Source organism: Dromiciops gliroides, chromosome 1, assembly GCF_019393635.1.
Source record: "Dromiciops gliroides isolate mDroGli1 chromosome 1, mDroGli1.pri, whole genome shotgun sequence".
Lineage (NCBI taxonomy): Eukaryota > Metazoa > Chordata > Mammalia > Microbiotheria > Microbiotheriidae > Dromiciops > Dromiciops gliroides.
The window spans coordinates 25,684,048-25,750,000 of record NC_057861.1 but is presented as its reverse complement, the minus strand read 5'-3'; the positions used below and the strand labels follow the sequence as shown (position 1 = coordinate 25,750,000).

The 65,953-nt window shown below is 40.0% G+C and overlaps 3 protein-coding genes and 1 pseudogene across 3 annotated transcripts; 3 read left to right on the top strand and 1 right to left on the bottom strand.

Annotated features, from left to right (window-relative positions):
- The first annotated feature begins 21,905 nt into the window (after nt 1-21,905).
- On the top strand, nt 21,906-23,618 carry LOC122744484 (cyclin-K-like). The gene has a single exon (XM_043989995.1). The coding sequence runs from the start codon at nt 21,906-21,908 to the stop codon at nt 23,616-23,618; it is 1,713 nt and encodes a 570-aa protein (XP_043845930.1).
- A 14,516-nt stretch (nt 23,619-38,134) lies between these two features.
- LOC122744477 (U4/U6 small nuclear ribonucleoprotein Prp3-like) lies at nt 38,135-40,136 on the top strand. The gene is given in 3 exon segments (XM_043989982.1): nt 38,135-38,636; nt 38,639-38,710; nt 38,713-40,136. Coding segments are annotated over 3 exon segments (1,998 nt in total).
- Nucleotides 40,137-51,372: 11,236 nt separating this feature from the next.
- Nucleotides 51,373-53,460, bottom strand: LOC122744468 (crooked neck-like protein 1). Its single transcript, XM_043989970.1, is given in 3 exon segments — nt 51,373-52,678; nt 52,680-53,317; nt 53,320-53,460. Coding segments are annotated over 3 exon segments (2,067 nt in total). The 5' UTR covers nt 53,443-53,460.
- A 4,204-nt stretch (nt 53,461-57,664) lies between these two features.
- Nucleotides 57,665-59,083, top strand: LOC122744458 (annotated as a pseudogene).
- The last annotated feature ends 6,870 nt before the right edge of the window (nt 59,084-65,953 follow it).

The window sequence follows — 65,953 nt, the reverse complement described above, 5'->3', positions numbered from 1 at the left end:
ACAATATCTCTCAGTATTATGTAATATACAGCATATATAGTATGTTATATTATATATTGTTATAATGTAGGCTATGTGATAATTATATGTTATTACTTGACATATAAGATATGTATTACTCTCCAAGGATATGGACTATATCTTTGATTTCATTGGTATAGAAAACTCCAGGGTAAGGCAACTCTCTCCACTATTACAGATCAGCACCTTCTCTGCAACTTATAGTTAAGTGACTTGCCCAGGGTCATAGAGGCAGAATGAATCAGATTTGCCTGACTTCCTTGCAAGGTTACAGAGCTAGCTTCCTAGCTAGGAAGTCAGGAAAGTCTGATAGACCCTGCTTCTGTAACCCTGTTGGATTAGATTATTTTATTTATTTATTTGTTTGTTTGTTTGTTTATTTATTTATTTTAGTGAGGCAATTAGGGTTAAGTGACTTGCCCAGGGTCACATAGTTAGTAAATGTTAAGTGTCTGAGGCCGGATTTGAGCTCAGGTACTCCTGATTCCAGGGCCAGTGCTCTATCCGATGTGCCACCTAGCTGCCCCGGATTAGATTATTAATAGCTCTAAAGTCCTGGGCTTCTGGATATGCTAGAGATGCCTTTGGCATCAGGGAGAAGCAAGCTAAGGAGTACAGTGGATAGAGAGAAGAATCTGAAGTCAGGGAGTTTGGAGTGATGCAGAGAAAACTGGCTTTATCAATCGTCACCTCTGCAGAGCAGAAGACAGTTGCTATCAAGGTATGCTCTATGGACCCCTGAGACCACACAGGATGCTTTCTGTGGGTCCTTGAAACCAAATTTTGTTTTATAATAATACTAAGACATTTTAAATTTCTAACATGCACAATATCAACAGACTCAACTCATAAACAAAACCTCTTGGCAGGTGACATCTGCTTTGGTAGTAGGAGTTTCTTCATCTGGGAACTCCAGTGAGGATAGTAATAAAATGTATCTCCCAAAACTGTTGGTAAACTCAAAGTGTCAACCTTTCAGCCTCAGTTTCCTCAACTGTAAAATGGGAATAAGAGTTAGAAGACCATCTTTTGCACCATACTGGCCACAATGCCTTTCCAGTTATGTACACACACACTAATATTATTACCAGAACCTTAAAGGGCCTTCCTCTAAAACCCAAACCCTACGGAATGATCATTGTGGGCTTGCTCTCCATAGGTATACCCAGGGAAGACATTCCAGCCTGGAAACCTGGGAGAGATCGTGTGAGTCACAGCTTTGAAATCTGCACTGGATGCCAGCTGAAGAGAGGCTTTGCAAAATCAAGTTGACAGATGAAGCCGGGGCTGCCCTGCTAGGCACAGACTCATCCATATTCCGAGTTAAAAGAAATATTGCGTTTTTAAAGAGGAAAGAAACATATTTAAAAGATAAAGGAAGAAAGAAAAAAAACCTTTGCTGGTCATTAATTATGATAATAAAACACGGGGGAAAATTCACTTTAAAGGCATGTTAAAGCCCCGTAATCTTCAAAGAGATAGAGGAGAGCCAGCTGCCCCGAGAAGGAAGAATCTACTATTTCTATTGCAAGGCAGAATCTAAGGGTGAGGGGCTAAAGCCTCCTGTCAAAGCAACCCAAGAAAGGAGGGGAAACGTGTGAGCTCCCAGACCGGCCTCAAACCCTGCGAAAGGGTCCACTGTGGAGCTGTGCGCATTGAGGCGATTAGAGTGTCATCGAACGTGCACTAATTCCCCCCTCCCCCTCAAGTCCCTCCCCAATTTGCCTCTCCCACCTAAAATCTCTCTGGTACGGAAATGCGGCTCAGTTCTAGTCCCTAATAAGGCCGAATCTTTGGTTTCATTTTTGACAATCGCTGAAGAAATATTTCTTGTGTTCCTCTGTTTCCAGCTGTTGGGGATTCAAAGCCATATTCATCACAGTCTGGCTGATGGGTAGATGCTGAAAGAAGATGCAGGAAAGGTAAATCCAATGCGAGTCTGCCAATAGGGGGCGCCTCAGGGAAACAGATGATTCTAGGTTAAGCAAGTGACATTGAGGTCTAGATCAAAAACAGCCATGAATTGGAACCTAGAGCCAGAGGTTGACCGGTGATGCTTACTACTTGTGGGAAGCCTGGGTTTAGGCTTCAGCCTGGTAGAGAGCCAGTGAGTCACAGTTCTGAAAGCAGAGAGCTGTCCTCCTCTCCCCTCTCCCCTCTCCCCTCGCCTCCCCTAGATACTGATGCCCTGGGACAACACCTTGTATGCCTCATGCTAGTTATTCCTCTGTGTAGATGAGTAGAGACGGGAGGGAGGACATCCTAGATGTGTGGGGGAAGGACTATACCTTGATCCAGCACCCAGTCCTTTCTTCTCTCTCCTGACAACACGCCATCAAGCCTCATTCTATGTTTTTCAAGGCCGTTAGGAGGCACAGTGGATAAAGTTCTAGGCTTGGAGTTAGGAAGTCCTGAATTCAAATCCACTTCAAACACTTACTAGCTGTGTGAGTCTGGGAAAATTGCTCTGTTTGCCTCCATTTCTTCAACTGTAAAGGGAGTATAATAATAGCACCTACCCCCCAAGGTTGTTGGGTGAATGAAAGAAGATATGTGTAAAACTCTCAGCCTCAGTTTCCTCAATTGTAAAAAAAAAACACATCATAAAAGCACCTACCTCCCAAAGCTGTTCAGAATATAAAATGAGACATTTGCAAACTTCTTGACCTCAATTTCCTCAACTGTAAAATTGGATAACAGTAAAATCTTCCGAGGTTGTTGGGAAGATCAAATAAGATATTTGTAAAGGACTGAGCACAGTGCCTGGCATGTAGTAAAATGCTGATTAAAAGTTATGTCTAAGTTACAAAGAAGAAAGCAAAAGTACACAGTGAAATGTAGAGGGGGCAGCTAAGTGGTGCAGTGTATAGAGCACCAGCCCTGGAGTCAGGAGGACCTGAGTTCAAATCTGAGCTAAGACACTTGACACTAGCTGTGTGACCCTGAGTAAGTCACTTAACCCCAATTGCCTCACCCCCCCAAAAAAAAAGAGCACATAGAGAAGAACCTACCTTGAGCAAAAGGGGTGACTTCCAAGTTTCCCAGTTTACCTTTTCTATATAGTAGAAAGAAATCAGGATTTGGAGTCAGAGGACCTGGGGTGATATCCCAGCCCTGACCCTTTCCAACTGGGTGACTGACCTTGGATAAATCACTTCCCTGCTTTGGGCTTCGGCTCCTTTGTCTCTAAAATGGCTGGGGAGAACTAGCTGACTTCACTGAAGGCCACACATAAGAAGAGCCAGGATTCTTACCCACCCCACCCAGGTGGTCCAGTGTCGAGAGTGCTAGACTTGGAGTCAGAAATCCTGTCTCAATTGCTAGCAGAGTTACCTGGAGTAGTAATCCCCTTAATCTCTCAGTTTTCCTTTCTTCATTCGAAGAATCATGGTAATAGTAACACCTAATGGGGGTTCTTGAAAGGAACACATGAGAAAACCTATATCAAGTGCTTTGTAAACTCTGAAGTTGTTTTTAATATTTTGCCTCCAGAGGATCTGGGTTCCAATCCTGACATTATTAATTACCATCCATAGGATCTTGGGTAAATTGCAACCTCTCTCAGGCCATGGCTCCTCATCTATAAAATGGAGAGGGGGGCAACTGGATTAGATGGCCCTGAGGTCCCAGCTTGCTCTCAGTCTATGATCCTGTGATTCGGGTTTGAACCCCATCCCTGCTCCTTTGTACCTATGTGATCATGGGCAAAACCCAATACTTCTCTGAGCCTGTTTCCTCATGAGTAGAATGAAGGTTAGCGCTGAATATGGCCTTGGAGATCATCAGGTCTGATGTCCTATGATTCTGGTCCCTAGACTTATACATCTGGAGCTGGAAAGGCTGCGAGAGGCCATCTAAATGGACCCCCTCGCTTTCTAGATGAAGAAACTGAGGTTTGTGATTTGACTCAAATCATAGGGGAAGTATACATTAAAGGCTGGATTTGAATTCAGGTCCTCTGACTCCAGATTCAGGTTTCTTTCCATTCAATTAGGGAAACTGTTTGCAAAGCTATCTTATGGGAAGAACAAGACCTTAAGAAGGGTGGATGGGTGGCAAGTGTTTCCCTCCTCTTGTCCTCACACTGCTCTGCTCATCACAACTTGGTCATAAGTAACTGGCTTCAGGGAATAGCCCTCACCCCCACTCCCACCCCCAGCTCCCCTTCTCCAAGAATATGCACCTTCCCCAGGGAGTTCACACACCTTGATCCTCTTAAGCTCCAACATTCGGACCGGAGATTGCAGGGACCCTCACTCACACATGGAAGGTTTCAGTTTAAAGTCTGACTCCCTTAGATTTAGAGTTCCCCATCTCCAGCCTTGTGGCTCATATGTTCCCTCTTCCCCTTTCCATTCCTTGGCTCTCCAAGCCTACATTTTTCTACCTCCTGGGATATTATTGGTTCCTGGTGTAAATTTAGGAACAATAAAATCATCAAAGGGAGCAGCCCCAGAATAATAAGCCAGGGAGTTTTGCATAACTTCAAGGAAACATGTTGACCAGGAGGGTGTGAGACCTAAGGTAGGTAGAGAGAAGGGCACAGATTCCCCGGGGAATCTTCCCATCAGGTCCCACACCTGGGACTGTTTAGGTTCCATCTGGTGTGGAGGTAGGGGGATACAATGGCAATTAACAACACAGGAGAAAGAACATAACTATCCACTCTTGTTCGGCCATCACCAGCATATTTTCTCTGGGAATCCCATTCCTTTCTTTCTTTTTTTTTTTTTTTTTTTTTTTTTTTGCGGGGCAATGGGGGTTAAGTGACTTGCCCAGGGTCACACAGCTAGTAAGTGTCAAGTGTCTGAGGCCGGATTTGAACTCAGGTACTCCTGAATCCAGGGCCGGTGCTTTATCCACTGCACCACCTAGCTTCCCCAATCCCATCCCTTTCTAAAGCTTTATGGCTAGACTTGGGATACCACCGCAGGGGACTAAGGTGTGAGCAGAGAATTAACAGTGATGTCCATGCTGAACAATGAATAGAGCTCTAGACCTGGAGCCCAGAAGATCCAACTTTGAATCTTGTTGTAGAAACTTTGTAGCTGTGCATCCCCTGAAACATTAATTAGCCTCTATGTGCCTTATTTTCCTTATCTGTAAAATGGAGGAGATAATTATGGTTTCTTCCTTGCAGAGTTGTTATGAAGATCGAATAAGAAATCTATATCAAGTAGTTGGCAACCCTCAGTGAACATGTGAAAAGACTGTTATTAAGTGCCTTGTGCAAAGGTTCCGAGCCAAATGTGAGGGATTCAAACATGAGCAAAAAGAAAGAATCCCTGCCCTCAAGGAGCTTACATTCTAATGGAAGACTTGTCAAGGATCATGGTGGTCCAGATAGTAAGAAGCAATGCTGGAAGAGGAATGCTCCAAGATGGAGGCCCTTGGAAGAAACAACAATGGAAGAAGGAACATGACATTTCTGGGTGAGAAGACAGTTGAGTCATGGTATCAAGGAGGGAGAAGGGAGAAGAGAATGGCAGCATAGAAATGGAGTGCCACCTTTAAACATTATGTATTAGCAGGTATGGAAGAGACCTGGAAGGGCTAAAATTAAGAAAAACCCAAATTAACATTAAGTGCCTATTATGTATATGGTATAGATACTTGGGTTGCAAAGATGAAAAATCACTAGTATTTATACAACACTTAGCTTTGTAAAGTCTGTTTTGCAGGTAATCATTTGACTCTCAAAACAATCCTGTGGGGGAGATGCTGTTATTTGTCCCTATATACAGATAGGGAAACTGAGGCATTCAAACTCAGTTCTCCCTGAATCAAAGTCTAGTGCTGTGCCACCTAGCTAACAACGTAAGATTATAAGATACTGGCATAGAGGCAAGATCGCTCTGACTAAAGTGACCTAGCCCAAGACCTCACCATTGCAGCAAGGGTTAAAGAAAGAGCCAAGCCTAAGGATGTTAGATTGACCCTACTCTTTGTTCCAAAGAGAGTAAGGCACCTGGGGTGTAGAACCTTCTACTTAGGGGATAGATGGAAAATTTCAAAGCCTTGACTCTGGGGAAATAGAACTGGGGAGGCTTTCTGATGGTCCTAAGATGAGGGATAATATGCTTTCTGGAAGAGCCTTAGTCAAGAATTTCAGCTGATCTGAAAGGTTGTGGTGGGAGTGGCAGGAGAAACTGGCCAAGCAGCATCTGGTAGTGCCTAGTAGGGCAGTGTACAACCGAGTGGCATCTGGCAGTGCCCAGGGAAGGCCATGGTCAATGGAAGTAGCATGAAAACATTAACATACCCTTACACCCGGGTATCTCCTTTTCCCCTTTCACAAAACTGGACTATGAAGAGTTTCAAGTAGGGGATAGGATGGGGGTCAGAGATGCAGCAATTAATCTGGGATCTTCAGGAAGAGAAGCATTTTAGGAACATGTGAGGTACTATCCTAAGACCCCCATCCTCTCTTCCTTTTCTCCTTTAAATAGTAGAAAGTCCTGGCTTGATGAATCAAAAGCAGGTACTGCCCAGAGAGCAGTGGAGAGGTTCATTGTGGGTAGCAGTAGTGTGGGCCATATGGATGGAAATAGGGGTTGGATTTGGGTTTTCATCTGTATAAAGAACTCCCGGCAGAGGAAACTCATCGCTAACGCCATTGGGCACCTTCTATACATAGTACTGTGAGAGGTGTGCTGCTCAGGAAATACACACATACATACACACACATACACATACACGCACACACATACACACATGAATGCGCACACACAAACATGCACATATACAAACATACATACATGCACACATACACACACGTGCAATTCCTAATTTATAGAGAGGTGACTTAAAGGGAAATATGTGTAGATTTCCTCTGGCACTTTGCCTACTCTTTTCCAAGGGAAACATTGATTAATTTATTTTGCTTCCCTCCAGGCAGAAATCAATAAACCTTTAAGTGCCTATTATAAATCAGGTGTTATGCTAAGAGATAGGGATACAAAGAAAGGCAAAAGATAGTCCCTGCCCTCAAGGAGCTAAGAGTCTAATAGGGGAAAGTGAAATAGAAAAAGAAGTTAAAAAGCTAAGGGTATATTGGGGCAGGGGCTGCATGTAACCAAGTAGGAATATGACGGAGACCTGCAATTGGGTGGGAAATAAGGAGCTGCCATGGGCCCCCTCCTTGAATGGAGGGGGGAACTCTCCAATGTCCACCTTCCACCTTCTCCAATCCAGGGCATTGGTTACTGAGGAGAATTAAATCTATTAATTCAGGAAAGTGATTCAAGAGATAATGATGACTTCCCTAAAAGATCTTTTCTTAAAGAAAAGGGGTATTGGACTAAGATTGCTCTACTCCCTCAACTAAATAGTGCCGGTCCGAAGGCATTATTTTTAGGTGCAAAAGTAACAAAGGTGCCAATCTTTCCTCAGCACTTTCCCTTAAAGGGGGAAGGCATCCCAAGCTTGCAATTACTTTTGCTTGGTCCTTTCCCACCAAATCAGTGAATAGTGAGCAAACCTATTTATCCAAGCAAAGACCAAATAATAACAGTAATTACACTAACAATAATAGTGTAATTGCAGGACAATTAAAATATTCAAGAAAATACAGGGCAAATAACGATCCTTCTGAGAGTAAGATCTCAGCTCAACTGAGAGAGGGGCCCTGATCACACTCAAGAGGAAATTCTCTGAAGTTTCTAGGGAGACAAGCTGGAAAGCAGAGACATGTTGAGGCACTGGTTTATCCTACATGACTGTTGCTTCTGAGGTCTTTTTTTTTCTGCATCTCTTCTTCTGCGTCTGTCCCGAAGAAAATCTGGAATTATTTATGTTCTCTCTCAAAAGCAGGAATGAAAAATGTCTCTCATCTCCAAAGCTCTCATACCAACTCTGACTCTCACACAGTTACAAAAGGTTGTATAATCCTCTCTATCACTTAGGAGCCATTAGAAATGTTCTAGACTTGGCTGCAAACCTGGATTACACACAGGGTGTCCTAAAAATCTTAATGCATTTTTAAGCTTTATCATTTCAAAATTGCACTGAGACTTTTGGGACATCCTATATAGACTCAGAAAAAGTAAATTAACCTCACTGTTTTGACAACTCTGACTTACACAGCCAGTATATGTCAGAGGCAAAACTTGAACCTAGGTCTTTTGGCTTCAAGACCAGCTCTCAACATACTACACTATATAACATTATAATATTTATATAATTATAATGTATAATTATGATGTTATAATAATTCATATTATATTACAAACTGAGAGGAAGCAAATCAACAAGCAAATGAACAGAAAGGAAGCTAATTAACAAGTTTCAACATAATGAGAAACCAAAACAGTGCCTGATATAAAGATGTTTATTTTCTAATAGGATATATATACACATACACATGTACATACATTCATGCATGCATATATACTTTATGGGTGGATGTCTATATCAGACAAATAAAAAGCAAGGTAACCATGAGGGACTGAGTGTGATGCTTTTCTTAATGCTGTAGCTCATAAATCCTTATAGGGGTACTTCCCCATTGACTATAAGTTAATATCAATTAGCCAGACTTTATTAGCTTTTAGAAAGAGGTATTTACCATGATGCTATGGTTGGTTCAGCACAGTTGGTTCAAGCTCAGTTCTTCCTGAATCAAAGTCATGGGCTATAACCACTGTACCACCTAGCTAACAATAAAACAGTTACCCACAACCCCACTAAAGTCTGTGACATACTATCCAGCAAGTATGTGCAGAATTCAGGGAAAAGTGGGTTCAACCTTGGAGCACATGGCAAAGGGAATAACTTGGCTCCTAGAAGTGCTTTTGTAAGCATCCACAAGATGTTGCTGGTAGCTATGGTATAACTTCCCGCTGGGTTCCTCTTAAAATCTTGAAGCCATCTTTTTTTTCCCTCCTTTTCTTAAGGTCTATTTTATCCTTGGTGTCCCATGTGAGAACCCAGTAAAGCCCCCTCACCTTTGCCCCTTAGTTTCCTTGGCTTATTTGAAGACTAAATTTAAATCTCCCCTTCTGCAAGAAGCTTTTCTTGGTCCTGCCAGCTGCTAATGCCTTCCCCTCTGAGACCGCTTTCCATCCATTGTGTATCAATCTTGTATGTGCCTACATATTTATGGGGTGTCTCCCTCATTAGAATATAAACTCTGGAGAATAGGGATTTTATTTTCCTTTCTTTGTATCCTGTAAGGGGCTAAAATTCTAGCTATGATGTCTAAAATCTAATGAGTAGTTGCCCCAAATTAGAAGCTTTAGCAAGAGTTTAGACTTTTAAGAATTTATTAAAGAGCAATCAGAAGTTGGTGAGGAGAGAGAGAGGGATAAAAATCTATTTCTAAGAGACCCCAGCATCCAACCCGCCATACGGAGGTCAGGAACCCAAAAGACCTGTCTTGCTCCTTCCTCCTCCCAGAAGCCTCCTCTCCAACAGGAAACAGGGCCATACACACACACACATAGCTCCAAGCTAATTGGCTGATAGCTCTGATTGACAAGTCCCACAGGTGGTTTCTATAGATGTAAGTTCCGGATGCTGGACTGACCTTCAAAACCGCAGAAAAGGTCACTTCCAGATGCTAAAGTCACATGGCTTCTCCTCATGGCGGAGCTTCCTTGCAGTTTGTCTCCAGCAGGGGGTGCCATTCCAATTCTCACAATCCTCAAGGATTAGCAGGGTGCCTGGCACATCTAGATATTTAAGTATTTGTTCTATAGGGAGAAACAACTCTAAATAGCAATTCTATGCAAATTGAATTATTTTGCTTTCTCTAGAATTCTGAGACACTGACCTCTCCCCACACTTTCCTCAACAACACACTGGTCTTTTTCTCTGTTCTCTCTTCATTTGGTACTCAAAGATGCCATAAAAGAACACACTTCGCAAATTTAGATTTGCCTATGCAGGAAACAAAATTGCAGGCCACTATGAGCACAAAGGAAAAATATATGCTAAGTGTAAAAGGGTGGTAGTATTGTTGCTGTTTAGTAGTTTCACTGTCTGACTCTTCATGACCCCATTGGGGGTTATTTTGGCAGATATCCTCAAGTGGTTTGCCATTTTCTTTTCTGTCTCATTTTACAGGTGAAAAAACTGAGGGAAACAGCATTAAGTGACTTGCCAGGGGTCATACAGCTAGTATCTAAGACTGGATTTGAACTCAGGTCTTTCTGACTCCACTGTGCCACCTGGCTGCCCACACTCCAACAATCTGAAAACAAATTCCACAATAAATTCAAAATGAATATGTGTCCTCAACATTAAATATCATATCATGAAAAATTGAAAATAGAGCATATGCCTTTCACAGGTATGAGTAGTAGATGCATTCTGAACCCAAAAAAGGATAGAATTAATTGTTAAAGATAACATAAGTGAGTGATTATGTGAAATTGAAAAACACTTCTGCACAAACAAAACCAATGCATCTAAAATAATATGAGAAACACATATTTGTATTAAACTTCTCAGATAAGACTTTAGTATTTAAGATATATAGGTAGGAGATTTTACACACACACACACACACAATAAAAAATCATTCACTAATAGATAAGTGGTTAAAAGATATGAACAAACAATTCTCAAAAGAATTAAACTATTAAAAACCTTATGAAAGATTGATCAAAAACACTAATTAGAGAAGCACAAATCAAAAACCACTGAGATTTTCCCTCCCACCAAGAAAATGGGCAAAGATTTCAAAAGAAGAAAGCAGTCGATTTTGGAGAGGCTTGTGGGGAGATAGGCACACTACTGCACTTTTGGTGGAGTTGTGACCTTTTCTAGAAAGCAATTTTGAATTGTACAGGAAAAGTGACTGACATGTCCATCTATTTTGGTTCAGAAATTCTGCTATTAGGCTTACACTCCAAAGAAGTCACTAAGAAAAAAGTCCCCATACACATATACACTTTTTGTGGTAGCGAGGACTGGGATACAAAATAGATACTCAAGAATTGGAGAATGGATAAATAAATCATAAATTAATGGAATATTATTGGACTACAAGAAATGATGATGAATACAGAAAAAATTTATACAATATGAAGTAATGGAATCAAGAAAACAACATACACAATAACTACAACACTGTAAATCAAAAGAACAACCACAAAACAAGTTAATTTTGCAAAAGTTGTAAGCATGGCCTCAAAGAAGAGATCTGATAAAAACACTCAACACTACTCTTTTGCAGAGGTGGGAGATTTGTGTGTGATATATAGTATATATTTTCGGACTTGAGATATATTGGTAATTTCTGCTTGTGTTTTTTATTTTATGCCTCTTTTTTGTTAACAATTTTACTTGCTATATTGGATAGATTTGGGGGAGGGGGAGAATACTGATGGGAAACCCAGAGAGAGAAAAAACAAAAGAAGCCAATAAAATAAAATTTCTTTTAAAAAACTGTCATTTAAAAATCTCACAGAGAAGCTATAGAAGGGACCATACCCACCATTTATGTCATATTGCTCACCAAGGATGCACAAGAGTATCTCAGAAACATGTGTATCACAACCATACTAGGATACCAGATCACCTTGAAAGTGGAAAGAGTATTTTAGTGGGTTTCAAATGCACCATGGAACAATAGTAGACAAGGTAACCAGAAAAGTTAACACTGCCCTTGGCTATTATAAACCTATCACTTCTGTCCATGCATCTTCTAAGTCCCTTTTATCCTCTCCCAGCACCACTTTATTTCCTTGTAGAGGATGGAAAAAAAGTAAAAACTACTCAAATCTATGCAGGATGGTAATAACTGTATTGGGGATTTAGAAGCACAGAATTTAGGGGCAGCTAGGTGGCGCAGTGGATAGAGCACTGGCCCTGGAATCAGGAGTACCTGAGTTCAAAGCCAGCCTCAGACACTTAACACTTACTAGCTGAAGAAGAAGAAGAAGAAGAAGAAGAAGAAGAAGAAGAAGAAGAAGAAGCACAGAATTTTATAGTTTGAAGGGATCTCAGGGGCCAACCCATATGGAAAAAATCCCTGCTGCAATAGACCCACCACCACACTTCTACATAGTTTTCATGAATTAGCCTATTTTCCTTCTCTCTACTGGTATAGAATGAGTTCAGGCAGTAAAGAACCAAGCCAGCAGCATCCTCATATAACTCACATAACCAGCACCTCATAATAGACCCACCCAAACTTTAGCTCCAATATCAACAAATAATAAAATGGCATCACGGGTCAGTAATCACCAATGTTCTCTTGGTCAACTTGTAGAGATTAATGACTTCTGGGAAAAGATGTTTGAAGACTAGAAGAGGTTGCTGGATTATTCAAGGTGCATAATTGGGCTTTCCCCCATTTGCTAGATTTTTATAAAAATGAAACCCCATTTCATTTAGGCTGGAGGATAGAAATGAAAAGCTTCACCAGCCTTAAAGTCACCCAGGCTTCTGAGAGAAGTCTAAATAAGGATGTTCCCAACAACATCCTCATTTTTGGTTAAATCAGAAAAACATCTCATAATTTATCAAATTCTTATCAGCACTTGGCCTTCCATAAACCTCTATCAGGAATTTTCCTCAGCAACAGCCTACTAACAAATAGCTGCCCCAAAGGTAAAAGGTTCACTCATTCTAAGAATGACCAAAAGGGAACTCTGCCCTAAGTGCCTTTCACTATATTTTGCTTATATTACTTTCTAAAAGTATTGTGTCAGGCTCTTTTAGCCTTTCTTTCCCACCAGATGCAACATATTGTCAAAATGAATGGAGAGTACAATCATGTCCTTTTAAAACTTTTCATACTCCTCAAGAATAGAACCTTTCTCTTTGCTGGAGAGATAGACAAGTGGATATTGAAAAGAATATTAAGGTGCTCACCAAAGTTATAGCAAGGGGATGAGGGATATAAGAAATAGTAACTGCGTCAAGAGAAATGGTAGAAGCAAGCAACATAGGGCCACTTTTTCCTTCTTTCCCTAATACCTATGAGGAATGAGTCCATTCTGCACATCTGGCTTTGAGATCATTTATTCAGTCTTTTTTTTTTTTTAGTGAGGCAATTGGGGTTAAGTGACTTGCCCAGAGTCACACAGCTAGTCAGTGTTAAGTGTCTGAGGCAGGATTTGAACTCAGGTACTCCTGACTGCAGGCCAGTGCTCTATCCACTGCACCACCTAGCTGCCCCTGAGATCATCTATTCAGTCTTAAAGGATGACCTCACATTGAGCTTTGCTTCTTAGGCTTATGACAGTTGAGATATATTCATCATTTACTAAGACATCTGAATCAGGGTAAAAAGAGAATAGAAGAAAATAGTCTCCCAAGCAATTAATCCTCTCTAGTCAATAGGATGGATCATGAGTATACCCAATTGTTTTGACCAAGCCAAAGGGTCAATGTAGAAAATGGAAAATACTTAAGGTAAAGATATTAGTTACTATTCTTTCTTATAGGAGACAGACACAAGTAAAGCAGTTCAACACCAAGAGGTAATAAACATACTCCCCTTGCCCTATGGACTGCCATACAAGTAAATAAGAATATTGGTTAGTCAAAACTTGTAGATGTTTGAGCAGGGAGTACTAAATATTGATCAAACACACTTCCACAATTCCAGAGCTGAACCCATAGGATGAAAATGTACCCTAGTGAAATTCACCTTCAATTTATTTAGCATTCATTAAAAAAACAAGAGGACAGAGAATCTCTGATCACTGAAATGGAGCTAGAAATTGTGAGACATTAATCAAGAGGAAATATTTGTGACAAGAAACCATTAGTCAATTGCCCAAAGTAGTGGCAATGATCACTGAGTCTGTTCAAAATTAGCAGGAAGCCTAAATAAACCCGGTCATCTATAGTACAGTACATTTGTAGATTAATAAGGACAGAAGACAACAAATTCTAGTTATGTTTAAGACACTGTTCTGTCTTCAATGAGACAAGAGAGCTATTAAAAATTAAAAAAATTAAAAATCACTGCATTGAGACTTGGCCACTTTGGTCCCAATGTACTACATGAGGAAAAGGAAGTCAGATTTACATTGAAAGAATAGCTCAGACCAAGTGCCCAGGGCAGAATTCTGCTGTGGATGATACTTTTTTTTCTTAGCATCCACCAAGGCTACAAAGACAAAAGTCAAAATCCCTATCCTGATGAGGAGGTCTGATTGTTTGAATTTCTCTTCTATTCCTTCACCTGACCTTAACCCTCCAGCCTTGATGCTCTTTGGCTCTTATTTGGGTACCTTCCCCTTATTCCTTCCCATTCTATGATAACATCACAGCAGTATTAGAGCACTAATTGGGAAAATGCCCCAAAACGAGTGGTCACGGTGTGAGCAGAGAAGGAATAGACAGGCAGCCTTCAAAATAGAGTCATAGGTAAGAGCTCTCTGGAGAGAGAGGAAAGGAAGAATTGTACAAAATAATGCAGGAAGCATTATTTCAGATGTGGCATATCTTTAAAAACGTGCCCATTCTCCTCACACATTGTCTTCTTCTAGGTTATCTATGGTCCAACCATGATGCCTTACTTGCTGTTCCTCAGTAAAACTACTGCATCACCCTCATTTGTTCCTTTGCATTGGACATCCCCTGTGCCACAAATACTTTCCTTTCTTACTTCTGCCTCTTGGAAGTCTTAACTTTCATTAGAATTTAGTTCAACTACCACCTTATGTAGGGTCCCTTTCCTAGTCCTCACCCCCATACCTCCAACACACACACATACATACACGTACACATACACATACCCAACTGCCATCTTCACCTCTAAGGATATTTTGAATTAAATTTGTATATTTCTTGTACAGAACTTATAAAATTCTTTGCCTTTATGAAATTTGCAGTCAATCAGGGCAGACATTTTTGTTTGATTGTTCCCACGTCTAGAACATAGCAGACAATAAAGGCTTCTTGATTGATCAGTAGAAATAGTAGAAACTGACACGTATGGTTTTTTCCTTATTCAGACCATGGGAACCACAAAACATTCCATCAAGCTGACAAATCTCTTGTGGAATTGGAAACAACCAAAATTGGAGTGCATCCTTTCAGAGGCTTTGACCATCTCTTCTCTGCAAGATTTTAAAGGGTTTTTTCATCACCTCAAATGAAAGCAGTGTAAAATAGTTTTTTTGAACCTCAGTACATAATGCAGACTGTCCAAATGGCCAGTACACAGGCTTAGAGAGAGGTTCTCATAGTATTCTAATGCTCTATGTCTCTATCCATCTCTCCTCTGCATGGTAGAAGAACAAGCCCAGAGTGGAGTCACTAGGATCTTCATTCCCAGCAGTCTCTCAGAAAGCTCATCCTTATGAACTTCTTTAAAAAATAAAGAGGATTCTCTTGTAATTCCTAGAATGAATGGAAAATATTCCATCCTCATCACTGTACTAATGAATCCCATTGTAAAGGGGCTAAAATTCTAGCTATACTGTCTAAAATATCTAATGAGTGGTTGCCAATAAATTATAAGCGTTATCAAGAGTTAGACTTTTAAGCATTAAGGAGAAGGCCTAGATTCATCTATCTATCTCAGGGAGCTACAGTTCTGCTCCACTCTCCACAAAAGTCCTGGCAAAAGAGCAAGAGTGCCAGCCTCACCCCCTCTTCCTCCCACCAGCAAACATCACTTCCTGACGCCAAAGAGCCGCATGTCTCGCCCTCAGATGCCTTCTCCTCATGGCGGAGCTTTGCTACAGTAAGTCTCCAGCAGGTGGTGTCATTCCAATTGTTACACCATATATTTTACCTTCTTTAGAGATCTTCCCTGCCAGCTTCTTCCAGCATTCACTTGTTCCCCCCTCTCTTTTCTCAGTGAATCCAAGACTGAACTGCTAGCAGGTCAGTTAGGTCGATGTCTCTGCCAAAAGCACTAAAGAATCCTTTTGCCTGTATATTTCCTATGCTACCTAAATTAAAGTCTTAACAGGTGACTACGAGTACCTTTTTTTGATTTCTTATATTCAGTTTTGGACCTGCGATATATAAAAAAAACACATTCTAGAAAATTTGAAAATGAAACCAATCTACTGTTTCTCTGAACTATTTCTACTACAGAAAAAGTTGGAGATTTCACTTTCTGATCTTTCTCAAAGGAACAAGGAGCCAGAGAATAATTTCAAGCTAGCTGCTTCTCTCGGTGGCTATTAAGTAAAGGGTATTGATTTCTGAATGCTAAAAATGAGGATGTGGTCAGGGTGAGAGAGAGGGTTAGAATGCTACCTTCCAAAGTTGTGGACGGCTGTTTGGAATCACTGGTCATCCCATTTGGACTGTGTAGTCTTAGTCTTCTTCTACATCTAATTGGCTTCTGAAAGGTTAGTGCAGGTCTATGTGGCATCAAGATGCCGTAGGTATGGTTATAGTTGATGCAACCAGTTCTATGTGTTAAGGAAGAGAGTTCATAGAAGGAGAAATATGCATATCTTGTCAAGAGGAGATACAAAGTCATAGGTTTAAATGGGAAGTGAGCTGCTTGAGAATTTAATAGACTCCAAGGTAGCTAGCATGAATAACAAATTGGTATCTCGGGGCAGCTAGATGGCGCAGTGGTTAAAGCACCAGCCCTGGATTCAGGAGTACCTGAGTTCAAATCCGGCCTCAGACACTTGACACTTACTAGCTGTGTGACCCTGGGCAAGTCACTTAACCCCCATTGCCTGCAAACCCCCCCCCAAAAAAAAACCAAAAACCAAAAAAAAAAAAATTGGTATCTCTGGGAAGTCTTGGGGATCTAGCATTTCAAAGAGTCCACCAAGTATCTTCTCAGAAATTTACCTCTAGTTCCAGAGGCAGAGCCAATATCATGGATTGAAACCAGGAAACTGCTTGAGCGCTCCCAAATTTCCCTCAGAACCAACGTTAAATTAAGTCTCTCAACAGATTCTGGAGCTGTAAAAACCCAAAACAAAACAAAACAAAACAAAAACAAACAGAGTGAAATAATCTTCCCACTTAAAATAATCTAGGGGGGCGACTAGGTAGCACAATGGATAAAGCACCTGCCCTGGATTCAGGAGTACCTGAGTTTAAATCCGGCCTCAGACACTTACTAGCTGTGTGACCCTGGGCAAGTCACTTAACCCCCATTGCCCCGCAAAAAAACAAAACAAAACAACAACAACAACAACAAATAATCTAGAAGATCTCCAGGAAAGGTCTGTTTCATCTGGGTAAAAGGGGAGCACAGCTCAGCACTGAAGGTGTCTGGGTGACCCAGCAAAAGGCTTAGTCACAACACAGATCAGCAGCTGAGGACTCATGGTCCTAGCACAGCAAGCTAGTGGCACAGCAGGTCAGTCGTGAGGCTTCCAACCCCAACACAGAAGGCAATCTGCAAGCTGGGGTATCAGCTACTGAACAAGCCCAACTAAGCTGCACCACTCCAGTGCAGTGAGAAGCCTCAAGCTGCTGACGCTTCATAGCAGAAAGCTGGTGATTTGGTCCCCCCGCCCCCCAACCCCCAGCAAAAGAAGCTTTGGACAGTGTACCTGTAACCCAGGTACAGAATTCAACCTTAAAAGGCACAAAAGAGACTAAAATAAAAATATGAATAAGAAACAAAAAAGAACCTTCACCATTGATAGTTATTATGGTGACAGGGAAGATCAAAACATAAACTCTGAGGGAGACAACAATGAGAAATTTACCCCTAAATTTTTAGGGCACCCTGATTCTTATTGCTTATCAACATAAGCTATAGTTTTTCTGACCTTCATAAAGCTAAGGGGCATCAAATTCTCAAGGTAGTCAATATTTTTTCTATTATCCTATTGCCCAAGTTAATGACCCTCCTTCATTCATGGTAGGGGCAGGTGCACCGAATTTTTTAGACCCTATTTTGCGGACCTGGAAAATTCCTTTATCTGATGTCTTCCTGAAAAGCTTAAGGGATTTTTCATTGTAGGAATTCAAAGGAGAACTCAGACAAAGCTTCCTAGTGAGAAACATCTAATTGAGTTTTCCCATGGTCATCTGGTCTCCGCAGGTGTCATCTCATTATCTAGCCCCTTCTTTTCCAATACATTACAAATTATAAAGCAGTACAGAAGTATTCTCCATGATTTTACATATTTTTGGTCTTTTTGATTTTGTGATAAATCAAGTCAATAAGCCTTGAATAAGTGTCTCTCAGACTTCAACATGCTTTTATATATCTCATTTCATCCACAAAAAGAAACCCCAAACAACCCTCAGGTTAAGATAAGGAAAAATTAAAGAAGTCAAATGACAGGGCCAAGGTCACACTGTCATGAAGTGTTGCATGATGGATTTGATCTTGATTTCCTTTCTAGAACTGTCTATTAAGAATTTGTCCTTGGACTTTACTTCCAGAGGTGCTGAATTCCAAATGAGTCTGATAGTATCACTAGACTTTGAAGTGTCTGAGTTTGAAAGACAGGACCTGAAATATCCCATAGTTTCCAAGGGAAAATAAGGTCAGAAAGTGGACAGCCTAGAACCATGCACAGCTTCAGAAACTACATGCCCATTTCAACAGTCATTCATATTTGGATTCCCCATAGATGGAACAAATAACCAGAAGCCTGGAAATAACCTATAGTCATATGAGAAAATGGTTTCAGAATATGAGGAAGAAGATCAGAGGATGCTTCCCCCAATGAATCTTAATATATGTTAAATATATAACAAAATAGAAATATTATACAGATGCCTAACTTTTTTATCATAAACTTCAGTAGTACTCAAGGTATCAACAGATAGACAAAGGTAATAAATAAGAGGGACATTTTACTCCAAGAGTCTCTGTTAAAGACAATATATTCCAGATGTGTGATTTTTTTTAAGTGAGGCAATTGGGGCTAAGTGACTTGACCAGGGTCACACAGCTAGTAAGTGTCAAATGTCTGAGGCCAGATTTGAATACAGGTACTCCTGAATCCAGGGCCAGTGCTTTATCCACTGCTCCACTTAGCTGCCCTCAGATGTGTGACCTTTTAATGAAGAACCCCAGTAGTAATCAAGTTGTTTCCCAACCTACTGTTACCTCAGAAGAAGACTCCCTTTGTCTCTTTTCATTCAATGAGTATTATTATTTCTCCAAACCATGGGATTTCTTTTTTTATTTCAATGAACAAAACCCAAAGTCAGCTCAGTTCCCAAATAGTGATTATCAACAAGCAACTGTAACAACTTATTCCACTTTTTGTCAGAAGCCTAATTCTGTTTTGTGAAACTATGGAATGCAACAGTCCCAAAATTTTTCCTGGTATGGAGTTGCTTTTTTCAAGTTATCATTATAGAAATCACCAAATCTGTGATTTTTTTTCATTCCAACTATCTGCAGTTGGTCTGCCATATAACCACCCTTAGGCCAACTCAAAGATTAGACCATCAAAATTTAGCATAGTAACAGACTCTTGATTAACTAAACAGTTTTCCTATTAGCAAATATTCATTCCCTAAAAGCAAGTTCACATATGAATCCTTGAGTGACAGTTCCAGCAAGGAAAAGAAGGTCAAGAAGAGGTCAGGCTACAACATGACCATTTTTTTTTTTTGCTGGGCAATGGGGGTTAAGTGACTTTCCCAGGGTCACACAGCTAGTGTCAAGTGTCTGAAGTCAGATGTGAACTCAGGTCCTCCTGAATCCGGGGCAGGTGCTTTATCCACTGCACCACCTAGCTGCCCCCTACAGCATAACCATTTTCAAGCAGAATTCATCACCTAAATTTAGGCTAGAAAATGAGTTCAAAATATGAAGATGGAAACAGACTATCTTAGAGATGTTTCACCCCAGGATATCAGTTAGTAGAGAACACTTTCCAGATTCCTGGACTTATAAGTTGTGAACCTCAGTAGTACTCAAGGTTTTGCCAAGCCCACTGTTAGCTGGCAGCAAGACTTTAGTTGTCCCTTTTCATTGCATGAATAGAATTTTCTCCCAACCCTGAGATTTCTTTTCTCATTTCAATCAACTGAAACAATAGAGAAGTTTCCAAGTGGGTTATGAAGTTATAGTTGGAGTAATATATACTGAAGTTACATTTTTTTATACTAAAAGTTTCCATAATAGCAGATGATGGATTAAACTGGTTTACAATGTCTTACCAAAGGATAAAAGAACAAGCTGAGAAACAAAATAAAAATTTTGAGAATGTTGTAGCAGAGAAATGTGTGTCAATGGAGACATTTCAGTTGTAATTAGAAGAAGCTAATAAAGCAACATCAAAATGTGACAACTATGTGTGAATCCTGAGATTTGGTAATTATCAGTTCTCAGGAATGACCCATAGTTGTCACATTTTGATGCTGCTTGAATCTCCGTTTATACTCCTCCCACCAACAAGAAGAGGTGAGAACTCTCAGCCCACTTCCTCCTTAAATGCCCACCAATCAGGGCTGCTTTTCACTTGTGAGGGGAGGTCCCAGTAATCTGCTGTCAGGAAGGACTACCTGGATATAAAGTAGCCTGAGAAAGACTCTCCCTGCTCCTTAGGCATTTTTGCTCACCAAGAGAGACCACTGACCTCAACTTCTTGATTATTTGCTGACAACTGGGAAGGTACAGGAATAAGAGCTGCCCACTTCAGATCCTCATCAGAAATCTGCCTTTTATTTTAGTGGGTCCAAGTGGAAAATTTGTCCAAAAGGGGAGAACCTCTTGTTACAAAATCTGTGGTTGTGATTGGCTCTCTCCTTCATGATAGCAAGATCTTCATCAGGAAAAGAAAAAAGACAAAAAAACAAACAAAAAACAAGGGTGAGTAAAAATTTTAGCATATCTTGTTTTGTGTCCTAGTTTATGTTAGAAGGTTTCTGCCTAGAAAATTTGAAAAAAAAATTGGCAATATCTAAAATTTGGGTAAATTTTCTGGGCCATCATTTGCAGGAAATCAATTCATCTCTCAAAGAATATCTCTCCAAACAGGATTGGGAGATATACCTTTGAAGGCAATTGAAGGTCCTCAAGGAGGACCTTCAAAAAATTGGGGATAGGGGCAGCTAGGTGGCGCAGAGGATAGAGCACTGGCCCTGGAGTCAGGAGTACCTGAGTTCAAATCCAGCCTCAGACACTTAACACTCACTAGCTGTGTGACCCTGGGCAAGTCACTTAACCCCAATTGCTTCACTAAAAAAAAAAAAAAAAAAAAAAAAGAGAAAAAATTGGGGATATTAAAAGACAGCTCCACTTTGTTATTTTCTGAAGCTTGAAAGTCTGAGGAAGTCCTGTCTTCCTACCCAAGCAGACAGTGAGTTGATTCTCAGCAGGATTGTCCAAAATCTGGGGGGGGGGGGAGGGGGAAAGGGTGTTGAGAAAATTATATTTTCTAGTTGAGAATCTTTGGAGGTCATGTTCTTGTGTTCTTGCTTAAGAGACTTGAGGGGCCCAACACCTGGTTCCCTAGATCACAAGGTTGTGAAATTATTGAGAAAAGTTGTGTGATAGCAGATCTCTGATGGGATATGTCTAATTGGACATTTGGGTGCTGAATGGATGGCTACTTTTAGGTTTTTTTGCATTTTCAACTGAGTGTCAGCTCAGAAGAAGTTCCCTGTACCTTTAAAAGAACATTCCGGAAAGTCATTTCCCCATCCAGGCTTAATAGGGATTGAGGGATTCACAAGTGGAAAAATCTACCTTCCCACCTAGCTACAATAGGAAAGTTTAGAAATCAGCTCACATTAGAGATCAGCTTATGTTAAGGAAGCAAGTCCCACCATATTTGTTCAGTCATATTAAAATCACATGTGATAGGTTTTCTATGGAAGATAATTTGGAAATACATTTGGCTAGATTAATAACATCTGATTATTACTGATTTTTTTTGTTACAGGTTCCCTGGCACCCTGTGTGCAAAATGGCTGCAGTCAGTGTTGAGAGAGATTGCTGAGGAGGACTTGGTGAGGCGGCAGGATTCTAATTTGCTCAGGAAACCTTTTGAATAAGAAAAGGTTTACTTCAATCAATGGAGGAGAATAAAGAAAATTCTAGCCCTTCAGAAACTTCAGCAAACCTGGACTCCACAAAACCATGCTGGTACTGGGATAAAGAAGACTTGGTTCACACACCTTCACAGTTAGACAGCCTGGATCCAGCTACTGAATCCCAATACCGGCTAGAGGGTGCCAAGTTCATCTTTGATATAGGAACACGCTTGGGACTGCACTATGATACCCTGGCCACTGGAATAACTTATTTTCATCGTTTCTATATGTTTCATTCCTTTAAACAGTTCCCAAGATATGTGACAGGAGCATGTAGTCTCTTTTTGGCAGGGAAAGTAGAAGAAACTCCTAAAAGATGTAGAGATATTATTCAAGTAGCTCGTAGCTTATTAAGTGATGTACAGTTTGGTCAGTTTGGAGATGACCCAAAGGAAGAAATTTTTGCTCTGGAGAGGATCTTATTACAGACCATAAAGTTTGATCTGCAAGTGGAACATCCCTACCAGTTCCTCCTCAAATATGCCAAACAACTCAAAGGCAATAAAAAGAAAATTGAAAAATTGGTTCAAATGGCATGGACATTTGTAAATGACAGCTTATGTACTACATTGTCACTTCAATGGGAACCTGAGATCATAGCAGTCTCCGTCATGTACTTGGCAGGCCGTTTATGCAAATTTGAAATACAGGAATGGACATCAAAACCGAAGTACAGTAGATGGTGGGAACAGTTTGTTGAAGATGTTCCTGTTGATGTACTAGAAGACATTTGCCACCAGATCCTTGATATCTATTCCCAAGAAAACCAGCAGGTGCCTCATCAATTGCAGCAACCAGGGTCTCTTCAGTCAACACCTCCAGTGCCTTCAGTAAAACAGTCACAGCATTTTCAAAGTTCTGAACAGTTATGCCTACAACAGAAGGTGTCCCAGAGGACTACAGAGCAGCAGCAGCAGGAGGCAGAACCATCTAAGAAACCACCTCCTCTACCTAGCCCTCCCAGGCAGGTTAAACAATCAGTGGTGTTTTCTCCTAAGGAAAACAAGGCAGCAAAACCATTGCCATCCAAAATTCCCCAAATTGAGACCGAACACCCATCAAGACTACCTGTCTGTCTACCTCCAGAACAGAAGCCAACCTTCACAGCTGCAATTTCAATGGGAGAGGGCAACGGGACCAGCACAACGGAGGCTAGAGTTCTACCCCAAGTCCATATTCCTCCTCAATGTCATCCTGCCCCTATACATCAGCCACCTCCTCTTCCTCACTACTCCCTTCCCCCGCCACCTTCCAACTACTTCAATGGGATGTCAAACACAAATTCCTACATGTCAGGAGAGGATTATCAAAGTTTTCAATACATGAACCCAGAAGGCCAAGTCTATGGGGCTCTGCCTTCAGTATATGGCGCACCCACTCACTTGCCAAGCTACCCTTATGCATATCCTCTCAACCCTCTGACACCTGTCCCATATCCTCCTCCGACATCATTTCCATCACCCCCAGTTCCCCCAGAAACCTTGGGATATTTCCCCCAACCAACATATACATTCAACTTTCAACCTCCAACTCATGCTATTCCTCCCTACCCTTCTCCAGGGCTTGGGATGCCACCTGCCAGTTATCCTCCTTCAGCCATGCCCCAAGGTGGGCAATATCCAGTGCCACCTCCATTCTTCCCACCTGGTACTCCTTCTGTAAGAAGAATGGGACATACAGATTGGATGAGATAACATGATAACTCTTCTCCCCCTCACTCATTCTTTAAAAAAGCAGTCTAGTTTAAATGGCAAAATAATTAAACAGCTGGGTACCTTGTATAACGCTACACGGATGCAGTATAGAAAGGGAGTAGAATGGTGAACTTAAAGTCTAGTGGGCCTTCTACAGTAGGATTCTTGTATAATTATTGCAAAGCCAATTATAATGTAACTTTATACACTTGATGAATTTAAAGTCAGTTGTTGCTGCACTGAATTACTTTCTACTGATGAACATGTTAAGCAGCAATATTGACTCAAGAGTTGTCTGTAAGGAGTAAATTTCCTTTTCAAATCAGGGACTACTTTTACTGAAAAACAAGTTCTAAATAATCCAGTATCATCTAACGTCAAAATTCTGTTTTCCTTCAGTAAAACTCTAGTGATGCATGATGCTGTTGTCAGACATTCTGGGTTTAACTGGTATTATCAGTCCTTAAATTTTAATGTTGTTTTAGACAGATTGGCCTTGCTGAATTTGCTGCTTTTTTGTTTGTTTGTTTGGTGGTGGTGGTGGTGCAGACAAGGGAATGGAAACTGGATCTTGTAAAGTAATGTACGTTTAAAAATATATCTGTATGTACAGGAATTTGTAAATAAATGTAAAATATAAATGTACTAACTACCATACTGTGAAATTCCATCTTGGTTACAAATAAGACTCCTTCAATCAGTTACCTACCCAAATAAAATAATTTCTGAAAAATAAAATAATTTTGTTCCATGCATTTAAATTCATGATATTGTGAATATTTTTATGATGTTTCTAAATTTCCCTGTAATGTGACATTTGGTAAACTATTTTTTTTTACCTTACTATGCTTACTTCTAATTATCAGTTCTTTCTATGGAAGTGGAGAGCATCTTCCTTCATAGGTCCTTTATAGTTTGATCCTGAGTATTTATAGTACTACGGTTAATTTGGTAGTTCACAGTTATGCTTTGAACAATATTGATATTACTGTCTGAAACATTCTCTTGTTTCTGATCACTTCACTTTTCACTATTTCATACAAGTATTTCCGTGTTTTTCTAAAATAAACCAACTCATCATTTCTTACAGTGTATTAGTATTCCATCACAATCGTATGCCACAACTTATTTAGCCATTCCCCAATTGATGGACATCCCCTCAATTTACAGTTCTTTGTCACCACAAAGAGAGCTGCTATCAATATTTCAGAACATATAGATTCCTCTTTTTTTCCCTTGGGAAACATCTAATAATGCTTTTCCTGGATCAAAGAGTAAACAGTTTTATGACTTTTGGGGGAAGATTGCTCTATAAAATGATTGGATCTGTTCATAGTTCTACCAACAGTGTATTAATGTCACAATTTCTACACACGCCCTCCAACATTTGTCATTTTCCTCTTCTATTATTTTAGCCAATTTAATAGGTATGAGATGACATTTCAAAGTTGTCCTAATTTGCATTTCTCGAATCAATAATTATTTAGAGCATTTTCCACAACTGTATATTGTTTTGATTTTTTCATAAAAACATCCTGTTTCTTGGGAATTACTATATGTTTGAATTACTATATATCTCTCTATATTTGAGATATGACACATTTATCCAAGAAACTGTCTACAAATTCCCCCAATTTTCTGCCTCCCTTCCTATTTTGACTACATTGATTTTATTAGTGCAAAAACTTTAGTGTAATATATTGAAAATTATTCATTTTTACATCTCACAATGGCACTCTATCTTTTTTATTTATAAATTCTTCTACTACCCATAAATCTGATAGGTAGTGTGTTTTGTGTTCTAGTTTTCTTAGGATATTTCCCTTTATATCTAGGTCATGTATCCATTTTGACCTTATGTTGGTAAATGGCATCAAATTGATCTATATCCAGTTTCTGTCAGACTGCTTCCAGTTTTCCCCATAATGTTTTTTTTTTTTTTACCAAATGATGTATTCTCATCCCCAAAGTTTAAATATTTACATTTATCCAACACAAGGTTACTATAATCATTTGCTACTGTGTATTTATTGTTATGTCTACTCTGTTCCACTGACCCACTTTTCTATTTCTTAGCTTGTAGCAGATAGTTTTGATAATTGCTGCCTTATAATATAGTTTAAAATCTGTTTCTTTTAAACCCTTTTCCTTAATTTTTTCATTGGTTCCTTTGATATTATTGACCTTTTGTTTTTCCAAATGAATTTTAAAAATTATTTTTGTAGCTCAATAAAATAGTTTTTTGGTAGTTTAATTGGGAAGACATTGAATAAGTAGATTACTTTAGGTAGAATTGTAATTTTATTATAGTGGCTCTGCCCACCCATGAACAATTAATATATCTTTAATTATTAAAATATGACTTTGTATAAAACACATCTTATAATTATCTTCATTTATTTCTTGGATTTGAGTTGGCAGATATAACTCCCAGGCATTTTATACATTCTATAGCTATCTTAAATGGAATATATCTTACTATCCCTTTTTTCAGGGTTTTATTGGTGATATATAGAAATTTTGATGGGTTTATTTTATAACCTGCTACTCTCCTAAAATTATTATTTTTCAACTAACTTTTCAGTTGAATTTCTATGATTTTCCAAGTATACAATTATAGCCTCTGCAAAGAGAAATAGTTTTATTACCTCATTGTTCATTCTGATTCCTTCTATTTATTTTTCTTCTTTTTTTTTTTTGCTACTGCTAGCATTTCTAATACAATACTCAGTCATATTGGTAATAATGAGCATTTTTGTTTTACTCCTGATCTTATTGGGATGGTGCTTAGCATATCTCCATTGCAAATAATGCTTGCTGTTGATTTTAGACAGATGCTTCTTATCATTTTAAGAAAAAATCCATTTACATCTATGCTTTCAAGTGTTTTAATAGGAATGAGTGTTGTATTTTGTCAAAAGCCTTTTCTGAAGCTATTTATATAATCATATGATTTTTGTTACATTTTTTCATATTTTTTCATATATTTTTTCAATTATGCTAATAATTTTCCTTTCTCCAAACCATACCTGCATTCCTGGTATAAATCCAAATTGGTCACTATGTATAATCTACAATATACTGTTCTAGTGTCCTGGCTAGAATTTTATTTAGAATGATTGTATCCATATACATGAATGAAATTAATCTATAATTTTCTTTCTGTTTTGTTCTTTCTGGTTTAAGAGTCAGCAGCATATTTGCTTCATAAAAACATTTGGTAGGACTCTGCCAATTATTTCAAATAATTTACAGGTAGACTAGATGACCTCTAGTTTGGTCTCTAGTTGCAGATTGCTTCAACGCTAAGATGCTGTGACTCTATGAGGAGAACCAGGAGAGAAAAGGGTCATGGGTAAAACAAAGAGGGGAGCAAGTGTCTAGGAATGCTGCCATGCCTCATGCTCCTCTCACCACTTCAGCTCTCACAGTCCCTTCTGTATCTTCAGGCCCTCAGTCTCCTGAATTTTCCTGCTTATCAGTTCTTCAGTCTTCCAGCCCCGCCCCCCCCACTCCACAGCCCCTACTTCCATTGCCAAGTATACCTCTAGCTCCCCATTCTGTCCACCTCCTTGGCCCCTAATCCTTTGACTCTCCTTGGTGTCTTAAGCATCTTCAGTCCCTTGACAAGTTGTCACAGAACTTGTTTGGCATAACCTCCAATGAGGGGGCATCTACTCTTTTCCAAAGCAAGCTATTATTTTTGACCATTCTGATGGTTAGTTAGTCAATAAACATTTATTAAATGTCTCTGCGTATCAGGCACACAGGCACTGTGCTAAGCAATCGAGATGATGCAAATAAATAAATAAATAAACGAATGAATGAATGGATGGATTAATCAAATGAATGAATGAATGAATGAATGAATGAATGAATGAATGGATGGATGGATGGATGGAAGAATAAATTAATTAATTAATGGATAGATAGATTAATGAATGAATAAGTGAATAAATAAGTAAATAAATAGGTAAATGAATGAATGAATCAATAAATGAATAAACAAATAAAATGAATGAATGAAAGAACAGACAAAAACAAATAAATGACTATAGATGTAAATAAATAGATAGATAGATAGATAAGTAAGATAAATAAATGAATGAAAGGCAGAAGCAGCCCTTGCTAAAGAGAAGCTCCCAGTCTAATGGGGGAGACAGTCAGTAAACAACTATGTACTAACAAGATCTAGACAGGATAAACTGGGCATAATCAATATACTGAAAGCAGTAGCATTGAGGGCAATCCAGAATGTCTTCTTATAAAATGGCACTTGAAGGAATCAAGGAGGCAGAAATGAGGAAGGAGAGAATTCTAGGCTTCATTTAAAGACCCAAACCTGCCTCTTGTTTGCTTCTTCCAGAACAGTCCTTTAAATAGTGATTTCTCTTTCTAGAGTGAATATTCATCATTACTTTAGCTAGTCCTCATAGGGTGTGCTCTCCAGTCTCATCACCCTCTTAACCCAGTCTAGTTTATCAATCAATAATCCTTCCTAAAATGTGGTACCTCAGCTGAACAAAATGCTCCCAGTTTATGACCAATGGAGAGTAGAACAGGACCATTACTTTGCTCCTGAGGTGTGCCATCGCCCTCACTGCTGCCTAAGATCAATTCACTTTTAGCTGCCAAGTCTCTACCAAAGCATTTGGAATTTGCAGTCCAATAATATTCCCAGATCTTGTTTATACTGTCTTCTTTAGCCTCCTTTCCAATTCTTGGATGCTTGGATTTTTTTTTTCAACTCCTAAGTTTAAGACTTTATTCATCCTTATTGAACTCTTCATTACTAAGTTCTATCCATTATTTTAGCTTAATAAGATCTTTTTGGATCCTGTCTCTGTCATTCAGGGTATTAGCCACTCCTCTCAGCTTTGTGTCATCTACAGATTTTCTAAGTATACCTTCTATGCATTCATCTAAGTCACTGACAAAAAAAGGATGAGTATTGCAGATCTCAGCACATATCTGTGAGATGCTGTATGGAAGTTCCCCCAATTCCCACTCCCAATTCATAAGTTGATAATTACTCTTTGGGTCCTATTAAACTAGTTCCAATTCCATCTAACTTTTCTCCTCTACTGCTCATCACTCCTTCTTGTCCAAAATAATAGCACAATAGCCTGTCAGATGGTTTACTGATAATTAGATATTTCAACACGTCCCTTATCCCAGTTTATTATTATATCCCAGTAACCATGTCAAAGAAGGAAAGGAGGTTAGTCTGGCTTGACTTGTTCTGAGTAAAGCCATGCTAGCTCTTGGTGATTGTGACTATACGCCCCCTCCTCCAAATGCTCACAAATCATCCCTCTGATAATACATTCTAGAATGTTGCCAAGTTTTGAAACCAAATTCAATGGACCATAGTTTCGAATATTTGAATTAGTTTGTCTTTAAATATTTAGTAGAATTCACTTGTAAATCCACCTAGTATTTTTTCCCTTAGGAAGCTCATTTATGGCTCCCTCAATTTCTTTCTTTCTTTCTTTCTTTTTCTTTAAAGAGGCTTATTAGATATTCTGTTCCCTTTTTCTGTTAATCTAGGCAGTTTAGATTTTTGTAAATATTCTTCCATTTCACGTAAATTATTAAATTATTGGCACATAATTGGGCAAAATAACTCCTAATTGCATTTATTCCATCTTTATTACTGACATGTTAATTCTTTTCATTTTTGATACTAGTAATTTTTTCTCTTTTTTAGAGAGGAAATCACATTAACCAATAGGTTATCTATTTTATTTTTTTAATAAAACAAACTTCTAGTTTTATTTATTAATTCAATGGTTTTCTTATATTCAATTTTACTAATCTCACCTTTAATTTTTAGGTTTTCCAATTTAGCATGTAATTGGGGATTTTTAATCTGTTCTTTTTCTAGATTTTTGTAATTGCATACCCAATTCATTGGTTTTATCTTTCTCTGCTTAATTGATGTAAGCATTTAGAGATATAAAATTTCCTCAGACCACTGCTTTTGCTGCATCCCATAGGTTTTGATATGTTGTTTCATTATTGTCATTTAAAAAAAATTTTTTTTATTATTTCTATGATTTGTTTTTTAGCCAATTAATTCTTTAAGATTAGGTTATTTCATCTCTAATTAGTTTTTAATCTATGCTTTGTGATGTTTAAAATCTAAATGTGTGACTAAAATCTAATGTGTGGTCACCTTAAATTAGAAGCTTATAGCACCAGTCTTTGGGCACTAAGAATTTATTAAAATATATGAGAAGTTAGCAAAAGAGAGTGGAAGAACACGTGGAGTTCAGAAAGAAGAAGCCTAGCTACTACTCCTGGCCCCTGCAGCTGTTGCTATGACCTCCAACCAAAAGAAGGATCCCTGGTCTCCTCCAGCCGGAAGCTCCCTTCGGACCTCAAGAGGGGGCGGTCCCCACACACAGCTCCAAGCTAATTGCCTGGTAGCATTGATTGACATGACTTACAGGTGGTTCTATGAATAGATGTAACTTCTGGATGCTAGTCACATGCTTTCTCCACAGGGGGGCATTGCCCTGGTTCTCACAATGTCTTTCTCAGCAGGGGGTGGAACTCTGATTCTCACAGTTTCCATGGTCCCTTATTAAATATAATTTTTACTTCATTGTGATGTGAAAAGGATACTTTTTTGATTTCTGTTTTCCTGCTTTTTACTGTAACATTTTTATATCCTAATATATTGTTAACCTTTATAAAGGTACCATAAACTGCTGAGAAAATGCTGTATTCCTTTCTATTTCTATTCAGTTCTCTCCAGATATCTATCATATCTAACTTATCTAAAGTTCTATTCACTTACTTCATGTCCTTTTTTTTTGTTAGATTTATATAGTTCTGAGAGGTGAAGATTAAAGTCCCCTACTATAAACTATTTATCTCCACCTTTAAGTCACTTCACTTTTCTTTTTAAAAATTAAGTATTTGGTGCATATAGATTCAGTATTGATATTGCTTCAATACCTTTGGTATATTTTATCAAAATGAAGTTACCATGTTTATCTCTTTTAATTAAATCTATTTCAGCCACAACTTTGTCTGAGATCAGAATTGCTACCCCTGCCTCTTTTTTTTTTGCATCAGCTGAAGCACAATAAATTCCACTCCAACCCTCCATTTTATTTTTTATTTTTTTTTCTTTTTGTGAGGCAACTGGGGTTAAGTGACTTGCCCAGGGTCACACAGCTAGTAAGTGTCAAGTGTCTGAGGCCAGATTTGAACTCAGGTCCTCCTGACTCCCTGCCAGCGATCTATCCACTGTGCCACTTAGCAGCACCCAACCCTCCATTTTAACTCTGTGTGTAAATCTCACACTTAAATGTGTTTCTTGTAAACAACATAATGTCGGATTTTAATTTTTAATCCATTTTGCTATCTGTTTTCATTTTATGGGTAAGTTTATCCCATTCACATTAAAAGTTATCATTACTATCTATGAATTTCCTACCATTTTATTTTTTACTTACTATTTTCCTTCTCAGCCTCTCTTTTTACTTTGCCCCTGTTATCTTATTTTCTCCACTTACCCTTCTATTTCTTATTTTACCCACCCTTCCAAAAGTCCCTACTTGTCCTTCCAAACTCATATATCTTTTTTTGTTTTGTTTTTATTTTAATTTTTTTCAAACTCATATATCTTAATGTATAGACTCTTCTAAAAGTCCCTCCCCTACTCTTTCCTCCATTGTTTTCTACAAGTTCAGAAGACTTCTACACTCTTCCAGATGTACATATTATTTCCTTTTCAACCCAGATGAGATTGGGCACCAATATTACCAGCCCTCCACTGCCCATCAGCTTCTTTTATATCAGTTCTTTCTTTCATGCTTCATCTTTATGAGGTAATTGCTCTTTACCTTTTCCTATCCATTTTTGTTTTTTAGAATCACCCCCATAATACGCAGTTCATCTCCAACTTTTTTTCTGATAAAAGTATTTTTTTCCAGTTATATGTAAAGATAGTTCTCAACATTTGTTTATACAAGCTTTCCAATTTCAGATTTTTCTCCCTCCCTCCCCTCTCTCTGCCCTCCCCTAGACAGCAGGTAATGTGATATAGGTTTTATATATATATATATATATATATATATATATATATATATATATATATATATATATATATATATATATATATATATATATATATATTTCTGTATTAGTCATGTTATAAGAGAAAAATCAGAGCAATGAGGAAAAACCTCAAAATAGAAAATCAACAGAAACAAAAACAAAAGAAATAGTGTGGTTCAATCAGCATCTATACTCCACAGTTTTTTTTTTTTCTTTCTGGATTTGGAGATCCCCTTCCATCATGAGTCCCCTGGAACTCTCCTGTACCATTGCATTGGTGAGAAGAAGCTAGTCCATCACATCGAACTTTTATTTCAAACTACCTTAATTATGATGATGGTTTCAAGAATACTGATAACATTTTCATATAAAAGAAGTAAACAGTTTGACCTTAATGAGTACCTTATAATTAGTCTTTAATGATTTCCTTATACTTCTTCTGGATCTTTTATTTTTCAATTGAGTTTTGTCCAATTTGTTACAAATACCTGAAACTCTTTCAGTTCATCAAATATCTTTTTTCCCCATTTAGGATTATACTAATTTTTTTTTCTGGGTAAGTTATTATTGGATGCAACCTCAGCTCCTTTTCTCTTCAAAATATAATGCTCCTCAAATCAAATTCCCAACAAAAATTTTATTCTATACTGACTACTGCTTTATACGACCCATAAAAAAATGGCAGAGTAAGTCTCAAGTCCACGTAGGATAGAATCACAGTTAAAGCAAAGACCTGCAAGTCAGAGGGAAGATTCCTTACACTCAGGTGTGCGTGCATATATTTTTCATGAAGATAAACATCAACTACAGAAAAATCATGATAATTAACACATTAATTTTCCACTGTGGTGGTTTTTTTTTTAAGTCTTAAGCTAAATTTTTTTCTCTCTGAATTTTTTTTTCAGGATTAGATTGTATGATGTAATAGTAGTCTAATCTACCCTTTGTACACTAATTTTCATGAACAGTGCTAATTAAAGTTTGCCTCTTGCATATTTAATTGGGAGATGTTATGTTTTACCATGTAGGGAGTAGATTTATGATTGTTTTAAAGAGTCACGTCAGCAGGTTAAAGAAAAAGACATTAAAGCAAATTTAGTACTACCATGAAGATGAAAATATTCACAAATATTTTAGGCCATAGGCAGATTCAAAAGGTTGTAGTGTTGTATTTTATAAACTGTTAACTAGAGAAAATACATTGTGTCTTTATCTTTCCCTGTGGAATTCAAAGACTTTTTAAAAAATTGCCACATAAGTCAGACTATATGTCTTGTCTCGCAATGAGTTTTTAAAAATGGGAAGTGATTATTTTAAAGAAAAAAATTCAAGAATGATCAATGCAGAAACATTTGGGGGGGGGGGCAACACCTGCTAGTTGCATACTTGTGATTGGAAATAGAAGTGATCATCTATACTGTGCTGCCTGACAGTTTATTGATGAAAATGGGGAAAATGGTTACTTGTAAACTTTTATGTTTCAGAGAACATGATGATCTTTCATATATGTAAATTATAAAGTAATTTTATGCCACTCAAAAGAAAAATAATGTTCCAAGACCTATGGTCGTTTAGAGAAGGAACTGCTAGGTCTTCTGAAATCCTGACCATATTTCTGCCGTATTTAAATAGTTCTTTTCTCATTGTTTGCAATATTTTTTTCTTAACCTGGGAGTTTGGGAATTTGGCTAAACATTCCTTTAAGTTTTCTTCTTGAGATCTCTGTCAGGTGGTGAACAGCAGATTTTTTTTTTCTATTTCTACTTTACCCTCTTGTTCTAGAACTTCAGGGAAATTTTCTTTATTTATTGTAGCAGGCAGCTAGGTGGCACAGTGGATAAAGCACTGGCCTTGGATTCAGGAGGACCTGAGTTCAAATACAGACTCAGACACTTGACACTTACTAGCTGTGTGACCCTGGGCAAGTCACTTAACCCTCATTGCCTCACCAAAAAAAAAAAAATTGTTGTAGTAATGTATCCAAATTAATTTTTTTAATAATAACTTTCAGGTAGTGTGACAATATTTTCTCTCCTCAGTCTGTTCTCCAGATCAGTTGTTTTTCCAAGGAGCTGTTTCAGATTCTCTTCAATTTCACCTATTTTTATTATTTATTGGCTTTTAAAAACGTTATTCAATTTCATTTGCTCAATTCTTAGATGAAAAGTTCCTGAGGTAAAAGTTCTTGAGGTGAAATTTCTTGAAGTCACACGTGAGGTGAAATTTTCTAAGGCCTAGTCTGTCTCCTGACAGAGCTGCCCCAGGGCCTGCTGTTTGTTGACCCATAGAGGCTGGACTGGAGGTGTCTATCTTCACTAAGGCCAAACCTCAGCTCCTGGAGGTTGTGTCTTTTCTGGGGTCTTCTCAATTTGTCTTAGGAGGACAATTGCTTTACCCCTTTAGTTTTGCTGCTATGCATTCATTTTGTGGTGATTTTCTGTTTGTTTGTGAGGGAAATTTGGAGAGCCTGGGAATTTCTGTCATTCTCTGTCACCTTCCCAGAATGCACCAAAGTAGCTCTTTTAGCTTCACTATCTTCCGAGTTTGAACCCAGATCTCCTCCATCACCTAACTAACTGCAGGTGGATTCTTTCTCTTTTGTGTTTTTATTATTCTTACTATTATTGTAGTCGTTATCACCATAATCATCACATCCACAAAATTTTTGTCTGTGAAATTTGAGTTAAAATTGGACTCCCGTTCGGAGGTGTACGGATTAATATTTCAGGCTTCAGGTTGTTAATATGAATATCTGGATCACCTGGATTTGATGAAGGTACTTTATTATCCAAAAGTATTTTAGGGGCGGCTAGGTGGCGCAGTGGATAAAGCACCGGCCCTGGATTCAGGAGGACCTGAGTTCAAATCCGGCCTCAGACACTTGACACTTACTAGCTGTGTGACCCTGGGCAAGTCACTTAACCCCCATTGCCCTTAAAAACAAAAAAGTATTTTTATGGCACCCTGCATTAATAGGAGCAAAATGCCCTTTGTTTAAAGACTTCAAAATGAACCAGACAGTCTCTATTTACCAAGAGAATAAACAAACTCAAATGCCCCTTGGAGATTCCCTTTCACTATCTTATTTCCCCTAGGTAGAGAGACCTCAATCTCAGATAATACCTGTTTCCACCTATCTATTCATTAACATCTGCTTTACTTCGAGCTGTTAAACTGATTTATATTGTTTGACTGATTTACATTTGTAATGGGTTGATCTGTATCATTCCAACTAAATTGTTCTGTAATCTGTGAGCCAAGAAAACCTTATATACCATCAGAAAGAGGGAGTCCTCCAGCTTCTCTCTTAGGAGAGAAGTCTCCACATGATCATGCTGTGTCATTTTTCTTCTTGGGACAACAAAATATTAGATTGATATTATGTTTTTGTTTTTTTTGGCGGGGCAATGGGGGTTAAGTGACTTGCCTGGGGTCACACAGCTAGTGTCAAGTGTCCGAGGCTGGATTTGAACTCAGGTACTCTTGAATCCAGGGCCGGTGCTTTATCCACTGCACCACCTAGCTGCCCCGATATTATGTTTTTTTTTTTTTTTCTGTCTGTCTCTGATCTGGTTATGTCTCGTAGGAGATATTACATTCTCTGATCTGTTTCTTAACTATGCTCTCTGATGTCTTATATTTTGTAGGAGGACAGATATGGGAACAAATTGTAGGAGATATTATAAGATATTATAATTTCTCTGATGTTTATTGATTCTGTTTGTAGGAGACAGGCAGATACAAAAGCTATGTTTTAATATTGATAAGGTTTTGTTTGTTTGTTTTGTGTGTTTGTGGTGTGTGTGTGTGTGTGCTGTTGTTTTCTGAGATCTGAGTGCCTATTCCTCTCCTTCCCTAAGGCACAAGCCACAAACCACTGCAAATGTTCTTGTTCCCTGCCTGCAAGCTTCAGCTCACCACGCTGCCCTGGAACCAAAACCAGGAACTCAGCGAGTGACCATAGCCACATTCACCCAGCATGAACTCTTTCCTCTTCACCCACAGTCATAGCCAGGGAACTTGTCAGGTGAACTCACCTGGGCCCAGAGTTCTGCACCGTTAGAAAGCCCGGCAATCTTCCCCAGATTAGTTGAGCAAATCTCACATGACCTTGATGCAAAAGTTCCAGAAGCAAAGGCTGCACCCTACACAAATGCCCCCAGGGCTTGTTGTTTGTGGATTCCACTGCACCTAGGACAACTGATTTTGTTGATTCCTTAGCCGATGCCCAGAGGTATTTGCACTTAAATCAGTCAAACCACTACCCTAGAGGTGTGGTCTTTCCTAACATCCCATAAGGTTGTTTTAGGTGGAGAAGTGCTTTATCCCAACTTTAAATTATTTGTCTCACAAAGTTCATTCTTGGGTGTTATTTCATATTAACACCTCATAATATTATTTCATATTATGCTGATTTATATTATATTAAATTATACATGAAAAGGAAAGAATGAGCTAAGTGTATTGAATAGTTTGCCTTCTTGGAGGGGGGTGGGGGTAAGGGAGAAAGGAAGAGAATTTGCAACACAAAGTTTTTTAAATGGATGTTAAAAATTGTTTTTAAATGTAATGGGGAATATTAATATTCTAAATAAATGAAAAAAGAATGAGTCAAGTGATGACAGTTTTTAATCATGAAGCTGTCGGAAATTTTTAAGATTTTACATTTTGACATCAGCAGTTATAAAACCAAAATATAACATGTCTTGAAACTGAATAAGAATGTGATTTCTTTTTTTTTTTTTTTTTAGTGAGGCAATTGGAGTTAAGGGACTTGCCCAGAGTCACACAGCTAGTAAGTGTTAAAGTGTCTGAGGCTGGATTTGAACTCAGGTACTCCTGACTCAAGGGCCAGTGCTCTATCCACTGTGCCACCTAGCTGCCCCAACAATGCAATTTCAAGGATGCCCTCCTGTTAGAAGCATGGTAGATTAAAGCCTTAAAGGTGGTCTTGACATTTTCAATTTCTGACACTAGATTAGCTGAAAAATCAGGGGCCTTAGGAAGTACTTGGAATATTTGGTCCTTGTAAAGAATAATACTGAATAGTTGAAAATATTACTTTGATATTCTCTATGATGCCATTTGGGAGTACCTGAGTTCAAATCTGGCCTAATACACTTAACACTTACTAGCTGTGTGACCCTGGGCAAGTCACTTAACCCCAATTGCCTCACTTAAAAAAAAAAGTGGATGAACTGGTTTCATACCTAGTTAGAAAAGGAAAGTTGACAAAACAGAGATTCACAGGTAGAACCCAGGAAGAAAAAGCTAGGTACCCTATATTTTAATAATATTTTCCTGGGTGTTTGACCTGGAGAAACAAGAGTATAATAATATTATATTACTCAGCTTGTAGTGTGAGACACAGGGAGATTTAGTCATTTCATTTCTTGTCATCGGATTTTATTGCTCTTGCAACCTGGAACAGAATAGGGGGTCGGGGAAGAGGGAAGAAGAGGACTCATTTATTTTCACCCTGTTTGGTACCAAGGGGTCCCTGGGAGAAATATTCTTTGCGTGCAAATTCCATTCAAAGTGACCGTTTTCTTGAGCAACACTAAAGAGCCTCTCCTTCTGGCCTGTAGAGATCAGGACCAGGCTGAAAAGGAAGCTCAATGGATTGCTCTACAACCACAAACTAATCTAATAGAGTTATTGATTATGAAAAAGAAAAATGGACATGGACATTAGGCATAATACTTCAGAAGACTGTAACTGATCTCAGGAAATGAGAACCCACCAGAGCCATCTGAAGTGTATGTCCCTGTCGTAGAGTTTACACCCCTATCATCCAGAAACATCAAGACTTCAGCTAGTGGAACTCATTCAGGGCTGGTTCCGTTTCATTGAGAATATAAAAAAAACATTTTAATGCTAGATCTGTTCTTTATTAATATCAATTTGGAATATCCTCTTCTCTAGGCAAAGGGCCACCTATTCTGCCAGGTGAAAGGGAAAACCATACTGGCCAACCCTGGCTGTGGAATGCTATCCCATTCCAGGGCATGCCAAGGCATGGTCTGGAACTCTGTGTTACCATAAAACAGAAGTCAGCGACCCAGGCATCCTTACTCCCTTCATCAAAGTTTGCGGTAATGAGGCTGACAAAGGAGAAAGGTAGCTAGAAAAATCTCTAATGGAATGATTTTCCTTGCCAAGGTTGCTAAAGGCGACTTGAATGCCAGTTTACACCCCTTCCCCCCCCCATCCGCCAGCAAGAGAAGGCATGAACTCAGCCCAGCCCCTCCTTAAAGATCCAGTCATCAGGGTTGCCATTCACTTGTCAGGGGAGGTCCCAGCTACTGTATATAAGGAAGGGAGACTTGGACATAGAGTAGCCTGAGAGAACCACTCCCTGCTCCCTTGGCATCTTTGGTCAGACCATGAGATCCTGATTTCTTCATTGAGTGTTTCACTGCTTTTACTTCCTCTTCTGCAGAATGACCCTGCCCAAGAGGGAGCTGGATGAGCTAAAGCCATGGATTGAGAAGACAGTGAAAAGGGTACTGGGTTTCTCAGAGCCCACAGTGGTCCTGGTAGCATTAGATTGTGTAGGAAAGGGTATGGATAAGAAGAAAGCAGCTGATCACTTGAAGCCTTTGCTTGCTGATTCTACCCTTGAGTTCATCAACAAACTGTTTGAGGTAGTGGAGCAGGGCTACAGTTCCAAGCTTTGCTTGTCTAGAAGTGACAGGAGTAAAAAACGGGACTTGAAGGAGGTGTTTGGTGAGGACTCAGAGATATCTAAGGAGTCGTCAGGCTAGAAGAGGTACATAGCAAAGCTGGAGGAGGAGGAGCCACAGGAGGGGCACCCAGAGGTCATTCCTGGACCACCATCTGAGAGGGAAGGCAAACTGACTAAATTACTGACACAAGAAATGATGGAGGCAACCAGCAAGTCGATTGAGGAAAGGAAAAAACAGTTGAGCTTCATTAACCCTCCTCCCAATCAGAGCAGTTTCCAATTGGCAATATTCTTCAGCTTTCTCAGGCTGCCATCTTGATGAATGACGCTATTGGAAAGCAGCTGAACTCCAAGCTTGAATCCGGGCTCAGCTGGCATTGAAACCAGGACTCAATGGCAATGCCAACACGATTGGATTGGCTACCCTTCATGCTATGGGTACTGGTCCCCAGAAAGTCGAGCTGAAGGACAGGACAAAGCCTACCCCCCTGATGCTGGATGAACAAGGCCTCATAGTAGACGTTAAAGGCAAAGAGATTGAGTTGACCCATCGAATGCCGACCCTCAAGGCCAACATGCACAATCTGAAGAGGGGACAGTCCAGGAAAAAGCTCAAAATGAAGTCAGAGGAAGACATGGCATCCAACACATTTTTTGATCCCCGGGTCTCTATTGCACCTCCCCAGCATCAGAAACAAACCTTCAAATTCCATGACAAGGGAAAATTTGAAAAGATTGCCCAGAGAACACGGACAAAGGCTCAGTTAGAGAGGCTGCAAGCAGAGATCTCACAGGCAGCCAAAAAAGCTGGCATTCAAACTTCCACCCAGCCAAGGCTCAAAGAAGGAGAGATTCCTGATATTGAATGGTGGGACTCCTACATCATCTCCAGTGGTTTTGACCCTAGTGGAGAAGATACCCAGAAAGAGAACTATTTTGGCATCACAAACCTCATAGAGCCTCTAGCCCAGCTAGATCCTCCAGTGGACAGGAACAAGCCATTGGTGCTGGGGGTGTACCTCACCGAGAAGGAACAGGAGAAACTTAGAAGGCAGACACGGAAGGCAGCTCAGAAGGAGCAAGAAGAGAAAGTCAGGCTGGGCTTCATGTCTCCTTCTGAACCCAAAGTCAGATTATCCAACTTGCTGAGAGTCTTAGGGATGGAAACTGTTCAAGACCCCACAAAAGTGGAAGCCCACGTCAGAAACCAAATGACAAAAAGATGGAGAGCACATGAAGAAGCCAATGCTGCCCGAAAACTAACAGTAGAAGAGAGAAAGATGAAGAAAATAAAAAGGCTAAAGGAAGACACTTCACAGGGGGTACACATATCTGTATATAGAGTTCGAAATTTGAGTAACCCAGCCAAGAAGTTCAAGATCGAGGTCAATGCCAAGCAGCTGTACCTGTCAGGGATGGTGGTTCTTCACAAGGATGTCAATGTGGTGGTGGTCGAAGGGGGTCCTAAGGCACAGAAAAAATTCAAGCATCTTATGCTGCACAGGATACGATGGGATGAACACACATCTAAAACGAAGGGAGATGGTGATGACTCTGATGAGACTGTGAAAAAACCCAACGCGTGTGCATTGTTGTGGGAGGGCACAGCCAAAGGTCAGAGTTTTGGAGAAATGAGGTTCAAACAGTGCCCTACAGAGAACATGGCCAGGGAGCATTTCCAACAGCATGGGGCTGAACATTACTGGGACCTTGCACTGAGGGAATCCCTGTTGGAGTCCACCAACGGAGATGACTAGAGTCCCCACCCATTCTTCTCCACTGCCTTTGTGCTTCCAACTTCTGTTTATTCCTCCAGCCCACCCTGTGTCTGCGCTTGTGTGCACACATGTGCTTGTGTATCAGTGTGGGCCCAGGTGTCCATGCACACACAAGTGTGTACATGTGTGAGAGATCTACAAAAGCTGTACCAGGAAGAACTATCAGCAAACTGACCTGTTCTCCAGTCAGTCTGGTGCTGCCTTCCTTTCCCTTCCCATTTATATGATTAAGACTAATTTTTAAAAGGAAACTCAGCTTACACTCCTTCCCCTAAGAGGAGTTGAACTCTTAGCCCACCTCCTCATTTAATGCCTACCGATCAGCATTGCCATTCACTTGTCAAGGGAGGTCCCCATTATTTACTATCAGGAAAGCAGACCTGAATCTAAATTAGCCTGAATGTTCCCCTGTTGTCTTTGATCACTCAGATTGACCACTGACCTCAATGTATTGATTATTTGCTGGTTTATGTTAATAAATAGACTTTCATACCCAGAACTTTGCCTCTTGGAATTTTATTTGCCACACATAATGATCACATTTATACTTTGATCCTTGACTCCTGCAAATTGTCAGCATCCACAGAGCTAGCATTTGCACTTGGCATTTACACTATCCTTTACACTAGCTTTGCACTTGACAAAGCACTTGGTACATGTTAATCCTGCTCCTCACAACAACTCAGAGATATATGCTATTCTTGTCTTCATTTTTCAAATGAGAAAACTGGGGCACAGAGAGGTTGTGACTTTCCTTGGTTATACAGCTAGTAAGGGGTCTGAGAGAGTAATCCAACTTAGGTCTGGCTCCAAGGCCTGTATTCTATCCACTGTGCTTCCAAGTTCAATACATGCGTCTAATATCTATCTATATCTATGTGTAGATAGAGATGTATAGATATAGTGTCCATTTATAGGGATTCCACAAGGAGCCATCCAAAAGCTCTACTTCCCTGGGAAAGCATCTTGATCACTCCAGAAAAAGAACTTCCAGAATCTACAAGTTATACCCTTTGCTCTGAGAAAAGCCTTGAGTTGCTGAATGTTAAAAGTGCCGAATAACACAAAAGAATGATGATATTGAAGTGGACATTATTGATCGGCCACTCCTAAATTTGAAGTCAGTGGTAGAAGTACATAAGAAGAGGTAGGAACAAAAATTTAAATTAATGCAACTGGAGAAGAATTTAGATAGATAGATAAATAGATAGATAGTGTGGTAAAAATTATTTGTGGTAAAGATTAATATCGGAAGTTTTAGCTGAATCATTTGAGAGATTGTACATGCTACCGAAGTGGCTTTTGAAGGACCTCCCTTTTGGGGAGGAGCATGCTAGGAACTTATGGGACCCCAACTTAAAAGTGAGGGCAAGAATGGAAGTTCTCTCTCTCTGGCAGCAAACTTCGCAACAACGGAGCAGGATTGAAAGGGGTGCACGTGGTTTGGTGTTCAGTCTTTTCAGGGGTTCGTGGTCTGGCGGCAGTTTGGGATTCAGTGAATTTTATAAAGGAATAGACTAAGTTTAGATCTAAAATTATTCATTTGTATTTCTCCTTCCTTATTTCCCTAATTGGTTTCAGCTCTTGTTGTCTAATTAATTCCCAAGCAATAAAAAAAACCTGATCCCTCGCAGATTAAAGCTCAGTGACTCCTTTTTCTTATTGGTCTGTGATATACATGCATACATACATACATACATACATACATACATACATACATACATACATACATATATTTATATTTATATAATGGGAAAGTTTAAAGGGGGAGATTAATGCTCTGTATATCCAATTGGGCTCTCACAATAGATAAATGATGAGGCTTTATTTTATAATTGACCGGAAGCATCTAGATGGCCCAGTGGATAGCCTGCTAGTCCTAGAGTGAGGAAGATTTGAATTTCAATCTGGTCTCAGAGTCTTTCTAACTGTGTGATCCTGAGCATTTGAACTTTGTTTGCCTTGATGCAAATTAAAAGGCCCATTAGGATGCTGATAGTATTCCAGTGGCAAAAACACTCCAATATCTTTGCTAAGAAAACCCCATGGACAGTGCTGGTGTGCTATGGTCCATGGGGTCACAAAGAGTTGGATATGACTGAACAACAGTAAAAATGCAATTAATACAAATCCATATTGACCTAAAAGCGTTAGAAGAAATGGATAAGGACAGCAATTATATTAGTCTGTAACACAGTGGTTGATTTCACGGAATGAGATGCTACCAGAACCATTTGAATTACAGAATTCACACCACTCTCCCCATCAGTACAATAGAACAATCTGTCCTTCATCTCTTGTCATTTAGAAACATCTTGGCTTAGGCTAGTGGAGCTCATTTGGGGTTGATCCTGTTGCATTGAGGAAAATTAAGTTAAATGCTGTATCATTTCATTACGCATATGAATTTGTAATATTGTTTTCACTGCTCAAAGGACCATCTCTTCTGTGAAGTTAAAGAGAAACCCTTTCTAGACCATTCTAGCTGAGGAATGTCATCCCATTCCAGCCTCTCCCAAGGCCTGGGTTGGGCCCTTCCGTTTCCCCTATCAACAGAAGCCGACCTCACAGAGCTAGCCCATGCTACTAGCAGTAATCATTGCATCCTTGCTCCCCTCATCCAAGTTTGGGCTAGGAGAAACCTAGCCAGAGAAATCTTGAATGGAATAGTTTCCCTCACCCAGATTTCTAGAGGCTGCTTGAATGTCAGTTTACATCCCTCCCCCATCCCCCAGCAAGAGGAGGCATAAACTCATCACAGCTCTTCCTTAAAGATCCAGTCATCAGGGTGTCCATTCACTTGTCGGGGAGGTCCCAGCCCCTGTATATAAGGAAGGCAGACTTGGACGTAGAGTAGCCCGAGAGAGCCTCTCTCTGCTCCTTTGGGATCTTTGGTCAGAGAGACAGACAGACAGAGAGAGAGACCGAGAGGCCGAGAGACCGAGAGGCCGAGAGACCGAGAGACCGAGACCGACCCTGAGACTATTGACCTTAATTTCTTCATTGAATCTGGTCAGTGTCGGGGCTCTTAAAGGGTACCCCGCCTACAGATTGCAGCCGGCTCAGAAGGGGTCTCAGGGCCACCCAGGCAAACATGGCAGCCTCCAGCAAGTCCGGAAAGCTGCGGATCCCCAAAGTTGCAAAGGTGAAAAACAAAGCCCCTGCTGAAATACAGATCACAGACGAACAGCTTTTAAGAGAAGCCAAAGAGAGAGAGCTTGAGCTTCTGCCGCCCCCTCCTCAGCAGATCATCACAGGTGAAGAAGAACTTAGTGATTATAAACTAAGGAAAAGGAAGACTTTCGAGGACAATCTCAGGAGGAACCGAACTGTGATCAGTAATTGGATCAAATACGCCCAATGGGAAGAGTAGCTGAAAGACATTCAAATGTCGACTGCGGAAACTTCACGCTCTGGCTAAGATATGCGGAGATGTGGAGCAAGACTGCAGCTTTATCTGAAGTTGTTTCCACATTGATTACATTCATAAGGTTTCTCTCCAGTGTAGATTCTCTGATGGAAAATGGTTTCAGAAAAACCTGGAAAGATTTATGTGAAGATGCATAGTGAAGTGAACAAAACTATGGGAACATGGTACACAATAACAACACCACTGTTGAATGAAAAACTATGAATGGGTTAGTTATTCTTAGGAATATAATGATCCAAGACAATTTCAAATGTCTAATGATTCAAGCATTCTATCAACCTCCAGAAAAAGAACTGATATTGCTTGAATACAGACTGAAGCATGCTATTTTTCACTTTCTTTTCTTCGAATCTTCTTATACAAAATGATTAAAATTTAAATGTTTTACATAATTGCACATGTATAACATATATTTGATTCCTTATCATTTCAAGGAAAGGGGAATAAAATTTGAAACTCAAAACTTCAAATTAAAATGTTTATTTTTTAAAATATAGCCTTTCTGAAGTCATCCTGCTTTTCATTTCTTATAGCACAATTATATTCCATCACCATGATGTACCACAGCTTGTGTAGCCATTCCATAATTGCCAGACATTCCCTTGATTTCCAATTCTTTTTTTAAGTAAAAGTATTTTATTATTTTCCAGTTACATGTAGAGATAGCTTTCAGCATTCATTTACATAAGATTTCCAGTTTCCAATTTTTCTCCCTCCCTCCCTTCCCTCCCCCCATGCCCCAGACAGCAGGCAATCCGATATAGGTTTTATATATATATATACACACACACACACACATATATACATATATATATGTATGTATGTATGTATATGTTTTATCTATAACTATATATAGATAGATAGGTTATACATATAGGTTAAGTATATGTATATACACACATGTGCACACATGTACACATATGTACAGATACATATACATATATGTACACTTATACATATACACACATATATAACAACATTAAACATATTTCTGCATCAGTCATGCTATAAGAGAAGAAACAGAGCAATAAGGAAAAACCTCAAAATATAAAAACAACAGCACCCAAAACAAAAGAAATAATATGGTTCCATCAGTATCCATATTACATAGTTCTTTTTCTCTGGATTTGGAGAGCCTTTTCCATCAAGAGTCCCTTGGAACTCTTTCGTACCACCGTATTGGTGAGAAAAATCCAGTCCATCACAGTTGATCAATACACAATATTGATGATACTATGTATAATGGTCTTCTGGTTCTGCTCATCTCACTCATCATCAGTTCATGCAAGTCCTTCCAGGTTTCTCTGAACTTCTCCTGATCATCGTTTCTCACAGCACAATAGAATTCCATTACATTCATATACCACAACTTGTTCAGCCATTCCTCAACTGATGGGCAACCCCTCAATTTCCAATTCCTTGCCACCACAAAAAGAGCAGCTATATATATTTTTGAACATGTGGGTCCTTTTCCCTTTTCTATGATCTCCTTGGGGAAAAGACCCAAAAGTGGTATTGCTGGATCAAAGGGTATACACAGCTTGATAACCCTTTTGGGCATAGTTCCAAACTGCTCTCCAGAATGGTTGGATCGGTTTACAGCTCCACCAACAATGAATTAGTGTTCCAACTTTTCCACAGCTTCTCCAACATTTATTGTTTTCCTTTTTTGTCATATTAGCTAATCTGACAGGTGTCAGGTGGTACCTGAGAGTTGTTTTAATGTGCATCTCTCTAATCAATAGTGATTTAGAGCATTTTTTCATATGGGAATAGATAGCTTTGATTTCTTCATCAGAAAATTGCCTGTTCATATCCTTTGACCATTTCTCAATTGGGGAGTGACTTGGATTCTTATAAATTTGATTCAGTTCCCTATATATTTTAGAAATTAGACCTTTATCAGAAGTATTGGCCATAAAAAATTGTTTCCCAGCTTTCTGCCTCCCTTCTAATTTTGGATGCATTGCTTCTGTTTGTACAAAATACGTTTTAATTAGTTAATTATTTTTTTTAATTTAGCAACAAACATTTATTTTATTTTCCAGTTACATGTAAGGGTAGTTTTCAACATTCATTTTCATAAGATTTAGAGTTCCAAATTTTTCTCCCTCCCTCCCCTCCCCCCTCCACAAGATCGAAATCAGGTTATATATGTACAATCCACAAGTGTTCTTTTTATCAGTTCTTTCTATAGCAGTGCATAGTACGCTTCCTCATTAGTTCCTTGGGATTGTCTTGGATCATTGCACTGCTGAGAGTAGTTAAGTCATTCACAATTGCTCATTGAACAATACTGCTGTCACTACGCACAATGTCCTCCCAGCTCTGCTCACTTCACTATACATCGATGTTCATTAGTCTTTCCAGGTTTTTCGGGGATCATCCTGTTTGTCATTTCCTGTAGCACAAGACCATTCCACTACAATCATATAACACAGCTTTTTCCATCATTCCTCAATTGATGAGCATTCCCTTGATTCTCAATTCTTAGCCTCCACCAAGAGTTGCTATAAATATTTTTTGTACAATTTCCCCCCCTTTTCTCTTTTTCATGAGTACTATTGTTACCTATTTCCCTTCCATCCTATTCCCTTCCCCATGATGTTTATTCTATTATCCATCTTCTTTCATCCTATCACTCTTCAAAAGGGATTTGCTTCTGTCTGTTCCCTCCTCCATTTTACCCTTTCTTCTTTTCCCCCTCTCTCTTTATCCCCTTCCCCTCTTATTTTCCTGCAGGGTTAGAGAGATTACTCCACCCAATTGAGTGTATACATTATTCCCTCCTTGAGCCAATTCTAATGAGATTGAGGTCTTTGAGCCAATTCTGATGAGTGTTAGGCTCATTTACTGCCCAGATTAAACATATTACTCCACCAAGTTGGGTGTGTGTGTTAATTCCTCCTTGAGGGAGCTCTGATGAGTTTAAGGTCTTTGAACCTTTTCTGATGAGTGTAAAATTCATTTACTGCCCTGCTTCTCTCCCATCTCTTCCCCCACTCCATAAGCCTTTTCCTGTTTCTTTCATGTAGAATTTCACTTCTGCCCTTCCCCCTCCCCCAGTGAATTCCCTTCCCCCTCCTCAATTTAACCCTGAAGATGTTATCACCTAGCTAAGTGACACAGTGGACAAAGCATTCCCCCTGGACCCAGGGGGATCCCAGCCCAAACCTGGCCTCAGACACATGACAGTCACCCACTGTATGACCCCAGGTATGTCCCCCAGCTCCAACTTTTTATGGTTCTCTAGGGTCTTGTATTTGAAAGTCAAATTTACCATTCAGTTCAGGTCTTTTCATCATAAATATCTGAAAGTCTTCTTTTTCATGAAAGTCCCATTTTTTCCACTGAAAGATTATGCTGAGTTTTGCTGGGTAGGTAATTCTTGGTTGTAATCCCATTTCCTTTGCCCTCTGGAATATCATATTCCATGCCCTCTGGTCCTTTAATGTAGAAGCTGCTAGATCTTGTGCTATCCTGACTGGGGCTCCACAGTACTTGAATTCTTTCTTTTTGGCAGCCTGCAATATTTTCTCCTTGACCTGAGAGCTCTGGAATTTGGCTATAATATTCCTAGGAGTTTCCCTTTTGGGAGGTGATCGGTGGATTCTTTCAATTTCTATTTTAGCTTCTTCTAGAATTTCAGGGCAATTTTCCCTGAGAATATCTTGGAAGATGGTGTCTAACCTCTTTCCTTGATCATGGTTTTCAGGTAGACCAATAATTTTCAAATTATTTCTCCTAGACCTATTTTCCAGGTTGGCAGTTTTTCCCAGAAGATATTTCACATTGCCCTCTATTTTTTTTATTCATTTGGATTTGCTTTATTGTGTCTTGGTTTCTCATAAAGTCACTGGCTTCCATTTGTTCCATCCTAATTCTTAGGCAATTATTTTCATCAGAGAGTTTTTGCACCTCCTTTTCCCTTTGGCCAATTTGACTTTTCAAGCTGTTGACTTTTTTCTCATGTCTTTCCTGCATCACCCTCATTTCTCTTTCCAATTTTTCCTCTATCTCTCTAACTTTATCTTCAAAGTCCTTTTTGAGCACCTCTATGGCCTGAGACCAATTCATATTTTTCTTGGAAGCTTTAGATATAGGGGTCCCGATGTTGACTTCTTCCTCTGAGGGTGACCCTCGGTCTTCCTTGTTACTGAAGAAACTTTATATGGTCCTCACCTTTCTGTCGGCTCATCTTGCCTTTCTTTTACTTGACTTTTAGCTCCTTAAAGTGGGGAACTGTTTCCAGGCTGCAGTATCCCAAGCTTCAGAAGTCCCAGGTGGTATGATTTAAGGAGAATCAGGTTCTTCACTCACCTGGCCTGTTCCCTGGTCCTTAGATGACCCCAGACCAACTTGCTAATCAACCAGCTTTGTGTATTGTGGTTGTGAGCTCCCACGAGCCTGTGCCCCTCCCCCACCTGGGCCACTGTTACTCGAGCCTACCTCCTGGTTCTCAGCAGGGGTGTAAAATCCAAGTTCTGCTTTAGCACCACAATAGACCCCTGTAGTCTCCCCCCTGCCCAGGGCTCAGCCCACTAACCAGATTGTGAGCTTAGTTCCAGACAACACTGGCCCTTCAGCTGATTCAGAGGCTCTGGGGGTCTCCTTCTCTGGTAGGCCTTCCTGGGACTGGATCTGTGTCAGGGTGACTGTGGGGTTGGGCTCAACTCCTGTATTAGCACAGCAGCTCCCTCCTTCTGATCTTCCAAGCTGTTCTTGGTTAGAAGATGATTTTAGCACATTCTTCTGTGAGTTTTGCTGCTCCGGGCATTTTCCTATGGCGTTATTATCAAAACGTTTTAATTTAATGTAATCGAAATAATACATTTTGCATTTCACAATATCCTCTATCTCTTGTTTGGTCATAAACTGTTCTCCTTTCCAAAGATCTGAAAGGTAGACTATTCCTTCCTCTCCTAATTTACCTATGTTATCACCTCTTATGTCTAAATCACGTACCCATTTTGACCTTATTTTAATATAAGGTGTAATATGTCGGTCTATGCCTAATTTCTTCCACACTATCTTCCAGTATTCCCAGCAGTTTTTGTCAAATAATGAGTTCCAATCCCAGAAGCTGGAGTCTTTGGGTATATAAAACACTACATTACTAAACAGCAAAGGACATTGAGAAAGAGCATTTGCAAGAAAAAGCTAAAGAAAAATATATCTGAAGAACTTATGAAAATTGTAGTCCACCTACAGAGAAAGAACTGATGTTATCTGAAAACAGACTGAAAGACAATTTTGTTGACAATTCCTTAATCTGAAGTTGTGTTATCTGTTTTCTCTCACGACCTAGATAATGTAGAATTGTTTTCCATTACTACTCATGTATAATTTATGTTGAATTGTTTGAGTTCATAGGGTGGAGGTGGGAGAGGAAAGAGGAAGAGAAGCTGGAACACAAAGTTTAAAAAAAATTATGTCAAAATTTGCTTTTACATGTAATTTGGAAAACAAAAGTCTTTAAAAAAGAGAGGGGAATATCAAGAATGGTTAAGGAAAAAAATAGCTGAAGAACATGAGAGAAAACCAAAGGAAAAGGTAAAAGAAAAGCAGCAGCTTGCTAAACAACAGGAAAAAAAAAGAAATTTCTGAAAAGAAGTTCAAGGAATGGCTACAAAATGTGAAAAACAAACCTCATCTCATTCCAAGGAGCTATGGTTATGGCAATGGGAAACTGACAGGTTTCTACAATGGAACTACCTGTCTGCCCACTGCCAAGCATTTATAATCCAATCCGATAGAAGCCTATTCACATCCCCCCACCTAAGGAATCCAAAACTGTTATTACGGTGAAGAAGAGCAAAAGACCTACGTCCAGTCAGCCGTACAGGTCCTCATCTTTGGTCTTTCATAAAAACAAGGACAATCTTTGCCTTGGAACTCTGTCCAGAATACAAAGATAGTATATGGACCAAATAGCCTAAATGTTAAAATACCCACTTAAAATAAAAACCTAGAACTATGTTTGTTACTCATTATTAGCTCAATATTTTGTGTGATGATTTACCAGTTATCATTTTTGTATTTGTCAGTAGGAACCTTCAAGTTAATTAAGGGAGATATTTGCACATTTTTATTCTTTTTATGCATGTTTCAAGGTTGTGTGTTTGTAAAATTAGCATCTATGCATGCAATTAAGAAATGTTTGTAATTAACATGTCTATAACTATTCTGTAACACCAATAAGATCAAAGATTGTTCCTGTGTTCTTGCACAATGTATGTTCTTAGGATTATGTATAGCAATGTAATTAGAATAATAAATCTTGAAACAAATCATTTTAAACTGATTATTCCAGGTAACCCTTAGAAGAATTTTTATAGAATTCCATTTTATGGGAATCAGAAAATGGGGTTGGTGATTTTACTGTTTTCTACAAAAATTTCGTTGGAAAAAACAGACCACCAACCAATATTTAGTATAATTATGAAAACAGGATGATAAGAATCCCGAGTTTTGTGAAAAGAGGTAACTCACAGTAGTGAGGGAAGAGTAATTTAGCTTTAGATCCAAGATAGTACTTTGGAAAAAACAGTAATTTATATTTAAACTTAGTTTAAATAATGTTTGTTTCCTACAATGATGTTGTTTTTTAAAATCTACTCCCACAAAACCTGTGTCCCAGAATCATTCATTTTTACTGTGTAAAAGGAAGTAAATACAGATCTTTTTTTGCAAAGTCTGATATCAATGATCTTACTGATAAATAAATTGAAACCAAGGGTGGTACCAAAGGGTCATTTTAAAAAATAGCCACAGTTTCAATAAAATTTAAAACGTAAAAAAAAATGCTAATATGGGACAGATAGGTGGTACAGTGGATAGAGTACTAGCACTGAAGTCAGAAGGACCCGAGTTCAAATATTAGGCAAGCCACTATTCCCGCGCACACACACACACGCAAAAAGAAACAAAGAACAATAAAAAATGGAAATCAAATAAATGCCCATCAAGGGGGGAATGGCTAAAAAAAACCCTGGTATATGATAGTGATGGAATATTATTGTGCTATAAAAAAGGCAAGCAGGAAGACCTCAGAAATGATTGGAAAGACATGTATGAAATGATGTACAGCGAAGTGAGCAGAATCAGGAGAACGTTGTGCAGAGTTACAGCAATATTGTTTGGTGAAGAAGTGCGAATGATTTGACTATTCTCAAAAATACAATGATCTAAGGCAATCCCAGAAGACTATGGATGAAACATATTATGAACCTACAAAGAAAGAACTCATACGGATGGAACGGTGTCCCATTTTACACTTGGTTTCATTTTTTTTTCTTTGACTCGTTTCCTGATACAAAACGGCAAATATGGTAAAACTTTGCATAATCCTACCTGTATAACACATTACTTACTGCATCAGGGAGGGCTGCGAGGAGGGTGCGAAAGAGGGATATAAATTGTAAACCAAAACTATAAATAAAAAATGTTTATTTAAAAAACGAAATTTATTACACAAAAATCACATCTTGTTTTAGCTAGTACTTACGTTAAGCCAATGCCATTTCTTTTACCTTTGTTTGTTTGTTTGTTTGTTTTTGGCAGGGCAATAGGGGTTAAGTGACTTGCCCAGGGTCACACAGCTAGTGTCAAGTGTCTGAGGCCGCATTTGAACTCAGGTCCTCCTGAATCCAAGACCGGTGCTCTCTCCACTGCGCCACCTAGCTGTCCCCCCCAATGCCTTTTCATCCCCAAATTCAGTATTACAGAAATGGTGTTGCTTTGAGTTGCTCCATGAGGAAACAAAAGACTTGGACGGGGTGTGCATCAAGGTTCTGTCTGGTCCAGGTCTTGTTCTGGGTATTACTGGGCAGCGTGCTCTTCCTGCTGCTGTTCCTTCCAAAGTTTGGCCGTGGCCAACAGTTTGAGGTTGGGCTGGTTTGCTGCATCATCTGGGAAGATGTAATGGTAGTACTCTTCCCAGCCAGAATCAGACCCATCTTCTGCCTGTACTTTTCTCCTCTTCTTAACTCTCACTGGAGTGAGTTTGTCCACTCTGTCCTTTTGAGATTGAGTTCCAAATTCACCTTCAAAGTTTCTCCAGGATTCTAACAACAGGAGTCTTTTTTCCTTCTCTTCGCCTTGTCTCATTGTCTGGTTGGCTTCTTCATAAATCTGTCTGCATCGAGTTAAGGCTTCTTCATTTTCTGCAGATAGCTCAAACTGGGCAAAACTGATCCATACCTTAACATGGTGTGTCCGCTGCAGCAATCTCCGGTAGAGGCTTCTCGCTTTTTCAGATCCTTGTTGCTGCTGGCTTTCGAAATCTATATAGGATTTCCAGAGAAGCTCGGGCATGTCTAAGCCTGGCTGGCCAATGGCCAACTCGTAGATGGCCCGGGTTCTGTCGATGTCGCCAAGAATTGTCTCTAACTCAGCAAAGTTGATCCACGAAGGGCAATGTTCTGGGGCAAATTCCAGGAACTTTTCATAAAGTTTCCGGCACCGGTCAAATTCCCGAAGCTGCAGCTCCAATCCAATGTAGTCTTTAAACAGTTTCTTTTTGGGACACTTGCCAATGGATGTGCCCAAAGCTCTTCTGGCCAGTGGCAGGTTTTTCTGCCTCATTTCAAACTGGGCATACAGCAGCCACAGTTTAGCAAACGTGAACTCTTTGTGAGGAATCAAGTTCAGACAAGCTTGATATACCTGTCTGGTCCAGTCCAGATCCTTTGCCTCCAGCTCTTCATAGAGTGCTTAGTTGATCCAGAGGTAGATGTAGCGTTTCCAGTGCCTCTTCTCGGAGGTGGGTGGCACGTTGGCGATGGCTCTTTCATACACCTCTCTCACAGTGTCTGGTTCCTGCGTGTGGCTTTCCACCAAGCGCAAATAATCAAACCAGGCATCGTAATTGTGGGTATCAGCCCTCACCTGCTCTTCATACTGGAATCTCCGTTTGCTCACAACGATGTCTTCAATACCTGGCCTCTCTCCAAACTTCTTTTCGAACATTGTGTAATGTTTAGAGAGCTCTTGGGCCGCCTGCCTCGAAATCCGGGCCAGGGCATACTTGTAGATCACTCGTGCCCTTTCCAATTCTTTCTGATTCTCTTCAAACTTCGCGAAGGCCACAGAGATGTTCGTCCATGGCCTCCTCTCCAAAGAATTCCACAGCTCTCTCATACACTTCCCTGGCCTGAGCAGAGTAGCCACGTTTTTCTTCAAAGCGGGCATACTTGATCCAGTTCTTGACATCAGGGTGCACCAGGACAAATCTTTGGTAAAAGCCCGGGGCCCGATCCACCTCTTTATACCTCAGTTCAAAGTTGATGTAGGAGTGCCAGGCTTGCTCCTCGGGCTGCCATTCCATCCAGCGTTCAAAAACTTGGCGGCCTCCAGCAATATTTCCCAGCATCTCCTCCATATAAGTGTACTTGTACCACAACTGGCTGACCCGGGGCAGAATTGTGACAGCCCGATCCCAGATGTTCTGGGCGTGGTTTACCTGTCGATTCTTCATTTCCATCTCCGCGTATCTTAGCCAGAGCGTGACGTTTCGGTAGTCGACATCTAAGGCCCGATCATATATGAAACGGGCTCTTTGAATTTCTTTCAGCTTCTCTTCCAATTGGGCGTATTTGATCCAGTTACTGATCACAGTTCGGTTCCTCCTGAGATTGTCCTCGAAAGTCTTCCTTTTCCTCAGTTTATAATCACTAAGTTCTTCTTCACCTGTGATGATCTGCTGAGGAGGGGGCGGCAGAAGCTCAAGCTTTCTCTCTCTTTGGCTTCTCTTAAAAGCTGTTCGTCTGTGATCTGTATTTCAGCAGGGGCTTTGTTTTTCACCTTTGCAACCCTGGGGATCCGCAGCTTTCCCGACTTGCTGGAGGCTGCCATGTTTGCCTGGGTGGCCCTGAGACCCCTTCTGAGCCGGCTCCAATCCGTAGGGGGTCGGGGGCGGGGTACCCTTTAAGGTCCCTGACACTGACCGGACTCGATGAAGAAATTGTCAATAGTCTCAGACTCTCTCGGTCTCCCTCTCTGTCTGACCAAAGATGCCAAGGGAGCAGGGAGAGGCTCTCTCAGGCTACTCTACGTCCCAGTCTGCCTTCCTTATATACAGGGGCTGGGACCTCCCCGACAAGTGAATGGCAACCCTGATGACTGGGTCTTTAAGGAGGAGCTGGGCTGAGTTCGTGCCTCCTCTTGCTGGGGGATGGGGGAGGGATGTAAACTGACATTCAAGCAGCCTCTAGCAATCTGAGTGAGGGAAACCATTCCATTCAAGATTTCTCTGGCTGGGTTTCTCCTAGCCCAAACTTGGATGAGGGGAGCAAGGATGCAATGATTACTGCTTGCAGTATTGGCTAGCTCTGTGAGGTTGCCTTCTGTTGATAGGGGAAACCGAAGTGTCTAACCCAGGCCTTTGGAGAGGCTTGAATGGGATGACATTCCTCATCTAGAATGGGCCAGAAAAGGGTTTCTCTTTAACCTTGCAGAAGAGTTGGTCTTTTGAGCAGTGAGAACAATAATACCATTTCATTATGCATATGAAATTGTAAAACATTTAATTTTCCTCAATGGAACAGGATCAACCCCAAATGAGCTCCACTAGCATAAACCATGGTATTTCTGGGTGCCAAGAGAGTCGAAAATAGGCTCTTCTCTTTCAGGAGAGGTGTGATTTCTATGAAAGAGACATATACTTCAGATGGTTCTGGTCAGTTCTCATCCCATGAAATCACTTACAGTATTCTAAAGTATTATAACTGGTATCTACCCCTATTTTCCCTCATCACAACCAGCAACTCTTTTATATTAGAAATTATTCCTAACAATGAGAGCTTCCTTGAAGTGGAATCATTTCTTCAAAAGGTAATGAATTCCCCATCACAGCAGATCTTTAAATGGAGGGAGGTTGAAGATGCCAATCCTGATTTGGGTAGGGATTGAACCACACAGCGCTTGAGATCCTTTCCAAGTGAGGATGGCCCTTTAGGACTTACAACTTTCTAAATTTTTGGTAAGATGTGGGCCTTACCTTTTAAAATTTATATTCAAATGCAGTAGATCTGGAGAAATATTTTCCCCATGTGGATTTGTTCAGCCCCTTAAATTTAACTGTGAGGTGTGTTATTACAATATTAAGTATACCTGAAAGTGCTACATAAAAATGAGTTATCATTTTATTAATAATAATCCATTCAACCTTTTGATGGGAAATTTGTGTTCCATTATAAAGAGATCTGCCTTTAAAATTGAGTCTATAACCTAAGTTTATCTAAATTATAAGAAGTTATTTTTCTAATCACTTTGGTGATACTAATTCACTTAATTGAACATTAACAGCATTAGGAAATCCATATACAGCTTGGGAAGTGTGAATCCTAAACTCTTAGTACTGGTTTAGCCTCAAAGTATGCTGTGTTAAGTATAATCAATCACTGCTGGTAAAGTTTCTCACTCTAGAGACCAGAGATTCTTACAAATATTTCTGAAATGTGGGTAGGCACAACTACCAGGTGCTTATTTAAGCCACCTTGCAAGAAATTAAAAAGTCAAAGCTCCAGAAAATTCTTAGGGCAGTGTTATATAATGGGTAGGGATATATATTTATCTTCTCTCTTTGGAATTTCTAGTGCTCAACTAAAATTAAGTTACTATCCTGGAACCTGAGCATGAAGGTTAAATTTCAAGACCTTCAAATGTTGACACTCTGCCCAGATGTTAGTCTGCTACCCGAGTTGTGTACTCAGCACTAATTCTCAAACCGAATTCCTTCAAACTTTTTAAGATTGGGAAAAATGTCACTATCAGTTATATTCCCAAAGACCTTTTAAAAATAGTTATATCAATTTTTAACAATTAAATCTATAGTGCAGGAGAATCAAAATCTGACTCATCGCAACCATCCCATTTAAAATGAAACCAGAATTCGGTCAATTACACCTGAATCTATTTTCCCAAATGGTATCAAACATAATGCCTAAGTAAGAATTTCAACTATTTAGCATTATTCTTTTGTGATGTTTAAATTCTAAATTGTGGTCACCTTAAATCAAAAGCTTCTGCTCCAGTCTAGCCTAGAGTTCCAGCCTGGTTGGGTTCTTCCTGAAGTCCTCCTCCACGAGCCTGCTTTAATCAGGAACACCCTTTTGCAAGCTGTTTGTGGAAGCTTTTTTATACATCTGGAACAGAGACGGTCCTTACACCCTGCTTCAAGGTGATTGGTTGGCATCATCCAAATCCATTGTCTTTGAAGGTGTTCTCAAGTTGAGTTCATAGTCTAGTTTCTGAGAATTATACCTACTTAAGGGATAGCCAGGTGTGATTACAATCCAATTAACTTGAAGTAGGCTTAATCAGCAGTCAATCACTCTCACTTGATTCAATCAGTATAGATTAATCTACAGGTGGGTCTTCGAGTATCTGCTAAAATCCCATTATTTCATCACATTCCCCCCTTTGTTTCTTCTAGGAAGAGGTGTTCCTAGATGAAACAGTAAAAAAAATAATTAAGTCTTTGTAAGTCTTTTCTCAGTTCTCTTGTCTTCTTGGAGTGGTAAGATGTCATCAGGAGGAAGCTGGATTCTGGTCTGGAAAGCTGGATTCTGGTCTGGAAAGCTGGATTCTTCTTCTTTAACTGAATTGCTGGATTTTTTACTAAACCTTAGCATAGCGTTGTCAATGGTCAAATTTAGTACATTCCATTACACTTTACAAGGACCAATAGTTTCAAGTACTTCCCAAGGCCTATGTTTTTCAGCAAATTCACTTCCCCAAACTGAAAAGTACCAATCCCTCCTTTTACCATAATCCTCTAATTTACCATAATTTTCCTAAGGGGGAGAGCATCTGTAAGACCACTTTCTGATTCAGATTTGGGAGATATTTTGAAAAAATCAAATCTTAGTTTTATAACTGCTGATGGAGACATGTAAACCTCAAACATTTCTAGCAGAGTTTCAAGAACTTCTTGTTATCTCATTCTTATTGGTAAGCTCATTCTTACACACATGGTAAGACCCATAGTTCTCTATAATGTTTATCATTTTCTTTCGAACTTCTCAAAAATTCTGACCAAATTCTTATCCCTACCCTCTTACTTGCTGGCCTCTCATTCCCATCTCCCAAGTTGGAGCTTGGGAATTTCCAACTACCTAATAAAAAAGTCACTTGAAATGTCCCATATCACTTTTATTTCAGAAAACTTCTTCAAACCTTTCTCAACATGCTTAAATTTTCTCCATTAATATCCCTTTCTCTCTACTGCTCTGTTTCTGTCTTTTTGTCTGTCTCTCTACATAAATATATCTATCGACATACATATCAATATATGTATATATGTGTGTATATAAGATTGTATATATCTCTTTCCCCATATGTATGTGTGTATATATGTAAATATAAGCACGCACACATATGTGCCTCTAGTAGTCTGGAAATTCACACCTTTCTTATTTCCTTCACTTTCTGATCTTAAACATTCATCTTACTCACTCCATCCTGACATTCTTCACATCAAGCCATATGCTGGAATGTATTTACTCAACCGAATTTCGCTTTATAATTTTATTGTTTTATTCATAATTTTATTGCACATATTGTTGTTAAACCCAGTGACTTGCTCAAATTTTTACTTTCCCAGCTGTATACTTATTTCAACTCTGGTGATATTTTCCCCCAATGTACCTGTCACTCCTAAACACTGTCACTTGACTAGTCACAATTCAGACATTTTCTAGGAGACTAAATCACTTCTCTCATTCTCGAGGAAATTGATTTCCAATGTATTGAGGAAGATTGTGGGATACACCCCTCAAAAATCCACCAAAATATTCTTAGCAATTACAAAAGTCTTTAGGAGGCTTTGAGGGGCTTATACCCCTATGAAGCACAGGAGTAGGGTTCTGAGTTCTCTCAGCCTTTGTTAGCAAATTGGAAAAGGCTTGACTTGCTCATTTGAGACTTGAGGTCCACTGTGTAGGCCTCCATCAGTCTTGGACGACAATGGATCAGTGCCTTGAAGAGCCACAGGCTGTGCAGTCCAATATGGGAGCCTCAGCTCCTGAGTGACTTATAACAGGTAACTGCCGAATCCCGTGTTGGGTTGTGGAGCATGCAGCTGACAATAAAATTTGCCTTCTTGCTTGGAAGATTTGTACCTGAGCCTTTCTCTACCTTCTCTGGATCCGACCCCACAACACATTACAACTTTCCAAATACTGCAGTAAAACAGCACAATTTCAAACTGTTGGCCATGGTGATCAGAGGCATTCTCCATATACACATCATGCCAAGTCTTTTGTTTTGTCCTGGGGCATCTTAAAGCACCATCATTTTAGTTATACTGAATTTGGGGATGAAGAAGCATCTGCATAGCCTAAAAACTAGTTCTGTCAAAGCTAGATGGGATTTTTCTGTAACCAGTCTCTTAGGTCAGTATTGACTATGATCTCACTCTGGTAACCCTAAGATAATGTCATCCTCAAGAGGTGAGTTCCCCATAAACACCCAATCCTGGTTCAGCTGGCAGTGAAACAGGGACTCTATGGCAATGCCAACAGGGTTGGATGGGCCCCCCCTTCATGCAATGGGCACTGGTCCCCACAAAGTGAAGCTGAAGCAAGCCACAAAGACTACCCACGCCCTAACTCATGCTGGATGAACAAGACATAATAATAGATGCTACAGGACAGGAGATCAAGTTGACCCACCCATATGTCGACCCTCAGGGCCAACATTCATGGTCTGAAGCAGTAACAATTCAGGCATTAGTCCAAGAAGAAGCTCCTGCATGGTATGGCATCCAACACATTTTTGGATCCCTGGGTCTCCATTGCACCTCCCCAGCACCAGAGATGAACCTTTCACTTTCACAACAAAGGCAGATTGGAAAAGATTGTCCAGAGATCACAGACAAAAGCTCAGCTAGAGAAGCTGCAAGCAAAGATCTCACTGGCAACCTCCCCTCCCCCCACCATCAAAAATCCCCAACTGGCATTCAACCTTCAACCAAGCTCAGGCTCATTAAAGGAATAATGCAAAGAAGGAGATAATCCTGATTTTGAATGGGGGTGGGGGCACCCCTACATCATCCCCAGTGGTTTGGACGCTAATGGAGAAAGTGCCAAGAAAGAGAATGATGTTGGCATCACAAACCTTGTAGAGCATCCAGCCCAGCTAAATCCTCCAGGGGACAGGAGCAAGCCAGTGATGCTGAGGGTGTACCTCACCAAGAAGGAAGGCAAGAAACTTAGGAGGCAGACACAGGGCATAGCTCAGAAGGAGGGAGAGGAGAAAGCCAGCCTGGGCTTGATGCCTCCTCCTGAACCCAAAGTCGGATTGTCCAACTTGCTGAGAGTCTTAAGGACAGAAGCTCTTCAAGACCCTACAGAAGTGGAAGCCCATGTCAGAATGGCAACAAGGCCATTTTGGGGCAGCAGTGGCTTCTTCATGTGCTCTTCTCTCAGCAGAAAAGAGAAAGATCAAGGAACTGAAAAAGCTTAAGGATGACAGCATCAAAATTCATCAATAAAACTCTTTGGACAGACGAGGAAGTCTTATGGGAAAGAATAAAGATAGTAGGCAGAAGAAAAATGGCAGGTACATTTCTGCTTTTGTGCTAAGAACTTCCTAGGATGACAAGAGACACCATTGGTTTCTTAATCCTGGTTAGTGGCCCTGCCAAGAGTTCAGCACCCCTGAGAAGTCCAGGGCACTCAGTGTGCACACCAATGTGCTTGACATGCTTGCAAAGATAGTCCTCATGTTGAAGGAACACTTGCAAGGAGTTTCGAGTAGGATACATAGATACCTACATTAAGCTAATTGTTGATATCAGGCTTTCAGACATGTCTTTTCTGAAGAAACTATTCAGAGAGCTAGAAGCATCTGTGTCCTCATCCCACATGCCATAGCAAACTTTTGGAATAAAACATGGCCTCATCCTCTTTTAGAATAAGGGTTAGGATAAGTTGGATTAATTACCTCATCCCATTAAAGAAAGATGCTCTAGTCAGGAGCTCTTTATCCTGTGGGAGCACCTCTATGGAATCAAGCACCTTCGACTAATCTGTGCCCTGTTGGGTTTCTTCTACAATATAAAGCAATTTAAGAAGGCAGACCCCTGGAGGAAGATATCAAGAGAGCCCAGGCAAGGAGGGGGCTATTAGCCAGCCACACTTAGACATGCCAGAGGTGCTTTGCACAAGAGGCATGTTAAAAGGTTAAACTGTTTACATTCCTATATGGGAATATGCTATGTCTAACTCATAAGAATTACTCAGTATTAGGGCAGATAATAGACATATATTTAGACAGTGCACAGGTCGGAATTGATTAGGAAGGGATGATATTTGTAAAGCATATATTTTTCTTTATCTTTTTTGGGGGGTGGGGGGGTTGGACTTGTATACCATGCTTGGGGCTGAACAGTGTGTGGGCATCTGAGGCTGAATTTGGGCTCAGGTCATCTTGGGTCCAGGGCAGGTGCTTTGTCCACTGTGTCACCGAACTGCCCTATGATAACATCTTTAGGCTAAAATTGATTGGTGAGAGGAATTCATTGGGCGAAAGGGAAGGGGAAAGGTAGAATGGGTAAAATCCCACAAGAAAGGGTTTATGAAGTAGGTGAGTGATGAGGGAGGAGCAAGGCAATGAATGAACCTTCCACTCATCAGAATTGGCTCAAAGTCCTTGATCTCATCAGAGTTGGCTCAGGAGGGAATAACATACCCATTCATTGGGGTGGATTAATCTTTCTAACCCTGCAGGAAAGTAGGAGGGGATGGGGATAAGGAGGGAGTGGTGAAAGAAGGGAGGGCAGATTTAAGAAGGAGGCAGTCAGAAGCAAATCACTTTTGAGGAGGGATAGTTTGAAATAAGATAGAAAATAGAGCAAATATCATGGGGAAAGGAATAGGATAGAGACAAATAGTTAATAATAGTAACTGTGAAAAAACTTTGAAGCAGAGGCAAGCGTAATATAAGATGATGATGATGGATTGGATGAAGAGGGGGATTGATTGATGATGGGGAGAATGGATTGATGATGATAAAATGTATGGTACTTACTTTGGTCTATTTGGAAGAAAATTTGTTGTCAGGTATAAGGTACTATATAAATGTTATCTATTACTGTTGTTGCAAGAATCAACCTCATGAGTTTATCGTAAGGAAATCTCTCTTTAAAGTACTATGTAAATGTAGTTTACTATAAACAAAATGATGAGCAGAATGATAGTAGAAAAACACGGAAAAACCTACATGAGCTGATGCAATGTGAAATGTATTGTATACAAAATAACAGCAATACTATAAGATTATCTGCTGTGAATGACTTGCTTTTATTTTCAGCAATGCAATGATCCCAGACAACTCTGAAGGTCCTATGAAAAATGCAGTCCACATACAGAGAGAGAACTGATGGTGTCTGAATACAGATCGAATCATATTTTTCTTTGTTCCTTTATCTGAAGTTTTGTTTTTGTTTGTTTTCTTTCACAACCTGGCTAATGTGGAAATGTTTTGCTTGACTGCTCATGTATGGTGTATATGGAATTGTCTGAGTGGCTGGGGTGGGGGGGAGGAGGAAGAGAATTTGGAATAGAGTTTTTAAAAAATTGATGTCAAAATTTGTATTTACATGTAATGTGGGGAAATACAACTTAATCGGAGAAAAAATAAAATAAAGGATTAAAAAGAAAAGAAATTAACCATCCTCGCTTCTGATTTCTTCTCTTATTTTTACCAACAACCACGGAAGACAGTTAATTTCCCAAATGCTGATTATTGTGGTAAGTGAGTGGAGTTGCTGGGTGATATTCCTCTGAAGCTTAGTTCTTTTCCAACTATAGAATGGACCAGTTCTGGTATTTTTTCTCATGACAACATACAACAAACAAATAAGGGAAGTCACCAAGTATGATTTTTTTCTCAAGCCAACCATCTTCAGTTGATCTGTTTCATTATCACCCCAATGCCAACTTAGTTACTGGCACATCAAAATTTAGCAATACCTCCCCCTTCTTCTGCTGCCCCTGCCCTCCCTGCTTGTGAGCATCATACTGTCCCTGCTCCTCCTCCTCTTTCTTGCCCCTTCCCTCCTCTTTTCCCTGGCCTTCTACCCTCCTTATCCAGCTCTTACATATACTTTCAAACTTCTTCAGAACTGCCCCTCCCTCATAGCCTTCTCTCAGTACTCAAGGGTGTTGGGTCACAGGAGCATTGATCCTATTGCTTATGTATGTGTTGTGCTTGTAGAGAGTGGGAAAAAAAGTCAGCACAACTGAAGAATGCATTGAAAAATGTATGCAATACCCATGGACCTCTCACCTCAAGGGAGGTGAAAGAAAAGAAAATGAATTTTTTACTCATGCATCACATCTTCATTTGACCTATTTTATCACCACCATGATGACAAACTCAATGTTGCTAAATTTCAGTGGGACAATCAGTAATAGACTCATGGGAAACTCAGCAGTATCTCGAAGTAAGGATTCCTCCGTGAAACCCAAACCCATACTCTGACTTGGTTAAACCACATCTAAAGTTCAGAGTTTAGTCCTAGTTGTCCCATTTTAGGAAGGACCTGGCATAGTATTCAGCAAAAGGTAGGCTTGCTCGGGGGCAGCTAGATGGTGCAGTGGATAGAGCACTGGCCCTGGATTCAGGAGGACCTGAATTCAAATCTGGCCTCAGACACTTGATACATACCAGCTGTGTGACCTTGGGCAAGTCACTTAACCCCAATTGCCTCACAAAAATAAATAAATAGATAGAAAATGTAGGCTTGCTGGTGACATTCTTTTTGGACAGAGGTCTGTAACAACTCATATAAGTTTTGCAAAGTACTTTACTCAACTCTGAGGTAAGTATTAAACTCTCAGCTCAATCTTAAAGATAAGGAAACTGAGGCTCTAAGTGACTGACTGCCTCTGGCTCCATGCTATTAATGTCCATGCCAAGACTCAGATGCAGGCCTTCTCATTCCAACCCCAGCACTCATCTCTTCCATATACAAGATTATCTACAATCCCAAGCAGAAAACATTCCAAACTTATTTCACCTGTACAAACAATAGATATTTTTACTTTGGGGGCAAACATCCCTAATTAGGTAGTTGAGACAGACAAGATACCCATAATCAAGTCTCGGAACACTTACTTAACTGCCACTTAGCTGAAGCTCTCACCAATCAGGGGAGGGTGACAGAAGTAAGTGGAACAAGAGGCACAATGTTTATGGGGGTCCCTGTAAATCAATGCTGTGATCCTCAGTATTGCCAAAGTATAACTTCTTCAGTCATCAATGGCCAACTTCCTGAGACTTTTCTGTGGTGAGCCCTCCAATGACTGGAGTTCTTGTAGCAGGGAGCAAGCCAGCCAGGAATCCCAGCAGGACATTAGTGGTTAGAGCCTTTATGTGGCAGATGGACAGAAGGTATTTGGACATTAAGCTGCTCATTAGGGCTGGATATATGATTTGGGAGCTGATTACATAATTTCTGATCTTATTGGCTCCCATGAGTTCAATCTAGGGCCAGCCTGAAGTTATGTTATTTCTAGGAAAGGTTTTTACCTTTTAGTCAATGTCAAGTACTAGAGTCCAACTAGCCTTGCTTCGAGAGTTTCCATTTAGGAAATGCATAAAAGTAAAGACCAGACAATTTGGAGTCCAGCTGGGCTCTGGCAACTAGAGGATAAATAATCAAATAGGAAGTGGTGATTGAGCAGAGCCTTGGAGGAAGTGAGATATTCTAAAAAGGGGAGGTTGCTCGAGGGAGGGAGGGCACATCAAGGATGATGTCTACTCAAAGGTATCAAGTGGGAAGTGATATGTAAAGAATAGAAAAAAGTTCAGTCTAGCTGTATCGTAGAGAACATGAAGGGTTAATGATGTATCGTTATCTTGGAGGGTCTTAATTATCAACTAGAAGAGTTTGCATTCAGTCCTAGATTGAAGGGGCTTTTCACTTTCCATGGACCCCTTTGGCAACCCAGTGAAGCCTATGGAGGCTCGACTACATTCACAATTGAATGAAATACGAAATTTCAGTTAGTAAAAATCATTATGGAAATCTACCCCCTCTCCCACCAAGGTCACTAATCTATCCACTGGCCTCTTCAGGGTGTGAGAGATGCTCTCTGGATCCTTAGACGAGAGCCCCATCCTAGATGTAATAGGGAGACAAATACCTTTGCTAAGTTGGAAACCCTCTTCCCTTACCCGTCTTCCCATCCACTATCCACAATCAACAGGGCTCTGGAAGTCTGATAAAAAATTCCATCTTTCTCCTTCTGGATCCCACGCAGACAGGAGACTGCAAAAACAGGGAGCCCTGGTGCACTTTAGCTGTGAGGACAGCCTAAGAGAAGTTGTTTGAGGAAGCAAGTGTTTCCATAGCCCTCACCTTAGACATTTCCCTGGGAAAGTGAATTCAAGTAGGAGCAAGGGAAGGCAGAGGAAGGAGGAAGGGAGCCTACAGGGCCCTCTTCTCATTGATTTCCTGGTGCAGCCTCCTGTTTTATCACTCTGCATTTATTGAGTGTACCTGCATGAAAGCAGGAGTGTTTGTGCTCCCAGGGGACCCTCCCCAGAAGTTCTCCTTCCCTAGCCCCTCCTCCTCAAGAATGATGGACTCATTCACTTCCATTCACCCTGTCAACAGCCTCCCCAGCCCTGATGGAGATGGATTACCATCGGTGAGGCGATCTGGGACACTTCATTAATACTGCATTCCCCATTAACAAGCAGCCCCAAGTCAGAGACTGTAGAGCAACAGTGTTGGGGGAGGGAGGGGTAGGTTGACCTCCCAAAAAAAAAAAAAAGTCAATTTCTCTGCTTTTCATACTGCTCTCAGTCCTGCCAACCCCACCCCCACCCCAGCCCCTTCACAATAGCAAAACCAGACAACTTGGGGGGGGGGGTGTACAATAGCATTGGGCCTTCCCCTTCCCCTCCAGAGGAATGGTGATCATGGGATTTAAACATCACCTCCCTCAGCACCCAATGTTCCCCACCCTGAAATAGTGAGCATGAGATTTAAAGAACCAGTGTCTTCAAAAATAATAGGCAGATCGAGGCTCAAGAATGAAGAAATGACTCATGAGCCAAAGTTCAGCCCAGTTATCTCCTATATGAGGGGCCTTTCCAGACACCCCCTCTTACTTTGCATATTCTGGGGGGGTTCATCATCTATGTACCTATTTCTCCAATAGAATGTAAGTTCTTTTTTCCTTAAAAGAACTCCTTTTTTTTTCTTTAGGGGCAATGAGAGTTTAGTGACTTGCCCAGGGTCACACAGCTAGTAAGTGTCAAATGTCTGAGGCTGAATTTGAACTCAGGTCCTCCTGAATCCAGGGCTTTATCTAGCTGCCTCAAAAAAGAACTCTTTCCATTTTACCTTTCCATCCCTAGTATCTGGTACTGTGGTTAACCTGCTTCAGGAGCTCAATTCTCATCGAATCCACAGTTCAACCCAGGTCTTCAAATGTAGTCTTTTCCTCCACTTTCTCTAAATTGGGACAATTCTTTTGTTCCATCTCCTCTAAAATAACAAGAACAAGACAAACCTGAAAATTCCAGTCCTGAGAAATTTCCAACATTGGATCCTTCTATAGATCTACTGGGCCAGAGGATCTTGCCCTAAAACGAATTCACTCCTATCTAACAGGCTTTGCCCAGTTTTAGGAAATGAAGTGGACTTTAGAGTGGGATTCAATCCCAAGTCTCTGAGCTCAGATACCCCTGAGGCATGCCTCTGTCTCAGCTTTCTCCTCTCTTAAAAGGGCCTAATACTTGCCCTTGCTTTCCTTATAGTGTCGGTGAGGTAATCCTATTTGCAAAACTCTAGAATAGTGAATGGCAATTCTCTATGGATGCTTAAAGTGTTTGTGAAAATATTTTCTATTCATTGTTATTTGAACCTCCAAACAACCCAGGCTGGTGGACTTCAGGTCTTATTAGTCCGGTTTTGTGGAAGTGACTTGACTGAGATCACACATTAAATAACCAGAGGCAAGATTCAAACTCGAGTCTTTGCAGCCCCCAATTTTCCCATGTGGATGGTTTTATTGGGGCACACTTTCACTTTCATGAGTTGAAATGAGCGAGTCCCAGGTCCTTACAGATGTATAATATAGAAATACTTGGTGGCCTTTTCCAGTGGTAAGGCATAGGGGAGGAGAACTCAGGCTAGTGACCAGAACTTAGAGAAACAATCTTCTTCCAGGTTACTCATTATGGCCCATTTGTCTGATAGCGGGGGCTACTGCTTTCCATGAGGCTACCATTTTAATGGAGGTAGCCTTTTTTTTTTTTTTTGCGGGACAATGGGGGTTAAGTGACTTGCCCAGGGTCACACAGCTAGTAAGTGTTAAGTGTCTGAGGCTGGATTTGAACTCAG

What these genes read in the sequence shown, in the direction of transcription:
- LOC122744484 (XM_043989995.1), top strand. Translation starts at nt 21,906, where the DNA reads ATGGAGGAGAATAAAGAAAATTCTAGCCCTTCAGAAACTTCAGCAAAC.